The 69879-nt window shown below is 46.2% G+C and overlaps 3 protein-coding genes across 6 annotated transcripts in view; 2 read left to right on the top strand and 1 right to left on the bottom strand.

Annotated features, from left to right (window-relative positions):
• Window positions 1-31849: 31849 nt before the first annotated feature.
• Window positions 31850-34858, top strand: LOC125570257. Its single transcript, XM_048731696.1, has 2 exons — window positions 31850-32659; window positions 32892-34858. The coding sequence occupies exons 1-2, from the start codon at window positions 32263-32265 to the stop codon at window positions 33851-33853; spliced, it is 1359 nt and encodes a 452-aa protein (XP_048587653.1). The 5' UTR covers window positions 31850-32262; the 3' UTR covers window positions 33854-34858.
• An 11430-nt stretch (window positions 34859-46288) lies between these two features.
• LOC125570300 (adenosine receptor A3-like) lies at window positions 46289-47380 on the top strand. Its single transcript, XM_048731841.1, has one exon. It carries the CDS (start codon window positions 46289-46291, stop codon window positions 47378-47380), a length of 1092 nt encoding a protein of 363 aa, XP_048587798.1.
• Window positions 47381-57285: 9905 nt separating this feature from the next.
• Window positions 57286-69879, bottom strand: part of LOC116613513 (NMDA receptor synaptonuclear signaling and neuronal migration factor) — a 12622-nt gene continuing 28 nt past the window's right edge. The window contains exons 1-15 of one of the 4 annotated variants that reach the window (XM_048731500.1): window positions 69550-69879; window positions 68657-68712; window positions 68121-68445; window positions 67639-67707; window positions 64548-64616; window positions 63663-63841; window positions 61343-61416; window positions 60906-60953; window positions 60230-60265; window positions 59646-59679; window positions 59449-59519; window positions 59210-59289; window positions 58714-58819; window positions 58241-58316; window positions 57286-58069 (exon numbers count right to left, since the gene is read on the bottom strand). The exon at window positions 69550-69879 is cut by the window's right edge and continues 28 nt beyond it. In XM_048731500.1, coding sequence (XP_048587457.1) covers window positions 57981-58069; window positions 58241-58316; window positions 58714-58819; window positions 59210-59289; window positions 59449-59519; window positions 59646-59679; window positions 60230-60265; window positions 60906-60953; window positions 61343-61416; window positions 63663-63841; window positions 64548-64616; window positions 67639-67707; window positions 68121-68445; window positions 68657-68712; window positions 69550-69608 — 1371 coding nt within the window. In that variant the 5' untranslated portion in view covers window positions 69609-69879 and the 3' untranslated portion in view covers window positions 57286-57980. Of the gene's footprint in view, window positions 58070-58240; window positions 58317-58713; window positions 58820-59209; window positions 59290-59448; window positions 59520-59645; window positions 59680-60229; window positions 60305-60905; window positions 60954-61342; window positions 61417-63662; window positions 63842-64547; window positions 64617-67638; window positions 67708-68120; window positions 68446-68656; window positions 68713-69549 lie in introns of all 4 variants that reach the window. The other 3 variants (XM_048731499.1, XM_048731503.1, XM_048731501.1) reach the window with 3 other exon arrangements.

The following is a 69879-nucleotide window of genomic DNA, read 5'->3' as shown; positions in this document are numbered from 1 at the left end:
TTGGGAGGGGAAACCCGTGTGGGGTGTGTTTGTGAGGGGTAACTGTGTGAGGTGTGTTTGTGAGGGGAACCTGTGTGGGGTGTGTTTATGAGGGGTACCTGTGTGGGGCCTGTTTATTTGAGGTAGCTGTGTGGGGCGTGTTTGTGAGGGGTAACTGTGTGGGGTGTGTTTGGGAGGGGTAGCTGTGTCGTGTGTGTTTTTGAGGGGTAACTGTGTGAGGTGTGTTTGGGAGGGATACCTGTGTGGGGTGTGGTTTTGAGGATACATGTGTGGGGTGTGTTTGTGAGGGGTACCTGTGTGGGGTGTGATAGTGGAGGGGTACCTGTGTGGGGTGTGTTTATGAGGGGTTTCTGTGTGGGGTGTGCTTGTGTGGGGTACCTGTGTGGGGTGTGTTTGTAAGGGATACCTGTGTGGGCCATGTTTGTAAGGGGTACCTGTGTGTGGCGTGTTTATGAGGAGTATTTGTGTGGGGTGTACTATTGTGGGGTACCTGTGTGGGGTGTGTTTGTGAGGTTTCCTGTGTTGGGTGTGTTTGTGAGGGGTACCTGTGTGGGGTGCGTGTTTGAGGGATACATGTGTGGGGCGTGTTTATGAGGGGTACCTGTGTGGGGTGTGCTTGTGTGGGGTAACTGTGTGGGTAGTATTTGGGAGGGGAAACCTGTGTTGGGTGTGTTTGTGAGGGGTACCTGTGTGGGGTGCCTTTTTTAAGGGATACCTGTGTCGGGTGTGTATTTGAAGGGTACATGTCTCGGGTGTGTTTGTGAGGGGTACATGTGTGAGGTGTGTTTGTGTGGGGTAACTGTGTGAGGTGTGTTTGTGAGGGAAACCTGTGTGGGGTGTGTTTATGAGGGGTACCTGTGTGGGGTAACTGTGTGGGTAGTGTTTGGGAGGGGTAACTGTGTGAGGTGTGTTTGTGAGGGGAACCTGTGTGGGGTGTGTTTATGAGGGGTACTTGTGTGGGGTGTGTTTGTGAGGGGAACCTGTGTGTTGCGTGTATATAAAGGGTAGCTGTATGGGGCGTGTTTGTGAGGGGTAACTGTGTGGGGTGTGTTTTGGAGGGGTACCTGTGTGGCGTCTTTTTGGGAGGGGTACCGGTGTGGGGTGTGTTTATGAGGGGTACCTGTGTGGGGTGTGCTTGTGTTGGGTACCTGTGTGGGGTGTGTTTGGGAGGCGAAACCTGTGTGGGGTGTGTTTGTGAGGGGTATCTGTGTGGGGTTTGTTTATGAGGGGTACCTGTGTGGGGTGTGTTTTTGAGGGGTTAATGTGTGGGGTGTGTTTGGGAGGGGTACTTGTGTGGGGTGTGTTTGGGAAGGGTACCTGTGTGGGGTGTGTTTGTGAGGGGTACCTGTGTGGGGTGTGTTTGGGAGGGGTACCTGTGTGGGGTGTGTTCGGGAGGATAAATCTGTGTTGGGTGTGTTAGGGAGGGGTACCTCTGTGGGGTGTGTTTGAGAAGGGTACCTGTGTGGGGTGTGTTTGGGGGGCAAAACCTGTGTGGGGTGTGTTTGGGAGGGGTACCTCTGTGGGAAGTGTTTGGGAAGGGTACCTGTGTGGGGTGTGTTTGGGAGGGATACCTGTGTGGGGTGTGTTTGGGAGGGATACCTGTGTGGGGTGTGTTTGGGAGGGGTACCTGTGTGGGGTGTGTTTGGGAGGGGTACCTGTGTGGGGTGTGTTTTTGAGGGGTTAATGTGTGGGGTGTGTTTGGGAGGGAAACTTGTGTGGGGTGTGTTTGGGAAGGGTACCTATGTGCGGTGTGTTTGGGAGTGGTACCTCTGTGGGGTGTGTTTGGGAGGGGTATCTGTGTGGGGTGTGTTTGGGAGGGGTTTCTCTGTGGGGTGTGTTTGGGAGGGGTACCTGTGTGGGGTGTGTTTTGGAGGGGTAACATCATGGGGTTTGTTTCGGAGATGGTACTTTTGCGATTTTGGACGCACTCGCTCTCTCAATTATGCGCATTTATATATAAAAATGTTATAATATGGGTTCCAAGTAGAATTTGGGATTAATATCACTCGCCGAAAACGGCTCGCGTAATTTATCTTAAAGCTCACAATCAAAAAAGGCCATAAAAAATTAAAATACTTTCTGTGCGAATTTTTGCAATTAAAATGACTGAGTTCCGTACAAAAACAGCGGTCCTCGCATCGAAAGTGCTAGTCGAAGATTATTCGGTGACCCTTAAAATCGGTTAAAAAATTTCATACATCTTGCTTCCTTAGTTCCATTTAATTACATATCACGTACAAAATATTATTTCATTATTATTTTTGGGGTAAATAAAGAAGAATGAATTATGTAAAAAGGTTTCGAGTACAGGTCACGAGAATATTTTTCAACTTGAGATGGTGCCTTTTTATGTTGAGAACAGTCTGTGGAGGACCCAGAATACAGTACCTTGATACTTTATCCCTGGCTTTCCTTTTAACAATTCGTCCACGACGCATATTTTAGGTTTGTTTGGGTGAACTTTATAATTTAAAAATATTTAGATGAGCTTGAGGGGTAGAGAGAGAATTTTGGAAAGCCCCACACTAACACCATTGCTATTGCTGTGTTCTTGGGCGAGGGTGCCCTTGCAGCTGTGTCAAATGCCCTAACACTCATTGTGTTTATTACGAACAGAACTCTCCGTAAGCGCAGTGCTTACTTCATCGCGAGCTTAGCGCTGGCCGATGCGCTAGTTGGGATAGCGGCGATTTGCCTGTCCGTCTTCATAGCACTCGGACACGACACGCGCGAAGTGTTAGCGCACCAAGTACCAGACTCATTCGCGTGTAGTGCCTTTCAGGTATATCCTACAGTGAGTTCAGGACTTGGTCTTTTGATTATTGCCATTGAGCGGTTTTTCTCTACGATGTTCCCTTTTCGTTATCGTGTCTCAAGAATGTACCCATACTATTTTGGTTTTGCGTTCCAATTGTTATGTTCCTCCTCTGCTATTGTAGCCCTGCTTATTTCTGTTAACGTGTTTTATATCTTTGTTAAATACTTGATCGCTTGTACACTTCCCGTTATCTGTCTTTGCTATGCTGCTATCTTTGTCAAGTTCAAACTGCAGAACAGACAGCACGGGCGCCAGGCATTACCCCAGACACAACAACGAGAGAGAAACATGGCCAAGACCCTGGTCACCGCAACTTCCCTTACACTTTTGTGTTGCGTCCCGACTGTAATATTTGTCACTGATTTTAGAAACACCGAGGCCCATGTGGTGCTAGCTTGCTACTGTATAAGGTGCGCTAACTCACTGGTTAACCCTGTGGTTTATACACTCAGAATGGACGGCTTTAAAAAGGCTCTCGTTAAGTTCTTGTGTTGTTCACGTGTTCAGTTGCACCCAACAAATGGTCCATTTGTGGTAAGAGGCGAACCTGTCGCCAGAACCGACAACATTCAAGACACTCCTTCTAGAGTTGTACTGAGCCGCGATGTTTGTCCTGGCCCAATCGTGTTCACAAGGGAATGTGTGGCCAGGACCAAGGACCCACAAGAAAACACTTCTAGAGCTGTACTGAACCGCGACATTTGCCAGGAAAGCTCTCAAGCAGAGGTCCCGTTGTTATCATCTTGCCCCGTCACCACCTCTCTGTAAAGGCTGAGGGGCGAAGTATAAACATGTATCAAATGAAATGTTCAAAAATAAATATGACGTCGCAAGAGAAAATTAGTCTTTATTGTCAGGGCCGTAGCAATGAAAGGGGCTTTGGGGACGGCTTTCCTCCTAATATTTTCAAAACTTCTAAGAAAATGACCAGAAGTGGCGGATATATTTCTCCACCACCCGCCACCCCACCAGAGCCAAAAAGAGGTTTCTATTGTTAAACATAGGTTTCGACATTCATACTGATATTGCTTGAATTTATAGAAACAGACTATTTGTATTTGCTTCCCAATCCCACTGGTTTGGAAATAACATTGTGTTTGTGAGGGGTACCTCTGTGGGCAGTGTTTTTAAGGTGTGACTGTGTGAGTTGTGTTTGGAAGGGGTAGCTGTGTGGGGTGTGCTTGGGAGGGGTACCTGTGTGGGATGTGTTTGTGAGGGGTACCAGTGTGGGCAGTGTTTTTGAGGAGTAACTGTGTGGGGTGTGTTTATGAGGGGTACCTGTGTGGGGTGTACTTGTTTGGGATACCTGTGTGGGGTGTGTTTGTAAGGGATACCTGTGTGGGGCATGTTTGTTAGGGGTACCTGTGTGGGGCGTGTTTATGAGGAGTACTTGTGTGGGGTGTACTTGTGTGGGGTACCTGTGTGGGGTGTGTTTGTGACGTTTCATGTGTTGGGTGTGTTTGTGAGGGGTACCTGTGTGGGGTGCGTTTTTGAAGGATACCTGTGTGGGGCGTGTTTATGAGGGGTACCTGTGTGGGGTGTGCTTAAGTGGGGTAACTGTGTGGGGTGTGCTTGTGTGGGGTACCTGTGTTGGGTGTGTTTGTGAAGGGTACCTGTGTGGGGTGCGTTTTTAAGGGAAACCTGTGTCGGGTGTGTATTTGAGGGGTACCTGTGTCGGGTGTGTTTGTGAGGGGTACCTGTGTGAGGTGTGTTTGTGAGGGGTACCTGTGTGAGGTGTGTTTGTGAGGGGTAACTGTGTGAGATGTGTTTGTGAGGGGAACCTGTGTGGGGTGTGTTTATGAGGGGTACCTGTGTGGGGTAACTGTGTGGATAGTGTTTGGGAGGGTTAACTGTGTGAGGTGTGTTTGTGAGGGGAACCTGTGTGAGGTGTGTTTGGGAGGGGTACCTGTGTGGGGTTTGTTTGAGAAGGGTACCTGTGTTGGGTGTGTTTGGGAGGCGAAACCTTTGTAGGGTGTGTTTGGGAGGGGTACCTGTGTGGGGTGTGTTTGGGAAGGGTACCTGTGTGGGGTGTGTTTGGGAGGGGTACCTGTGTGAGGTGTGTTTGGGAGGGGTACCTGTGTGGGGTGTGTTTGGGAGGGGTACCTGTGTGGGGTGTGTTTGGGAGGGGAAACCTGTGTGGGGTGTGTTTGGGAGGGGTAACTGTGTGGGTAGTGTTTGGGAGGGGAAACCTGTTTGGGGTGTGTTTGTTAGGGGTAACTGTGTGAGGTGTGTTTGTGTGGGGAACCTGTGTGGGGTGTGTTTATGAGGGGTACCTGTGTGGGGCGTGTTTGGGAGGGGTACCTGTGTGGGATGTGTTTGGGAGGGGAAACCTGTGTGGGGTGTGTTTGGGAGGGGTAACTGTTTTGGTAGTGTTTGAAAGGGGAAACCTGTTTGGGGTGTGTTTGTGAGGGGTAACTGTGTGAGGTGTGTTTGTGAGGGGTACCTGTGTGGGGCGTGTTTGGGAGGGGTACCTGTGTGGGATGTGTTTGGGAGGGGAAACCTGTGTGGGGTGTGATTATGAGGGGTACCTGTGTGGGGTGTGTTTGTGAGGGGAACCTGTGTGTTGCGTGTTTATGAGAGGTAGCTGTGTGGGGCGTGTTTGTTAGGGGTAACTGTGTGGGGTGTGTTTGGAAGGGCTACCTGTATCGTGTGTGTTTTTGAGGGGTAACTGTGTGAGGTGTGTTTGGGGGGGGACCTGTGTAGGGTGTGTTTTTGAGGATACATGTGTGGGGTGTGTCTGGAGGGGTACCTGTGTGGGGTGTGCTTGTGTGGGGTACCTGTGTGGGGTGGGTTTGTGAGGGGTACCTGTGTGGGGCGTGTTTATGAAGGGTACCTGTGTGGGGTGTGCTTGTGTAGGGTACCTGTATGGGGTGTGTTTGTGAGGGGTACTTGTGTAGGGTATGTTTATGAGGGTTACCTGTGTGGGGTGTGTTTTTGAGGGGTTACTGTGTGGGGTGTGTTCGGGAGGGGTACCTGTGTGTGGTGTGTTTGGGAAGGGTACCTGTGTGGGGTGTGTTTGTGAGGGGTACCTGTGTGGGGTGTGTTTTGGAGGGGTACCTGTGTGGGGTGTGTTTGGGAGGGGAAACCTGTGTGGGGTGTGTTTGGGAGGGATACCTGTGTATGGTGTGTTTGGGAGGGGAAACCTGTGTGGGGTGTGTTTGGGAGGCGAAACCTTTGTAGGGTGTGTTTGGGAGGGGTACCTGTGTGGGGTGTGTTTGGGAAGGGTACCTGTGTGGGGTGTGTTTGGGAGGGTGGGTGGGTGATTGAGTGAGTGAGTGGGTGGGTGATTGATTGGTTGGTTGGTTGGTTGGGTGGGTGGGTGGGTGGGTGAGTGGGTGGGTGGGTGGGTGGGTGGGTGGATGGGTGGCTGGGTGGGTGGTTGGTTGGTTGGTTGGGTGGGTGGGTGGTTGGTTGGTTGGTTGGTTGGTTGATTTGTACGTAGATCTGCATGCGGAACGAGGTTGTTTTATTTTTGTTAGAATATTGAAAACACCATTTTTAAAAATACAACTTCCTCTGTATCAGTTGATACTGTGAAATAGAATAAAGCTGTTTTAGTTGAAGGGTGGATTGAAATTCGCAGTGATTTAAGCGTTTTTTTAGATTAAAATTCACAACTGAGATGAACATCTTATTTGCATAGGGTTTCATAGCCTTTCGTCACCTGTCCGATCAACGGGCTTTGTAATTTTGCAGGGTGGTTGATTTGTTAAGAAAAACGAAATTGTTCGTATTGCACTATTTCACTATGCCCTAAAGTTTACAATCCAAAAAAGCTCAATGGGAATTTCAAATATTCGCTCTGCGAATTTTTGCAAAATAAATGAAGTTTGCTTCAAAAAGCGGTGCAGGGATTAGAAGTGCTTGGGGAAGATTATTCGGTGACCCTTGAAAACGAAAACAGTTAAAAAATTTCCATACATTTTTCGTCCTAGTCCATTCAATTACATCCCGCGCTCAAAATACAATCATATTATTATTTTCGAGAAACTAGAAAAAGAAATGGATGTCAAAAGTAAACGAGTTCAGTGCACGAAAAATATTTTCAACTGAAAATACTGCTTTTATATGTTGACAGTCTGTTGAGGACACAGAATACAGTTTCCGGAATACTTAATCACTGACTTTTCTTCTCACAATTCTGTGTTAAAACTTTTGTTTTAACAATTCTGTCCAGAATGCAAATACTAGGTTTGTTGGGATCAAGTTTTTTCTCCAAAATATCTACATAGCTTGATGGGTAGAACATTTAGAAGGCAGCCATTAAATTATGAAACAAAACCTCAACAACTTAAAAATTGAAAAATCAGAAATCCGTAATGCGCTATAACGTTTTTTTCTTCATCTTTTTCGCTATCAGTATTTTATTTGTTGTTATTACTTATTATATTTTTTTCAATTTGATTGCATTTTACGAAGTGCCACAGGTTGGTAAGCGTATCACATTTTTTAGGACCATCTTAAAATAAAGCAACTACTAGTAAAACTGCACACGACATATTTAAGCTGCTGGGTGGTCACTGGTCCGGTGCGTGAGTGACCGACGTAAGATTCATTAGGACATTATTGTAGTTTTTCCCATTGATCAAGCCGACGGAATTAGAATTGAATGACCTTAAACTTTAATAATGTTAGTACTAATGTAAAATGGCTCTAACTCCTTTCATTGTTTGGCTTTCGAGGATTTTCCTTCAACCCTTTCTTTGGATGCTCCTATACCCATTCGAATACTCTGATATCCATTAGCAAATCGCTTTAGTCCGTTCAGATTGCGGTGGACTCAACATACAACACTTTTATAAGGTGTCCCAAAACATTGCGAAATTAAAAGCTTTATGATATTCGTATTATCGTGTTTTCGAACGAGATATTCCCGAGATGCATGTTGAATACTACTCATTTAGCGAAAACGTTCCATTGAACACGATAGAAGTGCACTTGTCAACACACTTGCAATCACGAGAACGAAATGACGAGAATAGCACAAACTCGATTATCTGTGAAATTTAATTTTTTTATCAGCAATATCTTAAATACTGAGCTATCAAAGAATACCTATGAAATGAATACTTTTTTTTTCCAATCGTCGTTTCAGACTTGAGTCAAATTTACCATTGAGTTACTTAAAGAAAAACATAGAAACATCAATGGTAATAATTTCACAGTGTAACGTTATTATAAGATTTATTTACTTTTCTTAAAAAAAACAGGAGAGAGAATGGTCAAGTTTCACTTCCTCTTTACTCCTATTGGGTCTTCCTAAGGGGCACACATGAAATAATTACGAAAAACAGTACTTAACGGGACACGCATGCAAGCAAACAAGCCACCTGAGTTACGAAGGGGGCGTAACGGCGATAGATTTCGCTTATAACTATAAGTACTAGTACTGTGGGGCTTCAGCCAAAAACACTAGCCGCGATGTCAGGAACAACGAGTGGAAAGCCCAACACTAACACCATTGCTATCGCTGTGTTCTTGGGCGAGGGTACTCTTGCAGCTTTGGCAAATGTCCTAACACTCATTGTGTTTATTACGAACAGAACTCTCCGTAAGCGCAGTGCTTACTTCATCGTGAGCTTAGCGCTGGCCGATGCGCTAGTTGGGATAGCGGCGATTTGCCTGTCCGTCTTCATATCACTCGGACACGACACGCACGCAGTGTTAGCGCACCAAGTACCAGACTCATTCGCGTGTAGTGCCTTTCAGGTATATGCTACAGTGAGTTCAGGACTTGGTCTTTTGATCATTGCCATTGAGCGATTTTTCGCTACGATGTTCCCTTTTCGTTATCGTGTCTCAAGAATGTACCCATACTATTTTTGTTTTGCGTTCCAATTGTTATGTATCTCCTCTGCTATTGTAGCCCTGCTTATTTCTGTTGACGTGTTTAATATCTTCGTAAAATACTTGATCGCTTGTACACTTCCCGTTATCTGTCTTTGCTATGCTGCTATTTTTGTCAAGTTCAAACTGCAGAACAGACAGCACGGGCGCCAGGCGTTACCCCAGACACAACAACGAGAGAGAAACATGGCCAAGACCCTGGTCACCGCAACTTCCATCTCACTTTTGTGTTGTGTCCCGACTGTGATATTTGTCACTGATGTTAGAAACACCGAGGCCCATGTGGTGCTAGCTTGCTACTGTATAAGGTTCGCTAACTCACTGGTTAACCCTGTGATTTTTACACTCAGAATGGACGGCTTTAAAAAAGCTCTCGTTAAGTTCTTGTGTTGTACACGTGTTCAATTATACCCAACAAATGGTCCATTTGTGGTAAGAGGCGAACGTGTTGCCAGAACCAACAACCTTCAAGACACTCCTTCTAGAGTTGTACTGAGCCGCGATGTTTGTCCTGGCCCAATCGTGGTCCGAAGGGAATGTGTGGCCAGGACCAAGAACCCACAAGAAAACACTTCTAGCGCTGTACTGAACCGCGACATTTGCCAGGAAAGCTCTCAAGCAGAGGTCCCGTCGTTATCATCTTGCCCCGTCACCACCTCTCTGTAAAGGCTGAGGGGCGAAGTATAAACATGTATCAAATGAAATGTTCAAAAATAAATATGACGTCGCAAGAGAAAATAAGTCTTTATTGTCAGGGCCGTAGCAATGAAAGGGGCTATGGGGGCGGCTTTCCTCCTAATATTTTCAAAACTTCTAAGAAAATGACCAGAAGGGGCGTATATATTTCTCCACCACCCGCCACCCCACCCGAGCCAAAAAGTTGTTTCGATTGTTAAACATAGGTTTCGGCATTCATACTGATCTTGCTTGAATTTATAGAAACAGACTATTTGTATTTGCTTCCCACTCCCACTGGTTTGGAAATAACATTGTGTTTGTGAGGGGTACCTGTGTGGGCAGTGTTTTTGAGGTGTGACTGTGTGGGGTGTGTTTGGGAGGGGTAGCTGTGTGGGGTGTGTTTGGTAGGGGTACCTGTGTGGGATGTGTTTGTGAGGGGTACCAGTGTGGGCAGTGTTTTTGAGGTGTAACTGTGTGGGGTGTGTTTATGAGGGGTACCTGTGTGTGGTGTGCTTGTTTGGGATACCTGTGTGGGGTGTGTTTGTAAGGGATACCTGTGTGGGCCATGTTTGTGAGGGGTAACTGTGTGTGGCGTGTTTATGAGGAGTACTTGTGTGGGGTGTACTATTGTGGGGTACCTGTGTGGGGTGTGTTTGTGAGGTTTCCTGTGTTGGGTGTGTTTGTGAGGGGTACCTGTGTGGGGTGCGTTTTTGAGGGATACATGTGTGGGGCGTGTTTATGAGGGGTGCCTGTGTGGGGTGTGCTTGTGTGGGGTAACTGTGTGGGTAGTATTTGGGAGGGGAAACCTGTGTTGAGTGTGTTTGTGAGGGGTACCTGTGTGGGGTGCCTTTTTGAGGGATACCTGTGTCGGGTGTGTATTTGAAGGGTACATGTCTCGGGTGTGTTTGTGAGGGGTACATGTGTGAGGTGTGTTTGTGTGGGGTAACTGTGTGAGGTGTGTTTGTGAGGGAAACCTGTGTGGGGTGTGTTTATGAGGGGTACCTGTGTGGGGTAACTGTGTGGGTAGTGTTTGGGAGGGGTAACTGTGTGAGGTGTGTTTGTGAGGGGAACCTGTGTGGGGTGTGTTTATGAGGGGTACCTGTGTGGGGTGTGTTTGTGAAGGGAACCTGTGTGTTGCGTGTATATGAAGGGTAGCTGTATGAGGCGTGTTTGTGAGGGGTAACTGTGTGGGGTGTGTTTGGGAGGGGTACCTGTGTCGTGTGTGTTTTTGAAGGGTAACTGTGTGGCGTCTTTTTGGGAGGGGTACCTGTGTGGGGTGTGTTTATAAGGGGTACCTGTGTGGGGTGTGCTTGTGTGGGGTACCTGTATGGGGTGTGTTTGTGAGGGGTACCTGTGTGGGGTGTGTTTATGAGGGGTACCTGTGTGGGGTGTGTTTGGGAGGCGAAACCTGTGTGGGGTGTGTTTTTGAGGGGTACCTGTGTGGGGTGTGTTTATGAGGGGTACCTGTGTGGGGTGTGTTTTTGAGGGGTTAATGTGTGGGGTGTGTTTGGGAGTGGTACTTGTGTGGGGTGTGTTTGGGAAGGGTACCTGTGTGGGGTGTGTTTGTTAGGGGTACCTGTGTGGGGTGTGTTTGGGAGGGGTACCTGTGTGGGGTGTGTTCGGGAGGATACACCTGTGTTGGGTGTGTTAGGGAGGGGTACCTCTGTGGGGTGTGTTTGAGAAGGGTACCTGTGTGGGGTGTGTTTGGGAGGCAAAACCTGTGTGGGATGTGTTTGGGAGGGGTACCTCTGTGGGGTGTGTTTGGGAAGGGTACCTGTGTGGGGTGTGTTTGGGAGGGATACCTGTGTGGGGTGTGTTTGGGAGGGGGTACCTGTGTGGGGTGTGTTTTTGAGGGGTTAATGTGTGGGGTGTGTTTGGGAGGGGTACTTGTGTGGGGTGTGTTTGGGAAGGGTACCTGTGTGGGGTGTGATTGTAAGGGGTACCTGTGTGGGGTGTGCTTGGGAGGGGTACATTTGTGGGGTGTGTTTGGGAGGATAAACCTGTGTGGGGTGTGTTTGGGAGGGGTACCTGTGTGGGGTGTGTTCGGGAGGATAAACCTGTGTTGGGTGTGTTAGGGAGGGGTACCTCTGTGGGGTGTGTTTGAGAAGGGTACCTGTGTGGGGTGTGTTTGGGGGGCAAAACCTGTGTGGGATGTGTTTGGGAGGGGTACCTCTGTGGGGTGTGTTTGGGAAGGGTACCTGTGTGGGGTGTGTTTGGGAGGGATACCTGTGTGGGGTGTGTTTGGGAGGGGTACCTGTGTGGGGTGTGTTTTTGAGGGGTTAATGTGTGGGGTGTGTTTGGGAGGGGTACTTGTGTGGGGTGTGTTTGGGAAGGGTACCTGTGTGGGGTGTGTTTGTGAGGGGTACCTGTGTGGGGTGTGCTTGGGAGGGGTACATTTGTGGGGTGTGTTTGGTAGGATAAACCTGTGTGGGGTGTGTTTGAGAAGGGTACCTGTGTGGGGTGTGTTTGGGGGGCAAAACCTGTGTGGGGTGTGTTTGGGAGGGGTACTTCTGTGGGGTGTGTTTGGGAAGGGTACCTGTGTGGGGTGTGTTTGGGAGGGATACCTGTGTGGGGTGTGTTTGGGAGGGGTACCTGTATGGGGTGTGTTTGGGAGGGGTACCTGTGTGGGGTGTGTTTGGGAGGGGTACCTGTGCGGGGTGTGTTTGGGAGGGGAAACATGTGTGGGGTGTGTTTGGGAGTGGTAACTGTGTGGGTAGTGTTTGGGAGGGGAAACCTGTGTGGGGTGTGTTTGCGAGGGGTAACTGTGTGAGGTGTGTTTGTGAGGGGAACCTGTGTGGGGTGTGTTTATTAGGGGTACCTGTGTGGGGCGTGTTTATTCGGGGTAGCTGTGTTGGGCGTGTTTGTGAGGGGTAACTGTGTCGTGTGTGTTTTTGAGGGGTAACTGTGTGGGGTGTGTTTGGGAGGGGTACCTGTGTGGGGTGTGTTTTTGAGGATACATGTGTGGGGTGAGTTTGTGTGGGGTACCTGTGTGGGGTGTGTTTGTGAGGTGTACCTGTGTGGGGTGTGTTTATGAGGGGTACCTGTGTGGGGTGTGCTTGTGTGGGGTAACTGTATGGGAGGTGTTTGTGAGGGGTACCTGTGTGGGGTGTGTTTATGAGGGGTACCTGTGTGGAGTGTGTTTGGGAGGGGTACCTGTGTGGGGCGTGTTTGGGAGAGGTACCTGTGTGGGGTGTGTTTTGGAGGAGTACCTCTGTGGGGTGTGTTTGTGAGGGGTGCCTGTGTGGGGTGTGATTGGGAGGGGTACCTCTGTGGGGTGTGTTTGTGCGGGGTACCTGTGTGTGGCGTGTTTATGAGGAGTATTTGTGTGGGGTGTACTATTGTGGGGTACCTGTGTGGGGTGTGTTTGTGAGGTTTCCTGTGTTGGGTGTGTTTGTGAGGGGTACCTGTGTGGGGTGCGTGTTTGAGGGATACATGTGTGGGGCGTGTTTATGAGGGGTACCTGTGTGGGGTGTGCTTGTGTGGGGTAACTGTGTGGGTAGTATTTGGGAGGGGAAACCTGTGTTGGGTGTGTTTGTGAGGGGTACCTGTGTGGGGTGCCTTTTTTAAGGGATACCTGTGTCGGGTGTGTATTTGAAGGGTACATGTCTCGGGTGTGTTTGTGAGGGGTACATGTGTGAGGTGTGTTTGTGTGGGGTAACTGTGTGAGGTGTGTTTGTGAGGGAAACCTGTGTGGGGTGTGTTTATGAGGGGTACCTGTGTGGGGTAACTGTGTGGGTAGTGTTTGGGAGGGGTAACTGTGTGAGGTGTGTTTGTGAGGGGAACCTGTGTGGGGTGTGTTTATGAGGGGTACTTGTGTGGGGTGTGTTTGTGAGGGGAACCTGTGTGTTGCGTGTATATAAAGGGTAGCTGTATGGGGCGTGTTTGTGAGGGGTAACTGTGTGGGGTGTGTTTTGGAGGGGTACCTGTGTGGCGTCTTTTTGGGAGGGGTACCGGTGTGGGGTGTGTTTATGAGGGGTACCTGTGTGGGGTGTGCTTGTGTTGGGTACCTGTGTGGGGTGTGTTTGGGAGGCGAAACCTGTGTGGGGTGTGTTTGTGAGGGGTATCTGTGTGGGGTTTGTTTATGAGGGGTACCTGTGTGGGGTGTGTTTTTGAGGGGTTAATGTGTGGGGTGTGTTTGGGAGGGGTACTTGTGTGGGGTGTGTTTGGGAAGGGTACCTGTGTGGGGTGTGTTTGTGAGGGGTACCTGTGTGGGGTGTGTTTGGGAGGGGTACCTGTGTGGGGTGTGTTCGGGAGGATAAATCTGTGTTGGGTGTGTTAGGGAGGGGTACCTCTGTGGGGTGTGTTTGAGAAGGGTACCTGTGTGGGGTGTGTTTGGGGGGCAAAACCTGTGTGGGGTGTGTTTGGGAGGGGTACCTCTGTGGGAAGTGTTTGGGAAGGGTACCTGTGTGGGGTGTGTTTGGGAGGGATACCTGTGTGGGGTGTGTTTGGGAGGGGTACCTGTGTGGGGTGTGTTTTTGAGGGGTTAATGTGTGGGGTGTGTTTGGGAGGGAAACTTGTGTGGGGTGTGTTTGGGAAGGGTACCTATGTGCGGTGTGTTTGGGAGTGGTACCTCTGTGGGGTGTGTTTGGGAGGGGTATCTGTGTGGGGTGTGTTTGGGAGGGGTTTCTCTGTGGGGTGTGTTTGGGAGGGGTACCTGTGTGGGGTGTGTTTTGGAGGGGTAACATCATGGGGTTTGTTTCGGAGATGGTACTTTTGCGATTTTGGACGCACTCGCTCTCTCAATTATGCGCATTTATATATAAAAATGTTATAATATGGGTTCCAAGTAGAATTTGGGATTAATATCACTCGCCGAAAACGGCTCGCGTAATTTATCTTAAAGCTCACAATCAAAAAAGGCCATAAAAAATTAAAATACTTTCTGTGCGAATTTTTGCAATTAAAATGACTGAGTTCCGTACAAAAACAGCGGTCCTCGCATCGAAAGTGCTAGTCGAAGATTATTCGGTGACCCTTAAAATCGGTTAAAAAATTTCATACATCTTGCTTCCTTAGTTCCATTTAATTACATATCACGTACAAAATATTATTTCATTATTATTTTTGGGGTAAATAAAGAAGAATGAATTATGTAAAAAGGTTTCGAGTACAGGTCACGAGAATATTTTTCAACTTGAGATGGTGCCTTTTTATGTTGAGAACAGTCTGTGGAGGACCCAGAATACAGTACCTTGATACTTTATCCCTGGCTTTCCTTTTAACAATTCGTCCACGACGCATATTTTAGGTTTGTTTGGGTGAACTTTATAATTTAAAAATATTTAGATGAGCTTGAGGGGTAGAGAGAGAATTTTGGAAAGCCCCACACTAACACCATTGCTATCGCTGTGTTCTTGGGCGAGGGTGCCCTTGCAGCTGTGTCAAATGCCCTAACACTCATTGTGTTTATTACGAACAGAACTCTCCGTAAGCGCAGTGCTTACTTCATCGCGAGCTTAGCGCTGGCCGATGCGCTAGTTGGGATAGCGGCGATTTGCCTGTCCGTCTTCATAGCACTCGGACACGACACGCGCGAAGTGTTAGCGCACCAAGTACCAGACTCATTCGCGTGTAGTGCCTTTCAGGTATATCCTACAGTGAGTTCAGGACTTGGTCTTTTGATTATTGCCATTGAGCGGTTTTTCTCTACGATGTTCCCTTTTCGTTATCGTGTCTCAAGAATGTACCCATACTATTTTGGTTTTGCGTTCCAATTGTTATGTTCCTCCTCTGCTATTGTAGCCCTGCTTATTTCTGTTAACGTGTTTTATATCTTTGTTAAATACTTGATCGCTTGTACACTTCCCGTTATCTGTCTTTGCTATGCTGCTATCTTTGTCAAGTTCAAACTGCAGAACAGACAGCACGGGCGCCAGGCATTACCCCAGACACAACAACGAGAGAGAAACATGGCCAAGACCCTGGTCACCGCAACTTCCCTTACACTTTTGTGTTGCGTCCCGACTGTAATATTTGTCACTGATTTTAGAAACACCGAGGCCCATGTGGTGCTAGCTTGCTACTGTATAAGGTGCGCTAACTCACTGGTTAACCCTGTGGTTTATACACTCAGAATGGACGGCTTTAAAAAGGCTCTCGTTAAGTTCTTGTGTTGTTCACGTGTTCAGTTGCACCCAACAAATGGTCCATTTGTGGTAAGAGGCGAACCTGTCGCCAGAACCGACAACCTTCAAGACACTCCTTCTAGAGTTGTACTGAGCCGCGATGTTTGTCCTGGCCCAATCGTGTTCACAAGGGAATGTGTGGCCAGGACCAAGGACCCACAAGAAAACACTTCTAGAGCTGTACTGAACCGCGACATTTGCCAGGAAAGCTCTCAAGCAGAGGTCCCGTTGTTATCATCTTGCCCCGTCACCACCTCTCTGTAAAGGCTGAGGGGCGAAGTATAAACATGTATCAAATGAAATGTTCAAAAATAAATATGACGTCGCAAGAGAAAATTAGTCTTTATTGTCAGGGCCGTAGCAATGAAAGGGGCTTTGGGGACGGCTTTCCTCCTAATATTTTCAAAACTTCTAAGAAAATGACCAGAAGTGGCGGATATATTTCTCCACCACCCGCCACCCCACCAGAGCCAAAAAGAGGTTTCTATTGTTAAACATAGGTTTCGACATTCATACTGATATTGCTTGAATTTATAGAAACAGACTATTTGTATTTGCTTCCCAATCCCACTGGTTTGGAAATAACATTGTGTTTGTGAGGGGTACCTCTGTGGGCAGTGTTTTTAAGGTGTGACTGTGTGAGTTGTGTTTGGAAGGGGTAGCTGTGTGGGGTGTGCTTGGGAGGGGTACCTGTGTGGGATGTGTTTGTGAGGGGTACCAGTGTGGGCAGTGTTTTTGAGGAGTAACTGTGTGGGGTGTGTTTATGAGGGGTACCTGTGTGGGGTGTACTTGTTTGGGATACCTGTGTGGGGTGTGTTTGTAAGGGATACCTGTGTGGGGCATGTTTGTTAGGGGTACCTGTGTGGGGCGTGTTTATGAGGAGTACTTGTGTGGGGTGTACTTGTGTGGGGTACCTGTGTGGGGTGTGTTTGTGACGTTTCATGTGTTGGGTGTGTTTGTGAGGGGTACCTGTGTGGGGTGCGTTTTTGAAGGATACCTGTGTGGGGCGTGTTTATGAGGGGTACCTGTGTGGGGTGTGCTTAAGTGGGGTAACTGTGTGGGGTGTGCTTGTGTGGGGTACCTGTGTTGGGTGTGTTTGTGAAGGGTACCTGTGTGGGGTGCGTTTTTAAGGGAAACCTGTGTCGGGTGTGTATTTGAGGGGTACCTGTGTCGGGTGTGTTTGTGAGGGGTACCTGTGTGAGGTGTGTTTGTGAGGGGTACCTGTGTGAGGTGTGTTTGTGAGGGGTAACTGTGTGAGATGTGTTTGTGAGGGGAACCTGTGTGGGGTGTGTTTATGAGGGGTACCTGTGTGGGGTAACTGTGTGGATAGTGTTTGGGAGGGTTAACTGTGTGAGGTGTGTTTGTGAGGGGAACCTGTGTGAGGTGTGTTTGGGAGGGGTACCTGTGTGGGGTTTGTTTGAGAAGGGTACCTGTGTTGGGTGTGTTTGGGAGGCGAAACCTTTGTAGGGTGTGTTTGGGAGGGGTACCTGTGTGGGGTGTGTTTGGGAAGGGTACCTGTGTGGGGTGTGTTTGGGAGGGGTACCTGTGTGAGGTGTGTTTGGGAGGGGTACCTGTGTGGGGTGTGTTTGGGAGGGGTACCTGTGTGGGGTGTGTTTGGGAGGGGAAACCTGTGTGGGGTGTGTTTGGGAGGGGTAACTGTGTGGGTAGTGTTTGGGAGGGGAAACCTGTTTGGGGTGTGTTTGTTAGGGGTAACTGTGTGAGGTGTGTTTGTGTGGGGAACCTGTGTGGGGTGTGTTTATGAGGGGTACCTGTGTGGGGCGTGTTTGGGAGGGGTACCTGTGTGGGATGTGTTTGGGAGGGGAAACCTGTGTGGGGTGTGTTTGGGAGGGGTAACTGTTTTGGTAGTGTTTGAAAGGGGAAACCTGTTTGGGGTGTGTTTGTGAGGGGTAACTGTGTGAGGTGTGTTTGTGAGGGGTACCTGTGTGGGGCGTGTTTGGGAGGGGTACCTGTGTGGGATGTGTTTGGGAGGGGAAACCTGTGTGGGGTGTGATTATGAGGGGTACCTGTGTGGGGTGTGTTTGTGAGGGGAACCTGTGTGTTGCGTGTTTATGAGAGGTAGCTGTGTGGGGCGTGTTTGTTAGGGGTAACTGTGTGGGGTGTGTTTGGAAGGGCTACCTGTATCGTGTGTGTTTTTGAGGGGTAACTGTGTGAGGTGTGTTTGGGGGGGGACCTGTGTAGGGTGTGTTTTTGAGGATACATGTGTGGGGTGTGTCTGGAGGGGTACCTGTGTGGGGTGTGCTTGTGTGGGGTACCTGTGTGGGGTGGGTTTGTGAGGGGTACCTGTGTGGGGCGTGTTTATGAAGGGTACCTGTGTGGGGTGTGCTTGTGTAGGGTACCTGTATGGGGTGTGTTTGTGAGGGGTACTTGTGTAGGGTATGTTTATGAGGGTTACCTGTGTGGGGTGTGTTTTTGAGGGGTTACTGTGTGGGGTGTGTTCGGGAGGGGTACCTGTGTGTGGTGTGTTTGGGAAGGGTACCTGTGTGGGGTGTGTTTGTGAGGGGTACCTGTGTGGGGTGTGTTTTGGAGGGGTACCTGTGTGGGGTGTGTTTGGGAGGGGAAACCTGTGTGGGGTGTGTTTGGGAGGGATACCTGTGTATGGTGTGTTTGGGAGGGGAAACCTGTGTGGGGTGTGTTTGGGAGGCGAAACCTTTGTAGGGTGTGTTTGGGAGGGGTACCTGTGTGGGGTGTGTTTGGGAAGGGTACCTGTGTGGGGTGTGTTTGGGAGGGTGGGTGGGTGATTGAGTGAGTGAGTGGGTGGGTGATTGATTGGTTGGTTGGTTGGTTGGGTGGGTGGGTGGGTGGGTGAGTGGGTGGGTGGGTGGGTGGGTGGGTGGATGGGTGGCTGGGTGGGTGGTTGGTTGGTTGGTTGGGTGGGTGGGTGGTTGGTTGGTTGGTTGGTTGGTTGATTTGTACGTAGATCTGCATGCGGAACGAGGTTGTTTTATTTTTGTTAGAATATTGAAAACACCATTTTTAAAAATACAACTTCCTCTGTATCAGTTGATACTGTGAAATAGAATAAAGCTGTTTTAGTTGAAGGGTGGATTGAAATTCGCAGTGATTTAAGCGTTTTTTTAGATTAAAATTCACAACTGAGATGAACATCTTATTTGCATAGGGTTTCATAGCCTTTCGTCACCTGTCCGATCAACGGGCTTTGTAATTTTGCAGGGTGGTTGATTTGTTAAGAAAAACGAAATTGTTCGTATTGCACTATTTCACTATGCCCTAAAGTTTACAATCCAAAAAAGCTCAATGGGAATTTCAAATATTCGCTCTGCGAATTTTTGCAAAATAAATGAAGTTTGCTTCAAAAAGCGGTGCAGGGATTAGAAGTGCTTGGGGAAGATTATTCGGTGACCCTTGAAAACGAAAACAGTTAAAAAATTTCCATACATTTTTCGTCCTAGTCCATTCAATTACATCCCGCGCTCAAAATACAATCATATTATTATTTTCGAGAAACTAGAAAAAGAAATGGATGTCAAAAGTAAACGAGTTCAGTGCACGAAAAATATTTTCAACTGAAAATACTGCTTTTATATGTTGACAGTCTGTTGAGGACACAGAATACAGTTTCCGGAATACTTAATCACTGACTTTTCTTCTCACAATTCTGTGTTAAAACTTTTGTTTTAACAATTCTGTCCAGAATGCAAATACTAGGTTTGTTGGGATCAAGTTTTTTCTCCAAAATATCTACATAGCTTGATGGGTAGAACATTTAGAAGGCAGCCATTAAATTATGAAACAAAACCTCAACAACTTAAAAATTGAAAAATCAGAAATCCGTAATGCGCTATAACGTTTTTTTCTTCATCTTTTTCGCTATCAGTATTTTATTTGTTGTTATTACTTATTATATTTTTTTCAATTTGATTGCATTTTACGAAGTGCCACAGGTTGGTAAGCGTATCACATTTTTTAGGACCATCTTAAAATAAAGCAACTACTAGTAAAACTGCACACGACATATTTAAGCTGCTGGGTGGTCACTGGTCCGGTGCGTGAGTGACCGACGTAAGATTCATTAGGACATTATTGTAGTTTTTCCCATTGATCAAGCCGACGGAATTAGAATTGAATGACCTTAAACTTTAATAATGTTAGTACTAATGTAAAATGGCTCTAACTCCTTTCATTGTTTGGCTTTCGAGGATTTTCCTTCAACCCTTTCTTTGGATGCTCCTATACCCATTCGAATACTCTGATATCCATTAGCAAATCGCTTTAGTCCGTTCAGATTGCGGTGGACTCAACATACAACACTTTTATAAGGTGTCCCAAAACATTGCGAAATTAAAAGCTTTATGATATTCGTATTATCGTGTTTTCGAACGAGATATTCCCGAGATGCATGTTGAATACTACTCATTTAGCGAAAACGTTCCATTGAACACGATAGAAGTGCACTTGTCAACACACTTGCAATCACGAGAACGAAATGACGAGAATAGCACAAACTCGATTATCTGTGAAATTTAATTTTTTTATCAGCAATATCTTAAATACTGAGCTATCAAAGAATACCTATGAAATGAATACTTTTTTTTTCCAATCGTCGTTTCAGACTTGAGTCAAATTTACCATTGAGTTACTTAAAGAAAAACATAGAAACATCAATGGTAATAATTTCACAGTGTAACGTTATTATAAGATTTATTTACTTTTCTTAAAAAAAACAGGAGAGAGAATGGTCAAGTTTCACTTCCTCTTTACTCCTATTGGGTCTTCCTAAGGGGCACACATGAAATAATTACGAAAAACAGTACTTAACGGGACACGCATGCAAGCAAACAAGCCACCTGAGTTACGAAGGGGGCGTAACGGCGATAGATTTCGCTTATAACTATAAGTACTAGTACTGTGGGGCTTCAGCCAAAAACACTAGCCGCGATGTCAGGAACAACGAGTGGAAAGCCCAACACTAACACCATTGCTATCGCTGTGTTCTTGGGCGAGGGTACTCTTGCAGCTTTGGCAAATGTCCTAACACTCATTGTGTTTATTACGAACAGAACTCTCCGTAAGCGCAGTGCTTACTTCATCGTGAGCTTAGCGCTGGCCGATGCGCTAGTTGGGATAGCGGCGATTTGCCTGTCCGTCTTCATATCACTCGGACACGACACGCACGCAGTGTTAGCGCACCAAGTACCAGACTCATTCGCGTGTAGTGCCTTTCAGGTATATGCTACAGTGAGTTCAGGACTTGGTCTTTTGATCATTGCCATTGAGCGATTTTTCGCTACGATGTTCCCTTTTCGTTATCGTGTCTCAAGAATGTACCCATACTATTTTTGTTTTGCGTTCCAATTGTTATGTATCTCCTCTGCTATTGTAGCCCTGCTTATTTCTGTTGACGTGTTTAATATCTTCGTAAAATACTTGATCGCTTGTACACTTCCCGTTATCTGTCTTTGCTATGCTGCTATTTTTGTCAAGTTCAAACTGCAGAACAGACAGCACGGGCGCCAGGCGTTACCCCAGACACAACAACGAGAGAGAAACATGGCCAAGACCCTGGTCACCGCAACTTCCATCTCACTTTTGTGTTGTGTCCCGACTGTGATATTTGTCACTGATGTTAGAAACACCGAGGCCCATGTGGTGCTAGCTTGCTACTGTATAAGGTTCGCTAACTCACTGGTTAACCCTGTGATTTTTACACTCAGAATGGACGGCTTTAAAAAAGCTCTCGTTAAGTTCTTGTGTTGTACACGTGTTCAATTATACCCAACAAATGGTCCATTTGTGGTAAGAGGCGAACGTGTTGCCAGAACCAACAACCTTCAAGACACTCCTTCTAGAGTTGTACTGAGCCGCGATGTTTGTCCTGGCCCAATCGTGGTCCGAAGGGAATGTGTGGCCAGGACCAAGAACCCACAAGAAAACACTTCTAGCGCTGTACTGAACCGCGACATTTGCCAGGAAAGCTCTCAAGCAGAGGTCCCGTCGTTATCATCTTGCCCCGTCACCACCTCTCTGTAAAGGCTGAGGGGCGAAGTATAAACATGTATCAAATGAAATGTTCAAAAATAAATATGACGTCGCAAGAGAAAATAAGTCTTTATTGTCAGGGCCGTAGCAATGAAAGGGGCTATGGGGGCGGCTTTCCTCCTAATATTTTCAAAACTTCTAAGAAAATGACCAGAAGGGGCGTATATATTTCTCCACCACCCGCCACCCCACCCGAGCCAAAAAGTTGTTTCGATTGTTAAACATAGGTTTCGGCATTCATACTGATCTTGCTTGAATTTATAGAAACAGACTATTTGTATTTGCTTCCCACTCCCACTGGTTTGGAAATAACATTGTGTTTGTGAGGGGTACCTGTGTGGGCAGTGTTTTTGAGGTGTGACTGTGTGGGGTGTGTTTGGGAGGGGTAGCTGTGTGGGGTGTGTTTGGTAGGGGTACCTGTGTGGGATGTGTTTGTGAGGGGTACCAGTGTGGGCAGTGTTTTTGAGGTGTAACTGTGTGGGGTGTGTTTATGAGGGGTACCTGTGTGTGGTGTGCTTGTTTGGGATACCTGTGTGGGGTGTGTTTGTAAGGGATACCTGTGTGGGCCATGTTTGTGAGGGGTAACTGTGTGTGGCGTGTTTATGAGGAGTACTTGTGTGGGGTGTACTATTGTGGGGTACCTGTGTGGGGTGTGTTTGTGAGGTTTCCTGTGTTGGGTGTGTTTGTGAGGGGTACCTGTGTGGGGTGCGTTTTTGAGGGATACATGTGTGGGGCGTGTTTATGAGGGGTGCCTGTGTGGGGTGTGCTTGTGTGGGGTAACTGTGTGGGTAGTATTTGGGAGGGGAAACCTGTGTTGAGTGTGTTTGTGAGGGGTACCTGTGTGGGGTGCCTTTTTGAGGGATACCTGTGTCGGGTGTGTATTTGAAGGGTACATGTCTCGGGTGTGTTTGTGAGGGGTACATGTGTGAGGTGTGTTTGTGTGGGGTAACTGTGTGAGGTGTGTTTGTGAGGGAAACCTGTGTGGGGTGTGTTTATGAGGGGTACCTGTGTGGGGTAACTGTGTGGGTAGTGTTTGGGAGGGGTAACTGTGTGAGGTGTGTTTGTGAGGGGAACCTGTGTGGGGTGTGTTTATGAGGGGTACCTGTGTGGGGTGTGTTTGTGAAGGGAACCTGTGTGTTGCGTGTATATGAAGGGTAGCTGTATGAGGCGTGTTTGTGAGGGGTAACTGTGTGGGGTGTGTTTGGGAGGGGTACCTGTGTCGTGTGTGTTTTTGAAGGGTAACTGTGTGGCGTCTTTTTGGGAGGGGTACCTGTGTGGGGTGTGTTTATAAGGGGTACCTGTGTGGGGTGTGCTTGTGTGGGGTACCTGTATGGGGTGTGTTTGTGAGGGGTACCTGTGTGGGGTGTGTTTATGAGGGGTACCTGTGTGGGGTGTGTTTGGGAGGCGAAACCTGTGTGGGGTGTGTTTTTGAGGGGTACCTGTGTGGGGTGTGTTTATGAGGGGTACCTGTGTGGGGTGTGTTTTTGAGGGGTTAATGTGTGGGGTGTGTTTGGGAGTGGTACTTGTGTGGGGTGTGTTTGGGAAGGGTACCTGTGTGGGGTGTGTTTGTTAGGGGTACCTGTGTGGGGTGTGTTTGGGAGGGGTACCTGTGTGGGGTGTGTTCGGGAGGATACACCTGTGTTGGGTGTGTTAGGGAGGGGTACCTCTGTGGGGTGTGTTTGAGAAGGGTACCTGTGTGGGGTGTGTTTGGGAGGCAAAACCTGTGTGGGATGTGTTTGGGAGGGGTACCTCTGTGGGGTGTGTTTGGGAAGGGTACCTGTGTGGGGTGTGTTTGGGAGGGATACCTGTGTGGGGTGTGTTTGGGAGGGGGTACCTGTGTGGGGTGTGTTTTTGAGGGGTTAATGTGTGGGGTGTGTTTGGGAGGGGTACTTGTGTGGGGTGTGTTTGGGAAGGGTACCTGTGTGGGGTGTGATTGTAAGGGGTACCTGTGTGGGGTGTGCTTGGGAGGGGTACATTTGTGGGGTGTGTTTGGGAGGATAAACCTGTGTGGGGTGTGTTTGGGAGGGGTACCTGTGTGGGGTGTGTTCGGGAGGATAAACCTGTGTTGGGTGTGTTAGGGAGGGGTACCTCTGTGGGGTGTGTTTGAGAAGGGTACCTGTGTGGGGTGTGTTTGGGGGGCAAAACCTGTGTGGGATGTGTTTGGGAGGGGTACCTCTGTGGGGTGTGTTTGGGAAGGGTACCTGTGTGGGGTGTGTTTGGGAGGGATACCTGTGTGGGGTGTGTTTGGGAGGGGTACCTGTGTGGGGTGTGTTTTTGAGGGGTTAATGTGTGGGGTGTGTTTGGGAGGGGTACTTGTGTGGGGTGTGTTTGGGAAGGGTACCTGTGTGGGGTGTGTTTGTGAGGGGTACCTGTGTGGGGTGTGCTTGGGAGGGGTACATTTGTGGGGTGTGTTTGGTAGGATAAACCTGTGTGGGGTGTGTTTGAGAAGGGTACCTGTGTGGGGTGTGTTTGGGGGGCAAAACCTGTGTGGGGTGTGTTTGGGAGGGGTACTTCTGTGGGGTGTGTTTGGGAAGGGTACCTGTGTGGGGTGTGTTTGGGAGGGATACCTGTGTGGGGTGTGTTTGGGAGGGGTACCTGTATGGGGTGTGTTTGGGAGGGGTACCTGTGTGGGGTGTGTTTGGGAGGGGTACCTGTGCGGGGTGTGTTTGGGAGGGGAAACATGTGTGGGGTGTGTTTGGGAGTGGTAACTGTGTGGGTAGTGTTTGGGAGGGGAAACCTGTGTGGGGTGTGTTTGCGAGGGGTAACTGTGTGAGGTGTGTTTGTGAGGGGAACCTGTGTGGGGTGTGTTTATTAGGGGTACCTGTGTGGGGCGTGTTTATTCGGGGTAGCTGTGTTGGGCGTGTTTGTGAGGGGTAACTGTGTCGTGTGTGTTTTTGAGGGGTAACTGTGTGGGGTGTGTTTGGGAGGGGTACCTGTGTGGGGTGTGTTTTTGAGGATACATGTGTGGGGTGAGTTTGTGTGGGGTACCTGTGTGGGGTGTGTTTGTGAGGTGTACCTGTGTGGGGTGTGTTTATGAGGGGTACCTGTGTGGGGTGTGCTTGTGTGGGGTAACTGTATGGGAGGTGTTTGTGAGGGGTACCTGTGTGGGGTGTGTTTATGAGGGGTACCTGTGTGGAGTGTGTTTGGGAGGGGTACCTGTGTGGGGCGTGTTTGGGAGAGGTACCTGTGTGGGGTGTGTTTTGGAGGAGTACCTCTGTGGGGTGTGTTTGTGAGGGGTGCCTGTGTGGGGTGTGATTGGGAGGGGTACCTCTGTGGGGTGTGTTTGTGCGGGGTACCTGTGTGTGGCGTGTTTATGAGAGTACTTGTGTGGGGTGTACTATTGTGGGGTGTGATTGTGAGGTTTCCTGTGTTGGGTGTGTTTGTGAGGGGTACCTGTGTGGGGTGAGTTTTTGAGGGATACATGTGTGGGGCGTGTTTATGAGGGGTACCTGAGTGGGGTGTGCCTGTGTGGGGTAACTGTGTGGGTAGTATTTGGGAGGGGAAACCTGTGTTGGGTGTGTTTGTGAGGGGTACCTGTGTGGGGTGCCTTTTTGAGGGATACCTGTGTCGGGTGTGTATTTGAAGGGTACATGTCTCGGGTGTGTTTGTGAGGGGTACATGTGTGAGGTGTGTTTGTGTGGGGTAACTGTGTGAGGTGTGTTTGTGAGGGAAACCTGTGTGGGGTGTGTTTATGAGGGGTACCTGTGTGGGGTAACTGTGTGGGTAGTGTTTGGGATGGGTAACTGTGTGAGGTGTGTTTGTGAGGGGAACCTGTGTGGGGTGTGTTTATGAGGGGTACCTGTGTGGGGTGTGTTTGTGAGGGGAACCTGTGTGTTGCGTGTATATGAAGGGTAGCTGTATGGGGCGTGTTTGTGAGGGGTAACTGCGTGGGGTGTGTTTGGGAGGGGTACCTGTGTCGTGTGTGTTTTTGAAGGGTAACTGTGTGGCGTATTTTTGGGAGGGGTACCTGTGTGGGGTGTGTTTATGAGGGGTACCTGTGTTGGGTGTGCTTGTGTGGGGTAACTGTATGGGGTGTGTTTGTGAGGGGTACCTGTGTGGGGTGTGTTTATGAGGGGTACCTGTGTGAGGTGTATTTGGGAGGCAAAACATGTGTGGGGTGTGTTTGTGAGGGGTACCTGTGTGGGGTGTGTTTATGAGGGGTACCTGTGTGGGGTGTGTTTTTGAGGGGTTAATGTGTGGGGTGTGTTTGGGAGGGGTTCTTGTGTGGGGTGTGTTTGGGAAGGGTACCTGTGTGGGGTGTGTTTGTGATGGGTACCTGTGTGGGGTGTGTTTGGGAGGGGTACCTATGTGGGGTGTGTTCGGGAGGATAAACCTGTTTTGGGTGTGTTAGGGAGGGGTACCTCTGTGGGGTGTGTTTGAGAAGGGTACCTGTGTGGGGTGTGTTTGGGGGGCAAAACCTGTGTGGGGTGTGTTTGGGAGGGATACCTCTGTGGGGTGTGTTTGGGAAGGGTACCTGTGTGGGGTGTGTTTGGGAGGGATACCTGTGTGGGGTGTGTTTGGGAGGGGTACCTGTGTGGGGTGTGTTTTTGAGGGGTTAATGTGTGGGGTGTGTTTGGGAGGGGTACTTGTGTGGGGTGTGTTTGGGAAGGGTACCTGTGTGGGGTGTGTTTTAGAGGGGTACCTGTGTGGGGTGTGTTTGGGAAGAAAAACCTGTGTGGGGTGTGTTTGGGAGGGGTACCTCTGTGGGGTGTGTTTGAGAAGGGTACCTGTGTGGGGTGTGTTTGGGGGGCAAAACCTGTGTGGGGTGTGTTTGGGAGGGGTACCTCTGTGGGGTGTGTTTGGGAGGGATACCTGTGTGGGGTGTGTTTGGGAAGGGTACCTGTGTGGGGTGTGTTTGGGAGGGGTACCTGTGTGGGGTGTGTTTGGGAGGGGTACCTGTGCGGGGTGTCTTTGGGAGGGGAAACATGTGTGGGGAGTGTTTGGGAGTGGTAACTGTGTGGGTAGTGTTTGGGAGGGGAAACCTGTGTGGGGTGTGTTTGCGAGGGGTAACTGTGTGAGGTGTGTTTGTGAGGGGAACCTGTGTGGGGTGTGTTTGCGAGGGGTAACTGTGTGAGGTGTGTTTGTGAGGGGAAACCTGTGTGGGGTGTGTTTGGGAGGGGTACCTGTATGGGGTGTGTTTTTGAGGGGTTACTGTGTGGGGTGTGTTTGGGAGGGGTACCTGTGTGGGGCGTGTTTATTCGGGGTAGCTGTGTTGGGCGTGTTTGTGAGGGGTAACTGTGTCGTGTGTGTTTTTGAGGGGTAACTGTGTGGGGTGTGTTTGGTAGGGGTACCTGTGTGGGGTGTGTTTTTGAGGATACATGTGTGGGGTGGGTTTGTGTGGGGTACCTGTGTGGGGTGTGTTTGTGAGGTGTACCTGTGTGGGGTGTGTTTATGAGGGGTACCTGTGTGGGGTGTGCTTGTGTGGGGTACCAGTATGGGGTGTGTTTGTGAGGGGTACCTGTGTGGGGTGTGTTTATGAGGGGTACCTGTGTGGAGTGTGTTTGGGAGGGGTAGCTGTGTGGGGCGTGTTTGGGAGAGGTACCTGTGTGGGGTGTGTTTTGGAGGGGTACCTCTGTGGGGTGTGTTTGTGAGGGGTGCCTGTGTGGGGTGTGATTGGGAGGGGTACCTCAGGACTTGGTCTTTTGATCATTGCCATTGAGCGGTTTTTCTCCCTTTTCGTTATCGTGTCTCAAGAATGTACCCATACTATTTTGGTTTTGCGTTCCAATTGTTATGTTCCTCCTCTGCTATTGTAGCCCTGCTTATTTCTGTTAACGTGTTTAATATCTTTGTTAAATACTTGATCGCTTGTACACTTCCCGTTATCTGTCTTTGCTATGCTGCTATCTTTGTAAAGTTCAAACTGCAGAACAGACAGCACGGGCGCCAGGCATTACCCCAGACACAACAACGAGAGAGAAACATGGCCAAGACCCTGGTCAGCGCAACTTCCCTTACACTTTTGTGTTGCGTCCCGACTGTAATATTTGTCACTGATTTTAGAAACACCGAGGCCCATGTGGTGCTAGCTTGCTACTGTATAAGGTGCGCTAACTCACTGGTTAACCCTGTGGTTTATACACTCAGAATGGACGGCTTTAAAAAGGCTCTCGTTAAGTTCTTGTGTTGTTCACGTGTTCAGTTGCACCCAACAAATGGTCCATTTGTGGTAAGAGGCGAACCTGTCGCCAGAACCGACAACCTTCAAGACACTCCTTCTAGAGTTGTACTGAGCCGCGATGTTTGTCCTGGCCCAATCGTGTTCACAAGGGAATGTGTGGCCAGGACCAAGGACCCACAAGAAAACACTTCTAGAGCTGTACTGAACCGCGACATTTGCCAGGAAAGCTCTCAAGCAGAGGTCCCGTTGTTATCATCTTGCCCCGTCACCACCTCTCTGTAAAGGCTGAGGGGCGAAGTATAAACATGTATCAAATGAAATGTTCAAAAATAAATATGACGTCGCAAGAGAAAATTAGTCTTTATTGTCAGGGCCGTAGCAATGAAAGGGGCTTTGGGGACGGCTTTCCTCCTAATATTTTCAAAACTTCTAAGAAAATGACCAGAAGGGGCGGATATATTTCTCCACCACCCGCCACCCCACCAGAGCCAAAAAGAGGTTTCTATTGTTAAACATAGGTTTCGACATTCATACTGATATTGCTTGAATTTATAGAAACAGACTATTTGTATTTGCTTCCCAATCCCACTGGTTTGGAAATAACATTGTGTTTGTGAGGGGTACCTCTGTGGGCAGTGTTTTTAAGGTGTGACTGTGTGAGTTGTGTTTGGAAGGGGTAGCTGTGTGGGGTGTGTTTGGGAGGGGTACCTGTGTGGGATGTGTTTGTGAGGGGTACCAGTGTGGGCAGTGTTTTTGAGGAGTAACTGTGTGGGGTGTGTTTATGAGGGGTACCTGTGTGGGGTGTACTTGTTTGGGATACCTGTGTGGGGTGTGTTTGTAAGGGATACCTGTGTGGGGCATGTTTGTTAGGGGTACCTGTGTGGGGCGTGTTTATGAGGAGTACTTGTGTGGGGTGTACTTGTGTGGGGTACCTGTGTGGGGTGTGTTTGTGACGTTTCATGTGTTGGGTGTGTTTGTGAGGGGTACCTGTGTGGGGTGCGTTTTTGAAGGATACCTGTGTGGGGCGTGTTTATGAGGGGTACCTGTGTGGGGTGTGCTTAAGTGGGGTAACTGTGTGGGGTGTGCTTGTGTGGGGTACCTGTGTTGGGTGTGTTTGTGAAGGGTACCTGTGTGGGGTGCGTTTTTAAGGGAAACCTGTGTCGGGTGTGTATTTGAGGGGTACCTGTGTCGGGTGTGTTTGTGAGGGGTACCTGTGTGAGGTGTGTTTGTGAGGGGTACCTGTGTGAGGTGTGTTTGTGAGGGGTAACTGTGTGAGATGTGTTTGTGAGGGGAACCTGTGTGGGGTGTGTTTATGAGGGGTACCTGTGTGGGGTAACTGTGTGGATAGTGTTTGGGAGGGTTAACTGTGTGAGGTGTGTTTGTGAGGGGAACCTGTGTGAGGTGTGTTTGGGAGGGGTACCTGTGTGGGGTGTGTTTGAGAAGGGTACCTGTGTGGGGTGTGTTTGGGGGGCAAAACCTGTGTGGGGTGTGTTTGGGAGGGGTACCTCTGTGGGGTGTGTTTGGGAAGGGTACCTGTGTGGGGTGTGTTTGGGAGGGATACCTGTGTGGGGTGTGTTTGGGAGGGGTACCTGTGTGGGGTGTGTTTTTGAGGGGTTAATGTGTGGGGTGTGTTTGGGAGGGGTACTTGTGTGGGGTGTGTTTGGGAAGGGTACCTGTGTGGGGTGTGTTTGTGAGGGGTACCTGTGTGGGGTGTGTTTGGGAGGATAAACCTGTGTGGGGTGTGTTTGGGAGGGGTACCTCTGTGGGGTGTGTTTGAGAAGGGTACCTGTGTGGGGTGTGTTTGGGGGGCAAAACCTGTGTGGGGTGTGTTTGGGAAGGGTACCTGTGTGGGGTGTGTTTGGGAGGGATACCTGTGTGGGGTGTGTTTGGGAGGGGTACCTGTGTGGGGTGTGTTTGGGAGGGGTACCTGTGTGGGGTGTGTTTGGGAGGGGTACCTGTGCGGGGTGTCTTTGGGAGGGGAAACATGTGTGGGGAGTGTTTGGGAGTGGTAACTGTGTGGGTAGTGTTTGGGAGGGGAAACCTGTGTGGGGTGTGTTTGCGAGGGGTAACTGTGTGAGGTGTGTTTGTGAGGGGAACCTGTGTGGGGTGTGTTTGCGAGGGGTAACTGTGTGAGGTGTGTTTGTGAGGGGAAACCTGTGTGGGGTGTGTTTGGGAGGGGTACCTGTATGGGGTGTGTTTTTGAGGGGTTACTGTGTGGGGTGTGTTTGGGAGGGGTACCTGTGTGGGGCGTGTTTATTCGGGGTAGCTGTGTTGGGCGTGTTTGTGAGGGGTAACTGTGTCGTGTGTGTTTTTGAGGGGTAACTGTGTGGGGTGTGTTTGGTAGGGGTACCTGTGTGGGGTGTGTTTTTGAGGATACATGTGTGGGGTGGGTTTGTGTGGGGTACCTGTGTGGGGTGTGTTTGTGAGGTGTACCTGTGTGGGGTGTGTTTATGAGGGGTACCTGTGTGGGGTGTGCTTGTGTGGGGTACCAGTATGGGGTGTGTTTGTGAGGGGTACCTGTGTGGGGTGTGTTTATGAGGGGTACCTGTGTGGAGTGTGTTTGGGAGGGGTAGCTGTGTGGGGCGTGTTTGGGAGAGGTACCTGTGTGGGGTGTGTTTTGGAGGGGTACCTCTGTGGGGTGTGTTTGTGAGGGGTGCCTGTGTGGGGTGTGATTGGGAGGGGTACCTCAGGACTTGGTCTTTTGATCATTGCCATTGAGCGGTTTTTCTCCCTTTTCGTTATCGTGTCTCAAGAATGTACCCATAATATTTTGGTTTTGCGTTCCAATTGTTATGTTCCTCCTCTGCTATTGTAGCCCTGCTTATTTCTGTTAACGTGTTTAATATCTTTGTTAAATACTTGATCGCTTGTACACTTCCCGTTATCTGTCTTTGCTATGCTGCTATCTTTGTAAAGTTCAAACTGCAGAACAGACAGCACGGGCGCCAGGCATTACCCCAGACACAACAACGAGAGAGAAACATGGCCAAGACCCTGGTCAGCGCAACTTCCCTTACACTTTTGTGTTGCGTCCCGACTGTAATATTTGTCACTGATTTTAGAAACACCGAGGCCCATGTGGTGCTAGCTTGCTACTGTATAAGGTGCGCTAACTCACTGGTTAACCCTGTGGTTTATACACTCAGAATGGACGGCTTTAAAAAGGCTCTCGTTAAGTTCTTGTGTTGTTCACGTGTTCAGTTGCACCCAACAAATGGTCCATTTGTGGTAAGAGGCGAACCTGTCGCCAGAACCGACAACCTTCAAGACACTCCTTCTAGAGTTGTACTGAGCCGCGATGTTTGTCCTGGCCCAATCGTGTTCACAAGGGAATGTGTGGCCAGGACCAAGGACCCACAAGAAAACACTTCTAGAGCTGTACTGAACCGCGACATTTGCCAGGAAAGCTCTCAAGCAGAGGTCCCGTTGTTATCATCTTGCCCCGTCACCACCTCTCTGTAAAGGCTGAGGGGCGAAGTATAAACATGTATCAAATGAAATGTTCAAAAATAAATATGACGTCGCAAGAGAAAATTAGTCTTTATTGTCAGGGCCGTAGCAATGAAAGGGGGCTTTGGGGACGGCTTTCCTCCTAATATTTTCAAAACTTCTAAGAAAATGACCAGAAGGGGCGGATATATTTCTCCACCACCCGCCACCCCACCAGAGCCAAAAAGAGGTTTCTATTGTTAAACATAGGTTTCGACATTCATACTGATATTGCTTGAATTTATAGAAACAGACTATTTGTATTTGCTTCCCAATCCCACTGGTTTGGAAATAACATTGTGTTTGTGAGGGGTACCTCTGTGGGCAGTGTTTTTAAGGTGTGACTGTGTGAGTTGTGTTTGGAAGGGGTAGCTGTGTGGGGTGTGTTTGGGAGGGGTACCTGTGTGGGATGTGTTTGTGAGGGGTACCAGTGTGGGCAGTGTTTTTGAGGAGTAACTGTGTGGGGTGTGTTTATGAGGGGTACCTGTGTGGGGTGTACTTGTTTGGGATACCTGTGTGGGGTGTGTTTGTAAGGGATACCTGTGTGGGGCATGTTTGTTAGGGGTACCTGTGTGGGGCGTGTTTATGAGGAGTACTTGTGTGGGGTGTACTTGTGTGGGGTACCTGTGTGGGGTGTGTTTGTGACGTTTCATGTGTTGGGTGTGTTTGTGAGGGGTACCTGTGTGGGGTGCGTTTTTGAAGGATACCTGTGTGGGGCGTGTTTATGAGGGGTACCTGTGTGGGGTGTGCTTAAGGCGGGGGTCTACCTGAAACTCACTACAGACATCAAAAAAAATTTTTTTCGATAAATATCATATTCGGCTATTCCTTTATCAATTCAATGTTGTCTTACAACTGTCCTGACTCTTTTTCGATAAGCCCGAGCGCTTTTAAAAAGTTGTGTCAAGTTTGAAGATCACGTTGCCATGGCAACGATTACTGTTTCTTTTGAATTCGGCGCATTTTTTCTACTCCAATGGGGCCCAATCGCCATACAAATCTCCTCAAATCTCTCTTGAAACAACTGTCCAGCGGTTGACAGCAAAATACACAACTATTATGGGATATATATGTGCAAAATCCAGCAAAACTTCTAAACTTATCGAACCGCGATCCTCAAAGCTATATACAACTCATATCAACTCTTTAAAAGACCTTGAAAAATAATGGTCGGAGAAAAAGACTCTTCGACGTACCGAAAGAAAAGAAAACGCGTGTTTTACGGCAAGCAAAAACAGGAGCTGAACCGCTCAGACAGAGATGAAAGCTCTCAAACAACTCGTGGCCTCGTCGAAGAACCAGGACCCTCACACTCTCGATCGGCAGATTATACTCCAGATCACAGTGAACAAGCTCCAGCAAGTGCTTCTAGAAAGAAGCTTAGCGACCATGGCTACAATGAAAGCTTTGACGGAGAGTTTTCTTCGGACGATCAAAGCCTTTCAAAATTTGACTCAGACCACGAGGAGGTATCTGGTGATGATGCTGAAGCCTGCGAATATCGAGTCGTGGACTTGGGATGCCTCTCTTCATATCTTTCCGATGTTCATAGATGCGAAGAAGGTGAGTATTTTGAAAAATAACATCATTTTGTTTTCGCTGATAAACTCAATATAGTGATTTAGTTTATATGATTGGTCTCAGATTTGGAAATTACTATATACACAGAATACGTGACCTTATGATTTCTTGAACTCAGCGGGACTGTAAGACTCATATTATAAGTAACAATTATTCTGTTTGAATCAATGGCTGATTCATTAGCTAGCGATTCTAAGTGTTTGTTTTATTGCAGGTAAACTTGAAATAAAAGAAACTACTTCAGCAAGGGCAGGGCTGAAATCCTCTTTCGAGGTTAAGTGCAGTTCCTGTCATGAAACTGAAACTCTGACAACATCAAGTCAAATCCACCAAAGAGGCAAGTCTTTCGATGTCAACCGGCGAGTAGTGTACCACTCCCTGGAAAGTGGAAATGGATATGAGGGACTTGCTTCATTTTGCAGAGTCATGAATATGCCATGCGTTAGCAAAGCAGCATATTACAAACAATTGGACATAATTGTCAATGCTCAGGAAGAGGAGGGAAGACGTGAAATGTGTTCGGCCGCAAAAAGACTGCGTCAGAAGCTGATGGGAGATGATGGCAAGGAGTTTGAGCTTCTTGACGTGGCTGTCAGTTTTGATGGAACCTGGGCCAAGAGAGGCTTCACATCACTCACTGGAGTGGTTTTTGCTATTTCTATAGACACTGGAGAGGTCCTAGACTACCATGTCCTCTCCAAACAATGCCAGACATGTACCATAAACAGAGGCAAAATTTCTGATGATGGAAAGTTTGAGGATTGGATACTAGAACATGTGGCTTCAGGTGCATGTGACATAAACTTTGTTGGAAGTTCTCCTGCCATGGAGGCAGAGGGTGCTGTTGTGCTCTGGAGTAGATCCATGGAACGCTACAACATCAGGTACAAGTGGATGATTTGCGATGGGGACAGTAAATCACACAACTCTGTCCAAGACATTTACGATGAATGTAGGGTGGAAAAATTAGACTGTGTGGGGCACGTGCAAAAAAGGATGGGAAAGCGGTTGCTCCAGTTGAAGAGTAGGAGAAAAGGGAAGCTAGATGATGGCCATACGATTGGTGGCCGTGGCCGCCTCACAGAGGCCAAGATAAAAAAAACTCCAAAAGGAGTATGGTCTGGCAATTCGCCAGAACACTGTGCAAGATACCAATCCCACAGAAAGAGACATTGATGTGGCAGTATATGCGATGAAAAAGAATATAATTGCATCTCTACACCACAATATTGGGGTGCCAGATCTTCAAAAACAGCATCGCTACTGCCCAAAAGGGGCAAATTCCTGGTGTAAGTTCCAACAGGACGAAGCCACCGGTACCTCCAGTTACGACTCAGCAGACTGCTTACCTGAGGTTTTTCTAGAGGTACTGCGGCCAGTATACATGAGCTTGAGTGAGACTGATTTACTGAAGAGATGTGTTCGTGGAAAGACACAGAACCCTAACGAATGTATTAATTCGTTGGTTTGGGCCCGATGCCCAAAACACAAGCACCATGGCCCAAAGGTGGTGCGATTTGCAGCAGCATCTGCTGTCTGCCATTTTCATGGGGGGGCTGCTAGTAGGGAGAAAGTGATGGAGAGTCTTTTGATTCCTGCTGGCAGCCATACAAAGCAGGGATCAGAAAGCGGGTGCAGAAAGCAGACAGGCAAGTGTCTGAAAAGGCAAAGAAGAAAAGACAGGCCACCCAGATGCGCAGAGTACGCAGGGAGGAGGCTCTAAGGAGTGCTGAGGGTGTTACTTACGAGTCTGGAGCATTTTAGCTAAAATATTTTCAAGAACATTGCTTATATGATAAGAAACAGCGTTTTTGTGATTATTGTCAACTTTAAAGGCATTTTCCCGAATTTTTGCTTTTCGGGCTTCAAGAAAAGATATCTCTTCAAGAATTTGTTCAATTGACCTCAAACTTTCAGCATTGATAGATATAACTGAGGTGATTAAAATGAGTTGAGGGATTTCCTCTTTAATTTTTTAAAAGAAAGTTATGGACTGATGAAGTCAATTTTCCTATTATGCAAATTTAAATGACTTCTATTGGCTTATTTTTTGGAATTCCAAAATTTCCTCAACTCATTTTAATTATTAGTGTTCTAGCAATAGTACAATGAAGAAAAATCGAAATTCCATTCAATCTGCAAGGAGTTATTTTTTCTTAAATAAAAACTCTCCTTACTCAACATGTGTCTTTTTGAAAGCCTGGTATCAAATTACATTGTCATATTTCACGGAATAAAATATAAAATCAGAATCGTCATCTCATAACCTTTCCAATGATATATGGTTTGCTATAGTTATGATGAAAACTTTGACAGTTGTGATTTTTTTTGCAACACCACTCAATTTGCTATGAGTTCAGGTAGACCCCCGCCTTAAGTGGGGTAACTGTGTGGGGTGTGCTTGTGTGGGGTACCTGTGTTGGGTGTGTTTGTGAAGGGTACCTGTGTGGGGTGCGTTTTTAAGGGAAACCTGTGTCGGGTGTGTATTTGAGGGGTACCTGTGTCGGGTGTGTTTGTGAGGGGTACCTGTGTGAGGTGTGTTTGTGAGGGGTACCTGTGTGAGGTGTGTTTGTGAGGGGTAACTGTGTGAGATGTGTTTGTGAGGGGAACCTGTGTGGGGTGTGTTTATGAGGGGTACCTGTGTGGGGTAACTGTGTGGATAGTGTTTGGGAGGGTTAACTGTGTGAGGTGTGTTTGTGAGGGGAACCTGTGTGAGGTGTGTTTGGGAGGGGTACCTGTGTGGGGTTTGTTTGAGAAGGGTACCTGTGTTGGGTGTGTTTGGGAGGCGAAACCTTTGTAGGGTGTGTTTGGGAGGGGTACCTGTGTGGGGTGTGTTTGGGAAGGGTACCTGTGTGGGGTGTGTTTGGGAGGGGTACCTGTGTGAGGTGTGTTTGGGAGGGGTACCTGTGTGGGGTGTGTTTGGGAGGGGTACCTGTGTGGGGTGTGTTTGGGAGGGGAAACCTGTGTGGGGTGTGTTTGGGAGGGGTAACTGTGTGGGTAGTGTTTGGGAGGGGAAACCTGTTTGGGGTGTGTTTGTTAGGGGTAACTGTGTGAGGTGTGTTTGTGTGGGGAACCTGTGTGGGGTGTGTTTATGAGGGGTACCTGTGTGGGGCGTGTTTGGGAGGGGTACCTGTGTGGGATGTGTTTGGGAGGGGAAACCTGTGTAGGGTGTGTTTGGGAGGGGTAACTGTTTTGGTAGTGTTTGAAAGGGGAAACCTGTTTGGGGTGTGTTTGTGAGGGGTACCTGTGTGGGGCGTGTTTGTGAGGGGTAACTGTGTGGGGTGTGTTTGGGAGGGGTAGCTGTGTCCTGTGTGTTTTTTAAGGGGTAACTGTGTGGGGTGTGTTTGGGAGGGGTACCTGTGTTGGGTGTGTTTTTGAGGATATATGTGTGGGGTGTGTTTGTGAGGGGTACCTGTGTGGGGTGTGCTTGTGTTGGGTACCTGTGTGGGGTGTGTTAGTGAGGGGTACCTGTGTGGGGTGTGTTTATGAGGGGTATCTGTGTGGGGTGTGCTTGTGTGGGGTACATGTATGGTGTGTGTTTGTGAGGGGTACCTGTGTGGGGTGTGTTTATGAGGGGTACCTGTGTGGGGTGTGTTTGGGAGGGGTACCTGAGTGGGGCGTGTTTGGGAGGGGTACCTGTGTGGGGTGTGTTTTGGAGGGGTACCTCTGTGGGGTGTGTTTGTGAGGGGTGCCTTTTTTGGGGTGTGATTGGGAGGGGTACCTCTGTGGGGTGTGTTTGGGAGGGGTACCTGTATGGTGTGTGTTTGGGAGGGGAAACCTGTGTGGGGTGCGTTTGGTAGGAGTACCTGTGTGGGGTGTGTTTGGGAGGCGAAACCTGTGTGGGTCGTGTTTGGGAGGGGTACCTCTGTGGGGTGTGTTTGGGAGGGGTGCCTGTGTGGGGTGTGTTTGGGAGGCGAAACCTGTGTGGGGTGTGTTTGGGAGGGGTACCTGTGTGGGGTGTGTTTGGGAGGGGTACCTGTGTCGGGTGTGTTTGTGTGGGGTACCTGTGTGCGGTGTGTTTGGGAGGGGTACCTCTGTGGGGTGTGTTTGGGAGGAATACCTGTGTGGGGTGTGTTTGGGAGGGGTAACATCATGGGGTTTGTTTTGGAGATGGTACTTTTGCGATTTTGGACGCACTCGCTCTCTCAATTATGCGTATTTATATCATAAAAATGTTATAATATGGGTTCCAAGTAGAATTTGGGATTAATATCACTTGCCGAAAACGGCTTGCGTAATTTATCTTAAAGCTCACGATCAAAAAAGGCCATAAAAAAAAATAAAATACTCTCTGTGCGAATTTTTGCAATTAAAATGACTGAGTTCCGTACAAAAACAGCGGTCCTCGCATCGGAAGTGCTAGTCGAAGATTATTCGATGACCTTTAAAAACGGTTAAAAAATTTTCATACATCTTCTTTCCCTAGTCCATTTAATTACATACCACGTACAAAATATTATTTCATTATTATTTTTGGGGTAAATAAAGAAGAATGAATTATGTAAAAAGGTTACGAGTACAGGGCACGAAAATATTTTTCAACTTGAGATGGTGCCTTTTTATGTTGAGAACAGACTGTTGAGGTCCCAGAATACAGTTCCTTGATACTTTATCCCTGACTTTCCTTTTAACAATTCGTCCACGACGCATATTCTAGGTTTGTTTGGGTGAACTTTATAATTTAAAAATATTTAGATGAGCTTGAGGGGTAGAGAGAGAATTTTGGAAAGCCCAACACTAACACCATTGCTATCGCCGTGATCTGGGGCGAAGGTACCCTTGCGGCTGTGGCAAATGTCCTAACGCTCGTTGTGTTTATTACGAACAGAACTCTCCGTAAGCTCAGTGCTTACTCTATCGCAAGCTTAGCGCTGGCCGATGCGCTTGTTGGGATAGCGGCGATTTGCCTGGCCGTCTTCATAGCACTCGGACACGATACGCGCGCAGTGTTTAGCGCACCAAGTACCAGACTCTGTCACCAGGTATCAGACCGTGTGTAGTGCCTTTCAGGTATATGCTAGCCTGAGTTCTGGACTTGGTCTTTTAATCATTACCATTAAGCGGTTCTTCGCGACGATGTTCCCATTTGGTTATCTTGTTGCAGGAATGTACCCATACTATTTTGGCACCATGTGGTGCTAGGTTGATACTGTATAAGGTTCGCTAACTCACTGGTTAACCCTGTGGTTTATACACTCAGAATGGACGGCTTTAAAAAGGCTCTCGTTAAGTTCTTGTGTTGTTCACGTGTTCAGTTGCACCCAACAAATGGTCCATTTGTGGTAAGAGGCGAACGTGTCGCCAGGACCAAGAACCCACAAGAAAACACTTCTAGAGCTGTACTGAACCGCGACATTTGCATGAAAAGCTCTCAAGAAGAGGTCTCCTTATCATCTTGCCCCGTCACCACCTCTCTCTAAAGGCGGAGGGCCGAAGTAACATTCCAACTGCCTTGGAACCATGTATCAAATGAAATGTCCAGAATAAATAAGACGCCGCAAGATCAAATCAGTCTTTATTTTCAGGGCCGTAGTAGGGGGTGGGGCTCTGGGGACACATTTCCTCTCAATGTTTCAAAACAATGATATGATCAGTAGGGGTGCGGCTGTGTCCCTAATATTTTCTCCCCCCACCCCCAAAAAAAAAAAAACATATTTCGAGGCCTTCAACGGCAGTGATTGTGGAACATAAGTTTTTACATTCGTACTCATCTTGCTTTAATTTATAGAAACATGGTTCTTGTATTTGCTTCCCACTCTCCAATGACATGCGGTTTGGACAGATTCTAATTTGGAAATGACATAACAACAATAACAATTTATCAAAGATTCAAAAAGGATATCATTATAGGTTGCAAAACGAGTTATTCAATTATTAAGGCGAATTAATGGTTAAATACGACACAAAGCTTTTTTTCAGCATGATGTTAAAACGTATGAAATATTTTTTTATGATCATCCAAATGTGACGGGCGACTTTTTGCATAAAATATAATTCATGTCAAACCTCAAAATGGGAGGTTTTTTTCTTCAAACCAAAGGATATCATTATGAGGTAGCAAAACGAGTTTTTCAATTACCCACAAAATAAAATAATCAATAAATAATAAATAATAAATAATAACAATAATTATTTGTTCGAGAAGGATATCACAGGGTCTGGATGGGGGGTCTGCATGTTGGAAGTGAGTAAAAATTTACATAATTTTTCCGTAGTCGGTGAATCTAAGTTTGTAACCGCTCTTGTACCAGATTTCATGTATAAACAAGATTAAACATTATTTAAGATTGATTAGTAATTAACAACTTATTGGTAATAAATTTATTATGGATTAATAATAGACTGAAAAGTTTTATGCAACAGGAAAAACATAGTGCAGATTCTGAAATGACCGAATTTAATTAGATTGACGAGGGAAGTAAAGAGTAAACATACCGGAAATGATAAAATGTCGGTAGTCGGCAAATATTTTTTGTCCCTAGTCACTAGTTTTTATCATGTTTTGTCGGTAGTCAGTTACTTTTTAAGTCAGTTAATTTTTGTCGCTAGTCCAAACCCTGATATCATTATACGGTGTAGCAAAACTAGTTATTCAATTATCCTCCTCGCCAAAGAAAAAGAAATGGATGGCACAAGGTATACGAGTTCAGTGCACGAAAAATATTTTCAACTGAAAACGCTGTTTTTTTATGTTGAGAACAGTCTGTTGAGGACACAGAATACAGTTTCCGGAATACTTAATCACTGACTTTTTTTCTCACAATTCTGTCCCCAACTGGTCCAAGATGCGTGAGTGACCGAGGTAAGATTCATTAGAACATTATTGTAGTTTTTCCCATTGATCAAGCCGGTGAAAACAGAATTGAATGACCTTAAACTTTAATAATGTTAGCACTAATGTAAAATGGCTCTGCCTCCTTTCATTGTTTGGCTTTCGAGGGTTTTCCTTCAACCCTTTCTTTGAATACTCCGATAGCTACCATTAGCAAATCGCTTTAGTCCGTTCAGATTGCGGTGGACTCAACATACGGAACTTTATAAGGTATCCCAAAACATTGCGAAATTAAAAGCTTTATGATATTCGTATTGTCGTGTTTTCGAACGAGATATTCCCGAGATACATGTTGAATACTACTCATTTAGCGAAAACGTTCCATTGATCACGATAGAAGTGCACTTGTCAACACACTTGCAATCACGAGAACGAAATGACGAGAATAGCACAAACTCGATTGTCTGTGAAATTTAATTTTTTTTATCAGCAATATCTTAAAATACTGAGCTATCAAAGAATACCTATGAAATGAATACTTTTTTTCCAATCGTCGTTTCAGACTTGAGTCAAATTTACCATTGAGTTACTTAAAGAAAAACATAGAAACATCAATGGTAATAATTTCACCGTGTAACGTTATTATAAGATTTATTTACTTTTCTTAAAAAAACAGGAGAGAGAATGATCAAGTTTCACTTCCTCTTTACTCCTATTGGGTCTTCCTAAGGGGCACACATGAAATAATTACGAAAAACAGTACTTAACGGGACACGCATGCAAGCAAACAAGCCACCTGGGTTACTAAGGGGGCGTAACGGCGATAGATTTCGCTTATAACTAGTACTAGCACTGTGGGGCTTCAGCCAAAAACACTAGCCGCGATGTCAGGAACAACGAGTGGGAAGCCCAACACTAACACCATTGCTATCGCTGTGTTCTTGGGCGAGGGTACCCTTGCGGCTGTGGCAAATGTCCTAACACTCATTGTGTTTATTACGAACAGAACTCTCCGTAAGCGCAGTGCTTACTTCATCGCGAGCTTAGCGCTGGCCGATGCGCTAGTTGGGATAGCGGCGATTTGCCTGGCCGTCTTCATAGCACTCGGACACGACACGCGCGAAGTGTTAGCGCACCAAGTACCAGACTCATTCGCGTGTAGTGCCTTTCAGGTATATGCTACAGTGAGTTCAGGACTTGGTCTTTTGATCATTGCCATTGAGCGGTTTTTCGCTACGATGTTCCCATTTCGTTATCTTGTCTCAAGAATGTACCCGTACTATTTTTGTTTTGCGTTCCAATTGTTATGTTTCTCCTCTGCTATTGTAGCCCTGCTTATTTCTGTTGACATGTTTAGTATCTTCGTTAAATACTTGATCGCTTGTACACTTCCCGTTATCTGTCTTTGCTATGCTGCTATCTTTGTCAAGTTCAAACTGCAGAACAGACAGCACGGGCTCCAGGCATTACCCCAGACACAACAACGAGAGAGAAACATGGCCAAGACCCTGGTCACCGCAACTTTCCTCTCATATTTTTGTTTCGTCCCCACTGCGGTATTTATTAATGATTTCAGAAACACAGAAGCATATGTGGTGCTAGCTTGCTACTGTATAAGGTTCGCTAACTCACTGGTTAACCCTGTGGTTTATACACTCAGAATAGACGGCTTTAAAAAGGCTCTCGTTAAGTTCTTGTGTTGTTCACGTGTTCAGTTGCACCCAACAAATGGTCCATTTGTGGTAAGAGGCGGACGTGTTGCCAGAACCAACAACCTTCAAGACACTCCTTCTAGAGTTGTACTGAGCCGCGATGTTTGTCCTGGCCCAATCGTTGTCCGAAGGAAATGTGTGGCCAGGACCAAGAACCCACAAGAAAACACTTCTAGAGCTGTACTGAACCGCGACATTTGCCAGGAAAGCTCTCAAGCAGAGGTCCCGTCGTTATCATCTTGCCCCGTCACCACCTCTCTGTAAAGGCTGAGGGGCGAAGTATAAACATGTATCAAATGAAATGTTCAAAAATAAATATGACGTCGCAAGAGAAAATCAGTCTTTATTGTCAGGGCCGTAGCAATGAAAGGGGCTTTGGGGACGGCTTTCTTCCTAATATTTTCAAAACTTCTAAGAAAATGACCAGAAGGGGCGTATATATTTCTCCACCACCCGCCACCCCACCCGATACCTGGGTGGGGTGTGTTTGTGAGGGGTACCTGTGTGGGGCGTGTTTATGAGGAGTACTTGTGTGGGGTGTACTTCTGTGGGGTGTGTTTGTGAGGTTTCCTATGTTAGGTGTGTTTGTGAGGGGTACCTGTGTGGGGTGCGTTTTTGAGGGATACCTGTGTGGGGTGTGTTTATGAGGGGTACCTGTGTGGGGTGTGTTTGTGAGGGGAACCTGTGTGTTGCGTGCTTATGAGGGGTAGCTGTGTGGGGCGTGTTTGTGAGGGGTAACTGTGTGGGGTGTGTTTGGGAGGGGTACCTGTGTGGGGTGTGTTTTTGAGGGGTTACTGTGTGGGGTGTGTTAGGGAGGGGTACCTGTGTGGGGTGTGTTTATGAGGGGTACCTGTGTGGGGTGTGCTTGTGTGGGGTATCTGTATGGGGTGTGTTTGTGAGGGGTATCTGTGTGGGGTGTGTTTATGAAAGGTACCTATGTGGGGTGTGTTTTTGAGGGGTTACTGTGTGGGGTGTGTTTGGGAGGGGTACCTGTGTGGGGTGTGTTTGGGAAGGGTACCTCTGTGGGGTATGTTTGTGAGGGGTACCTGTGTGGGGTGTGTTTGGGAGGGGTACCTGTGTGAGGTCTGTTTGGGAGGGGAAACTTGTGTGGGGTGTGTTTGGGAGGGGTACCTGTGTGGGGTGTGTTTGGGAGGGGTACCTCTGTGGGGTGTGTTTGGGAGGCGAAACCTGTGTGGGGTGTGTTTGGGAGGGGTACCTCTGTAAGGTGTGTTTGGGAAGGGTACCTGTGTGGGGTTTGTTTGGGAGGGGTACCTGTGTGGGGTGTGTTTGGGAGGGGTACCTGTGTGGGGTGTGTTTGGGAGGGGTACCTGTGTGGGGTGTGTTTGGGAGAGGAAACCTGTGTTGGGTGTGTCTGGGAGGGGTAACGGTGTGGGTAGTGTTTGGGAGGGGAAACCCGTGTGGGGTGTGTTTGTGAGGGGTAACTGTGTGAGGTGTGTTTGTGAGGGGAACCTGTGTGGGGTGTGTTTATGAGGGGTACCTGTGTGGGGCCTGTTTATTTGAGGTAGCTGTGTGGGGCGTGTTTGTGAGGGGTAACTGTGTGGGGTGTGTTTGGAAGGGGTAGCTGTGTCGTGTGTGTTTTTGAGGGGTAACTGTGTGAGGTGTGTTTGGGAGGGATACCTGTGTGGGGTGTGGTTTTGAGGATACATGTGTGGGGTGTGTTTGTGAGGGGTACCTGTGTGGGGTGTGCTTGTGTGGGGTACCTGTGTGGGGTGTGTTTGTGAGGGGTACCTGTGTGGGGTGTGTTTATGAGGGGTTTCTGTGTGGGGTGTGCTTGTGTGGGGTACCTGTATGGGGTGTGTTTGTGAGGGGTACCTGTATGGGGTGTGTTTATGAGGGGTACCTGTGTGGGGTGTGTTTGGCAGGGGTACCTGTGTGGGGCGTGTTTGGGAGAGGTACCTGTGTGGGGTGTGTTTTGGAGGGGTACCTCTGTGGGGTGTGTTTGTGAGGGGTGCCTGTGTTGGGTGTGATTGGGAGGGGTACCTCTGTGGGGTGTGTTTGGGAGGGGTACCTGTATGGGGTGTGTTTGGGAGGGTAAACCTGTGTGGGGTGTGTTTGGGAGGGGTACCTGTGTGGGGTGTGTTTGGGAGGCGAAACCTGTGTGGGGTGTGTTTGGGAGGGGTACCTCTGTGGGGTGTGTTTGGGAGGGGTACCTGTGTCGGGTGTGTTTGCGAGGGGTACCTGTGTCGGGTGTGTTTGTGAGGGGTACCTGTGTGCGGTGTGTTTGGGAGGGGTACCTCTGTGGGGTGTGTTTGGGAGGGGTATCTGTGTGGGGTGTGTTTGGGAGGGGTACCTCTGTAAGGTGTGTTTGGGAGGGGTACATGTGTGGGGTGTGTTTGGGAGGGGTAACAACATGGGGGTTGTTTTGAAGCTGGTACTTTTGCGATTTTGGACGCACTCGCTCTCTCAATTATGCGCATTTATATCAGAAAAATGTTATAATATGGGTTCCAAGTAGAATTTGGGATTAATATCACTCGCCGAAAACGGCTCGCGTACTTTATCTTAAAGCTCAGGATCAAAAAAGGGCATAACAAATTAAAATACTCTTTGTGCGAATTTTTGCAATTAAAATGACTGAGTTCCGTACAAAAACAGCGGTCCTCGCATCGGAAGTGCTAGTCGAAGATTATTCGATGACCCTTAAAAACGGTTAAAAAATTTTCATACATCTTCCTTCCTTAGTCTATTTAATTACGAGTACAGGGCACGAAAATATTTTTCAACTCGAGATGGTGCCTTTTTATGTTGAGAACAGTCTGTGGAGGACCCAGAATACAGTTCCTTGATACTTTATCCCTGACTTTCCTTTTAACAATTCGTCCACGACGCATATTCTAGGTTTGTTTGGTGAACTTTATAATTTAAAAATATTTAGATGAGCTTAGGGGTAGAGAGAGAATTTTGGAAAGCCCCACACTAACACCATTGCTATCGCCGTGATCTTGGGCGAAGGTACCCTTGCGGCTGTGGCAAATGTCCTAACGCTCATTGTGTTTATTACGAACAGAACTCTCCGTAAGCGCAGTGCTTACTCTATCGCGAGCTTAGCGCTGGCCGATGCGCTTGTTGGGATAGCGGCGGTTTGCCTGGCCGTCTTCATAGCACTCGGACACGATACTGGCGCAGTGTTTAGCGCACCAAGTACCAGACTGTGTCACCAAGTATCAGACCGTGTGTAGTGCCTTTCAGGTATATGCTAGCCTGAGTTCTGGACTTGGTCTTTTAATCATTACCATTAAGCGGTTCTTCGCGACGATGTTCCCATTTCGTTATCTTGTCGCAGGAATGTACCCGTACTGTTTTGGAATCGCGTTCCAATGGTTATGTTTCTCCTCTGCTATTGTAGCCCTGCTTATTTCTGTTGACGTGTTTAATATCTTCGTTAAATACTTGATCGCTTGTGCCCTTCCCGTTATGTGTCTTTGCTACGCAGCTATCTTTGTCAAGTTCAAACTGCAGAACAGACAGTACGGGGCGCCAGGCGTTACCCCAGACACAACAACGAGAGAAAAACATGGCCAATGCCCTGGTCACCGCAACCTTCCTCTCACTTTTGGGTTACGTCCCGACAGTAGTATTTGTTAATGATTTTAGAAACACCGAAGCCCAAGTCGGTAGTCAGTTACCTTTTAAGTCAGTTAATTTTTGTCGCTAGTCCAAACCCTGATATCATTATATGGTGTAGCAAAACTAGTTATTCAATTATCCTCCTCGCCAAAGAAAAAGAAATGGATGGCACAAGGTATACGAGTTCAGTGCACGAAAAATATTCTCAACTGAAAACGCTGTTTTTTTATGTTGAGAACAGTCTGTTGAGGACCCAGAATACAGTTTCCGGAATACTTAATCACTGACTTTTTTTCTCACAATTCTGTCCACAATGCAAATACTAGGTTTGTTGCGATCAAGTTTTTTACTCCAAAATATCTAAATGAGCTTGATGGGTATAACATTTAGAGGACAGCCAAGAAATTATGAAACAAACCCTGGCGAACTAAAATATTGAAAAAGCGGAAATCCGTAATGCGCGATAACGTTTTTTTCTTTATCTTTTTCACTATCAGTATTTTATTTTTTGTTATTACTTATTATAATTATTTCAATTTGATTGCATTTTACGAAGTGCTACAGGTTTGAAAGCGTATCTAATTTTTTTAGGACCATCTTAAAATAAAGCTACTACTAGTAAAACTGCACACGACATATTAAAGCTGCGGGATGGTCACTGGTCCAAGGTGCGTGAGTGACCGAGGTAAGATTCATTAGAACATTATTGTAGTTTTTCCCATTGATCAAGCCGGTGAAAACAGAATTGAATGACCTTAAACTTTAATAATGTTAGCACTAATGTAAAATGGCTCTGCCTCCTTTCATTGTTTGGCTTTCGAGGGTTTTCCTTCAACCCTTTCTTTGAATACTCCGATAGCTACCATTAGCAAATCGCTTTAGTCCGTTCAGATTGCGGTGGACTCAACATACGGAACTTTATAGGGTATCCCAAAACATTGCAAAATTAAAAGCTTTATGATATTCGTATTATCGTGTTTTCGAACAAGATATTCCCGAGATGAAAGTTGAATACTACTCATTTAGCGAAAACGTTCCATTGATCACGATAGAAGTGCACTTGTCAACACACTTGCAATCACGAGAACGAAATGACGAGAATAGCACAAACTCGATTATCTGTGAAATTTAAATTTTTTTATCAGCAATATCTTAAAATACTGAGCTATCAAAGAATACCTATGAAATGAATACTTTTTTTCCAATCGTCGTTTAAGACTTGAGTCAAATTTACCATTGAGTTACTTAAAGAAAAACATAGAAACATCAATGGTAATAATTTCACCGTGTAACGTTATTATAAGATTTATTTACTTTTCTTAAAAAAACAGGAGAGAGAATGGTCAAGTTTCACTTCCTCTTTACTCCTATTGGGTCTTCCTAAGGGGCACACATGAAATAATTACGAAAAACAGTACTTAACGGGACACGCATGCAAGCAAACAAGCCACCTAGGTTACGAAGGGGGCGTAACGGCGATAGATTTTGCTTATAACTAGTACTAGCACTGTGGGGCTTCAGCCATAAACACTAGCCGCGATGTCAGGAACAACGAGTGGGAAGCCCAACACTAACACCATTGCTATCGTTGTGTTCTTGGGCGAGGGTACCCTTGCAGCTGTGGCAAATGTCCTAACACTCATTGTGTTTATTACGAACAGAACTCTCCGTAAGCGCAGTGCTTACTTCATCGCGAGCTTAGCGCTGGCCGATGCGCTAGTTGGGATAGCGGCGATTTGCCTGGCCGTCTTCATATCACTCGGACACGACACGCGCGCAGTGTTAGCGCACCAAGTACCAGACTCATTCGCGTGTAGTGCCTTTCAGGTATATGCTACAGTGAGTTCAGGACTTGGTCTTTTGATCATTGCCATTGAGCGATTTTTCGCTACGATGTTCCCTTTTCGTTATCGTGTCTCAAGAATGTACCCATACTTTTTTGGTTTTGCGTTCCAATTGTTATGTTCCTCCTCTGCTATTGTAGCCCTATTTATTTCTGCTGACGTGCTTAATATCTTCGTTAAATACTTGATCGCTTGTACACTTCCCGTTATCTGTCTTTGCTATGCTGCTATCTTTGTCAAGTTCAAACTGCAGAACAGACAGCACGGGCGCCAGGCGTTACCCCAGACACAACAACGAGAGAAAAACATGGCCAAGACCCTGGTCACCGCAACTTCGCTCACACTTTTGTGTTGCGTCCCGACTGTAATATTTGTCACTGATTTTAGAAACACCGAGGCCCATGTGGTGCTAGCTTGCTACTGTATAAGGTTCGCTAATTCACTGGTTAACCCTGTGATTTTCACACTCAGAATGGACGGCTTTAAAAAGGCTCTCGTTAAGTTCCTGTGTTGTTCACGTGTTCAATTGCACCCAACAAATGGTCCATTTGTGGTAAGAGGCGAACGTGTCGCCAGAACCAACAACCTTCAAGACACTCCTTCTAAAGTTGTACTGAGCCGCGATGTTTGTCCTAGCCCAATCGTGGTCCGAAGGAAATGTGTGGCCAGGACCAAGAACCCACAAGAAAACACTTCTAGAGCTGTACTGAACCGCGACATTTGCCAGGAAAGCTCTCAAGCAGAGGTCCCGTCGTTATCATCTTGCCCCGTCACCACCTCTCTGTAAAGGCTGAGGGGCGAAGTATAAACATGTATCAAATGAAATGTTCAATAATTAAATATGACGTCGCAAGAGAAAATCAGTCTTTATTGTCAGGGCCGTAGCAATGAAAGGGGCTTTGGGGACGGCTTTCCTCCTAATATTTTCAAAACTTCTAAGAAAATGACCAGAAGGGGCTTATATATTTCTCCACCACCAGCCACCCCACCCGAGCCAAAAAGATGTTTCGATTGTTAAACATAGGTTTCGACATTCATACTGATCTTGCTTGAATTTATAGCAACAGACTATTTGTATTTGCTTCCCACTCCCACTGGTTTGGAAATAACATTGTGTTTGTGAGGGGTACCTGTGTGGGCAGTGTTTTTGAGGTGTGACTGTGTGGGGCGTGTTTGTGAGAGGTAACTGTGTGGGGTGTGTTTGGGAGGGGTAGCTGTGTCGTGTGTGTTTTTGAGGGGTAACTGTGTGGGGTGTGTTTGGGAGGGGTACCTGTGTGGGGTGTGTTTTTGAGGATACATGTGTGGGGTGTGTTTGTGAGGGGTACCTGTGTGGGGTGTGTTTATTAGGGGTACCTGTGTGGGGTGTGCTTGTTTGGGTTACCTGTGTGGGGTGTGTTTATGAGGAGTACTTGTGTGGGGTGTGTTTGTGAGGGGTACCTGTGTGGGGTGTGTTTGTGAGGGGTACCTGTGTGAGGTGTGTTTGTTAGGGGTAACTGTGTGAGGTGTGTTTGTGAGGGGAACCTGTGTGGGGCGTGTTTATGAGGGTTACCTGTGTGGGGTGTGCTTGTGTGGGGTAACTGTGTATGTAGTATTTGGGAGGGGAAACCTGTGTTGGGTGTGTTTGTGAGGGGTACCATTGTGGGGTGCGTTTTTGAGGGATACCTGTGTCGGGTGTATATTTGAGGGGTACCTGTGTCGGGTGTGTTTGTGAGGGGTACCTGTGTTAGGTGTGTTTGTGAGGGGTACCTGTGTGAGCTGTGTTTGTTAGGGGTAACTGTGTGAGGTGTGTTTGTGAGGGGAACCTATGTGGGGTGTGATTATGAGGGGTACCTGTGTGGGGTAACTGTGTGGGTAGTGTTTGGGAGGGGTAACTGTGTGAGGGTGTTTGTGTGGGGTACCTGTGTGGGGTGTGTTTGTGAGGTTTCCTGTGATGGGTTTGTTTGTGAGGGGTACCATTGTGGGGTGCGTTTTTGAGGGATACCTGTGTGAGTTGTGTTTGTGAGGGGTACCTGTGTGAGGTGTGTTTGTGAGGGGTAACTGTGTGAGGTGTGTTTGTGAGGGATACCTGTGTGGTGCGTGTTTATGAGGGGTACCTGTGTGGGGTGTGCTTGTGTGGGGTAACTGTGTTGGTAGTGTTTGGGAGGGGAAACCTGTGTTGGGTGTGTTTGTGAGGGATACTTGTGTGGGGTGCCTTTTTGAGGGACACCTGTGTCGGGTGTGTATTTGAGGGGTACCTGTGTCGGGTGTGTTTGTGAGGGGTACCTGTGTGAGGTTTGTTTGTGAGGGGTACCTGTGTGAGGTGTGTTTATCAGGGGTAACTGTGTGAGGTGTGTTTGTGAGGGGGACCTGTGTGGGGTAACTGTGTGGGTAGTGTTTGGGAGGGGTAACTGTGTGAGGGTGTTTGTGAGGGGAACCTGTGTGTGGTGTGTTTATGAGGGGTACCTGGGTGGGGTGTGTTTGTGAGGGGAACCTGTGTGTTGCGTGTTTATGAGGGGTAGCTGTGTGGGACGTGTTTGTGAGGGGTAACTGTGTGGGGTGTGTTTGGGAGGGGTACCTGTGTCGTGTATGTTTTTGAGGGGTAACTGTGTGGGGTGTGTTTGGGAGGGGTACCTGTGTTTGGTGTGTTTTTGAGGATACATGTGTGGGGTGTGTCTGGAGAGGTACCTGTGTGGGTTGTGCTTGTGTGGGGTACCTGTGTGGGGTGTGTTTGTGAGGGGTACCTGTGTGGGGTGTGTTTATGAGGGGTACCTGTGTGGGGTGTGCTTGTGTGGGGTACCTGTATGGGGTGTGTTTGTGAGGGGTACCTGTGTGGGGTGTGATTATGAGGGGTACCTGTGTGGGGTGTGTTTTTGAGGGGTTACTGTGTGGGGTGTGTTTTGGAGGGGTACCTATGTGGAGAGTGTTTGGGAAGGGTACCTGTGTGGGGTGTGTTTGTGAGGGGTACTGGTGTGGGGTGTGTTTGGGAGGGGTACCTGTGTGGGGTGTGTTTGGGAGGGGAAACAAGTGTGGGGTGTGTTTGGGAGGGGTACCTGTGTGGGGTGTGTTTAGGAGGGGTACCTGTGTGGGGTGTGTTTGGGAGGCGAAACCTGTGTGGGGTGTGTTTGGGAGGGGTACTTCTGTGGGGTGTGTTTGAGAAGGGTACCTGTGTGGTGTGTGTTTGGGAGGCGAAACCTGTGTGGGGTGTGTTTGGGAGGAGTACCTCTGTGGGGTGTGTTTGGGAAGGGTACCTGTGTGGGGTGTGTTTGGGAGGGGTACCTGTGTGGGGTGTGTTTTGGAGGGGTACCTTTGTGGGGTGTGTTTGTGAGGGGTAACTGTGTGAGGTGTGTTTATGAGGGGTACCTGTGTGGGGTGTGCTTGTTTGGGATACCTGTGTGGGGTGTGTTTGTAAGGGATACCTGTGTGGGGCATGTTTGTTAGGGGTACCTGTGTGGGGCGTGGGTATGAGGAGTACTTGTGTGGGGTGTACTTGTGTGGGGTACCTAAGTGGGGTGTGTTTCTGAGGTTTCCTGTGTTGGGTGTGTTTGTGAGGGGTACCTGTGTGGGGTGCGTTTTTGTGGGATACCTGTGTCGGGTGTGTATTTGAGGGATACCTGTGTCGGGTGTGTATTTGAGGGGTACCTGTGTGGGGGGGGGGGGGGTTGGGAGGGGTAGCTGTGTGGGGTGTGTTTGGGAGGGGTACCTGTGTGTGGGATGTGTTTGTGAGGGGTACCAGTGTGGGCAGTGTTTTTGAGGTGTGACTGTGTGGGGTGTGTTTATGAGGGGTACCTGTGTGTGGGTGTGCTTGTTTGGGATACCTGATTGGGGTGTGTTTGTAAGGGATACCTGTGTGGGGCATGTTTGTTAGGGGTACCTGTGTGGGCTAGTCGAAGATTATTCGATGACCCTTTAAAACGGTTAAAAAATTTTCATACATCTTCCTTCCTTAGTCCATTTAATTACATACCACGTACAAAATATTATTTCATTATTATTTTTGGGGTAAATAAAGAAGAAGGAATTATGTAAAAAGGTTACGAGTACAGGGCACGAAAATATTTTTCAACTTGAGATGGTGCCTTTTTATGTTGAGAACAGTCTGTGGAGGACCCAGAATACAGTTCCTTGATACTTTATCCCTGACTTTCCTTTTAACAATTCGTCCACGACGCATATTCTAGGTTTGTTTGGGTGAACTTTATAATTTTAAAATATTTAGATGAGCTTAAGGGGTAGAGAGAGAATTTTTGAAAGCCCCACACTAACACCATTGCTATCGCCGTGATCTTGGGCGAAGGTACCCTAGCGGCTGTGGCAAATGTCCTAACGCTCATTGTGTTTATTACGAACAGAACTCTCCGTAAGCGCAGTGCTTACTTTATCGCGAGCTTAGCGCTGGCCGATGCGCTTGGTGGGATAGCGGCGGTTTGCCTGGCCGTCTTCATAGCACTCGGACACGATACGCGCGCAGTGTTTAGCGCACCAAGTACCAGACTGTGTCACAAAGTATCAGACCGTGTGTAGTGCCTTTCAGGTATATGCTAGCCTGAGTTCTGGACTTGGTCTTTTAATCATTACCATTAAGCGGTTCTTCGCGACGATGTTTCCATTTCGTTATCTTGTCGCAGGAATGTACCCGTACTATTTTGGAATGGCGTTACAATGGTTATGTTTCTCCTCTGCTATTGTAGCCCTGCTTATTTCTGTTGACATGTTGAATATCTTTGATAGATACTTGATCGCTTGTGCCCTTCCAGTTATGTGTCTTTGCAACGCAGCTATCTTTGTCAAGTTCAAACTGCAGAACAGACAGTACGGGGCGCCAGGCGTTACCCCAGACACAACAACGAGAGAGAAACACGGCCAAGACCCTGGTCACCGCAACTTCCCTCACACTTTTGTGTTGCGTCCCGACTGGAGTATTTATTAAGAGTGCATCCAGGAGTGTACCAGGCAGGGGTGATACATGCCATCTCACCGATTTTAATGAAACTTGGTAAGATTGAAGTATCCACCCAACAACTCAAACTGCCGAAGTGGTTCAGATTTTGGAATAATCCGGGGGGAGTTATGACCACCCCCCTGGTTTTTGGCCATAAATTCGGGAAAATCGCCTGAAATAAGCATGAAATGTTGACTCCACTCCTGATCACGGATTACAAGGGAATTCCATAATGTTTTATGTGAGTAAAGATCCATCCTTTCTTGATTCACAACCAAGGTTTCAAATCATTTGGAGTGACAGGTGCCAATCAAGGGCTAAACGTGTCTACCATGTCACGCATGATTTCACTGATCGGGCAAAATAGCTCCATTTCAGTGTCAAATATCTCCGATGCGCAACTTTCTTTTCACAAATTGTTTATACCATTACTCAAACTCATCTTCAAACCTAACAAATCCGTAATAAAATTCTCGGGACTTGGTATTTTTTCCGACAAAAATTATTCTAATCACCTTACTACTTATTGATTCTGGTACATAAAAAAAATTTCACATTAAAAAAAAAAATTTCACATTAAAAAATATTGCAGTAATGATTCTTGGGCTACAATTAGCAGCCTATATGTTTTAAAATGATAGAAGATATAAGTTATGAAGTTCTGTGTTGACTGAAGGTAATATCCGAATAAATATCCGTCACAAATTATGTACGTTACTGCAACAATGTCAGTTTCAAATCGACATTTTAGTAAAAAGCGCATTTGTGCCAGTAGTGCCGTTTTTTTTTTTTTCATTCAAGGCTACTGAACTATTTAGTTACAAGCTCAACATGATCTTGTCTTGCTATCTAATACATCCTTCTTGCGCTTTTCAACGACTGGACCTAAATATCTTCTTTGTGCAAAATCGATAAATTAGTGTAGTGCACATCGGTAAATCGTTGCACCATCTTTTTGTTAAACATCTTGTTTCTAAAATACAAGTTCCTCGTAGTACATAATCAAATGTATGGCTTATAATAATTTCAAAAAGCAGCTTTCTTTATAAACAATAAGTACTAGGTGAGTCAACACCAGGGGTCAACACAAGAACAATTCACTGATCATTGCGTGACAGCATTGTCACGCAATGATCAGTGTGATTGATTGTGTGAATGATTTGTGACTGAATGTTTACCAAAGTCTTGTTGACTTTGGTAGACATTCAGTCACAAATGGTGCACAGCCGCGCGCATTCGCAGTATTTTCATATTTTTTTTTTTTTTTTTTACAGCCAAATTCGTTGTTGCGCGACCTCTGCGAATCCAAAATCCTTGTCTCGTTGGGGAATAGCGCGTAGTCAGACACAAGCTTTTGGGGACGGTTTGTCTTGTTTTGATTGTTTGGTTTGATTGACTAAGTTATCCTATACACAGGATGTAGCAAAGAGCGATATCATTAACAACCTAACCGCAAACCAGGTTCTCCTGATAATGAATACATGTACGCGCCTGAGACTAGTATGTTAAAAAAAGGCAAATCATGGCATGTGACCGTAGCGATTACCAAGAGTATGGATGCTATTGAGGTAATATATACGTAGTAAAAGCAAACTAGATTTTGACTTACTATCTACTTGTTGATAGATGGTGAGCAGCAAAAACACAAGCTTTCAAACAAAAGTATTGGTAGAAAAAGGATGCTTTGAAAAGCTAGGGGAGTATACTACGAGTAGTATTCTACGAGCAAAATAGTCAACACGGCGCTACGCCCCTCGTTGATTAGTTACTCATAGAAAACTCAACTCTTTATGTTAAAGATCGTGTAATATTTTATGTAACATCTCTGATAAGGTATATACATTTTACCTTGCTACCATGACAACGCCGCATTAACGAAGGAATTCTCAGAGCCCGTTGTACATAAATCTCATTTGGTTGTTATGATCGTAGCCTGTCGTTATATGGGGGGGGGGGGGGCATATTACACGCACAGCACACCACAAAGAGAAACATGACAGAAACCAGCTGTAAACAAAATGTTCTGTCCATAAATTACAGTGTGACTAAAGTATGTATTATTTTTACTCTTCTGTTTCATACCACAACGTACATACGTGCATTTGAGGAATGTACACAAAACTAGTTTGCGGTTGCTTCAAGAATAAAGCACACCCTTGAAACCCTTGAAGCTGCCAAACCACACCTCACCAAAGCGTTCCTCGGGCTGTTATCATTCTGCCTACCATGCCCTGTCCCTGCCCTCCATTGGGGAGCGTGCAGGCATAAACGTAGCCAGGTATGATTTTAGTGACCCACAGGCGGGAAAGGATGTATGCGACAAGCGCACCGCTACAGTCAAGAGCCACATTCGGAGGTTCATCAACGAAGGGAACGACATAAAATGTGCAAAGGCGTGAAGGTTGCAATGGAGTCGTATGGTGTAATAAAAGGATGCCTGGCAGCGGTCGCTAAGGTCAACGAGGACAGCCAAACCATGAAAGCCCATAAAATATCCAGGCTCTTAACAACTTCTGCTTTGAGTCTAGAGATCTCCGAGCTTGGAAAGCCTACAATGTAGGGCCTGGTAAACGTTTTACGCCAGAGAAGCTAAGACGGTTCGGGCCAACCCAGGGTGCAACACGTCTAATTGTCTGTCTGCCATTTGGTAGACTGCAACAAACTGGCATTCTAAGATCATCAGTCCACAGGCAACCTCGTCAAGACCAACCACTGCCTACTCTCCTGTCCAGAAGATGGATGTATAAAGACATACCCGTCTTTTGAGAGTCTTCAAAACCACTTGGACACAGGAAAGCATCTGATACGACAAGAAAGAGAGTCTACTTACGACACACTATAAAGAAGAAGTGGGCATAAAACGACAAGGGAGATGACTGGTAGCTACTTGCATAGGGTAGTGCCAAGTGGAAACGTCGCCAAGATTGCACCATCTACGTCTAGCAGCCCTGTACGCCAAGCTGGTTGGGAGCTCAAGACAACCCATAAGGCAACAAGATGTCTGTGCAAAGATGCAATCAGCTCATGACGCAAGCAGCAAGAAACTGTTCAAAAAGGAAGGGAGCTTTCCGCAGATCAGATTGCTCGATATTTCAGCCGATTGTCCGTTCTTTATAGGAGTGGGCGACTGGCCATTGATCAGGCAAATCTGAGTCCCGACCAGGACAAAGAGGACTTTGTTCAAGACGCTGAACAAATGCAGACAAGACTCGAGATCCAGAGAGAGCTAGAGCTTTAAAGATACACAGCTATGTACTGTCTCAAAGACATTCACTCCTTGCTGTTTTAGTAGTTTATTCACTTTGTGTAGTGTCAGGCTGCTATTGAAATGAGTTATAACGTCATGAGTTACATGGCGCAGCTATATTACTGATTTTTGTCTAAAATTCCCAACTGGAATGGCATTGTTAGCATACCTTGTCCCTTTTTCTAGCTTTTTTAGGAAATTCAGTTTACTGACAAATCAAAGATGGTGCCAGCCTTTTTCTTGTCCATTCTTGATAATGTCACGACCCCCTGCAGCGCCCTAATATATGTAGATGTGGAGATATGCGTTGGCGTGTACGTCCGAACCGAAGGTTAAGGTAGTTATTGCCGTTATTATATTAATAGAAGAATAAGGTCGTGAACAACTTTTAAGTAAACAATTTGATCCCTGGTAACTGATATATCAGATGTTTTGCTTATATAGAACAAAATGGGATTTGACATTCCCCCATTATTGTTGTAACCATGGCAACCCAGTTCTTATTCAACTTATTCTTAACGTATAATTGTCAAACATATAAGCTGCGAATTGTTGCCAAAGAATCACAACCGCGTTTTTTATAAGAAATTCGAAATTTTCTACATACCATCATCAGTGAGTAGTAGGATGATTAAAATAATTACTGTTGGAAAAAAATATCAAGTCCCGAGAATTTTATTACGGATTTGTTAAGTTTAAAGATAACTTTGAGTGATGGTAAAAACAGTTTGTGAAAAGAAAGTTGCGCATTGGAGATATGTGACACTGAAATGGAGCTATTTTGCCCGACCAGCGAAACCATGCGTGGCATGGTAGACACGTGTAGCCCTTGATTGGCACCTGTCTCTCCAAATGATTTGAAACCTTGGTTGTAAACCAAGAAAGGATGGATCTTTACTCACATAAAACATTATGGAATTCCCTTGTAATCCGTGACCAGGAGTGGGGTCAACATTTCATACTTATTTCAGGCGATTTTCCCGAATTTATGGCCAAAAACCAGGGGGGTGGTCATAACTCCCCCCGGATTATTCCAAAATCTGAACCACTTCGGCAGTTTGAGTTGTTGGGTGGATACTTCAATCTGACCAAGTTTCATTGAAATCGGTGAGATGGCATGTATCACCCTTGCCTGGTCCACTCCTGGATACACTCTTAATGATTTTAGAAACACCGAAGCCCATGTGGTGCTAGGCTGCTACTGTATAAGGTTCGCTAACTCACTGGTTAACCCTGTGGTTTATACACTCAGAATGGACGGCTTTAAAAAGGCTCCCGTTAAGTTCTTGTGTTGTTCACGTGTTCAGTTGCACCCAACAAATGGTCCATTTGTGGTAAGAGGCGAACGTGTCGCCAGAACCAACAACCTACAAGACACTCCTTCTAGAGCTGTACTGAGCCGTGATATTTTTCTTGGTCCATTCGTAGTCCGAGGCAAATATTTGGCCAGGACCAAGAACCCACAAGAACTTCTAGAGCTGTACTGAACCGCGACATTTGACAGAAAAGCTCTCAAGCAGAGGTCCCGTCATTATCATCTTGCCCCGTCACCACCCCTCTGTAAAGACGGCGGTATTATTATCATTGTCATCGTCATTGTTATTACTCGGATCAGAGGTGCTTTATTCGGTGACCCTTGAAAACGGTTAAAGTCCATATAACCTGTCAGAGTTGATAGATTTGGTTAATTCTTTATATTTTCATCTTCCAAATGGTATGTGGTTTGTATGGACCCTATAAAACGCGAGAAAACAGGCCGTGAACTTAGAGGCCCGGGTCCAGTCAATTGTGACATAGATCGAGATGTCAATCAAACTACATGAGAAAATATATGCGCGCGCTAAACTGGTTCCCGTTTTCATGTCTTCTTAGTTATTGTTTATGGTCGTTGTGTGGTTACACAAGTTTTATCCGTCATCTTTTTATATCAACCTGGTAGTCAAATGATTATTTAACTTCAGGAAACAAATCTGCAAAACGCTTGCCAAGTTGCGCAGGAATCGGGCGGTTAGAAGTGTACCTTTAATTCACATATTAAGAGTAAGATGGGGTGAAATTTGATTGCGAGATATCGGGGATTGAAGTTGTGTAAACATTAGAGGCAGCGTGACAGCAATGACAGACGAAGAGCAAATAGAGCCGCGTATGGCAACCAATCACATTGCACGCTCTACACGCAGCGGGAAAACTCTTAGGCGCTCAAATGTCATAGCGCTAGTCGTGCAAGTGAAGGAAGATGCCTAGACCGAAGCGAGCTTGCACCGAAGAAAAGAAGAGCGCGGAAAACTTAGAAAGACCGCGAACGGAGACAACTCTATGTTTTGCGCTTTCTTCCTCGTTAGCCTTCTTCGAATGAAGCCAAGGATTCTTACTTAATCTTGGCGTAGTTCAAAACTATGCAAAATTTAGAGCAAACGCTTATAAAGTTGATATAAATACGGATAAATCTCGGATAAAACGTCGATAATGATACTGACGCGCTTGTATACGTGTAACGCTACACTCGTTCGAAATCAATCAAAATCAATCAATCAATCAATCGTTTTAATAAACCACTTGCAGTCGTAACTGAATTACAGGTTTGTCAGCAACATCAACTAATAGCAACTAATACAAGCAACACAATATTCATTGGTACTTTACAGTGATAAAATTGTTGAACCTATTAGTTCTGAATTCGTTTTTTTTTTTAATATCTGGCGGAGTATTTAAAATTTTGGTGTTCTTTTTTTTACTAACACCTAGAGTGTGCCTATTGTCATCGAATGGCATAATAAAAAAAATTCACCTGAAATGAAGCCATTTGGGTCTACGGTATCGTTAAAGAAAATACTTTGTTTTAGATTTTGCCGCCAAAACTTGGAATTATTCACTCGATTCAATCTCCTTTCGCGCAGCCAGGAAAATTTTCAAAGCTCTGTAAAAAATTCAAGTTTCAATCAAATTCAATTCCCTTTTCAGAATTTGAAAGTTTATCTATGCTTTTTTTTGGCTAGATTGATATAAGTGAAAGGTTTTAAGAACCTTTGCATAGAAAATTTGCATAGTTCATAAAATTATATCCCGCGAAATAAATAAAAATGTTATTATTCCTAATTTTCTTATAAGGAAGGCGACAGTTCTCAGCTTTTTTTTAAATTGTCAAAGAAATTTCGCAAAATATACAGTATAAAACGCGTCTATATTTGCTTGATTATTTTAAATGTAATGGTGTTAGTGACATCAGAGTGCGAAGGCGACCTTGGAATGCATTCTAGATCGCCACATCTTGTATTTGACATGATCAAAGTACAAATTGATCATCTCTTTGCCTGAAATGAAAACAGTTATCTGTTTTGATTTTTCATTATCAAAGTGAATAACGCCATAATTAACATTTCAGGGGCCTTTAAAACCATAACATGGTTTTAAAGCATCTTTAAGTTTTTCTTTATTCCGTTTGTATAACTTAGAATAAAACAATTTTCCAACCATTTTCCTACCTGCCGCAGACATCTCTAACGGACTTTCAACACTGACTTGCGAAGGCAACATGAACTTAGATATAAATTTAAGAAGCTGAAAAAAAATTAAGTTACCATTAAAATTATTTTAAACACTTACTATCTCACCTACATGGACTACTCTTTTCTTACAAGCACAAATATCCCCACCTCTTTTCTGCCCTCCATTCATTGCTTCTAATCCCTCAACTTCTACTCCTACCAACCAATCTCTACTTAAATATCTACTTAAATTTAATCCCCACCCTAAGTACCTCATTCCTTTTTATTTCTAATTTCTACACCTATGTACCACCCCATCCCTACTTATCTCTCACTTCTACCTCTGTGTACCAGCCACTCCCTTCTAATACACCGCTCCTGACCCCTACCGTCCTGACACGCAATACTCGATCCCTTAACCTCTGCCCTCAAACCGCCCAGCCTCTTCTGATCTCCTTTCCCGGGTCTACCTTCTCGCCTTGTTTGTTTCCGGCCACGTTATTCCCTATCACATGAATTGTGACGTCATCACGCGGATACAGTTTGGTCATCATTGTACCAAGTGTCTTCCAGAAACTTCGCGGAAACGAAAGAAAAGACTATACTCCTCATATAAAATAATATAATATAAAGCTTTAGATGTCTTAAACATGGGTATGAATCCCCAACAATCTTGGACTGTTTTGACTTTGCTTCATTTTACATTACGACGCAAGCTACCGTGGTCACCTTGACAGTTCTGTGAGGTAGGTCAAAAGGTACTCAAGAAACGTGCTATCCAATTGACATCAACTTCACCAGCCAATCAGCGTTGCCAAGATAGACATCACATCATCATCATATCACATCATAGCACAATCTTAGCACAAGTTATGAAGTTCGTGTTAACAGGAACAGCGATTGTCTTGATGGCCACGGTAGCGCGCGTAAAACCATAAGCGGGGTGGGGGTGTAAATGTATCATACCTTGCCATTTCCTGGTCGTGTTGGACTTTTACTTTGGTCATTATCTTGCCTTTTACTGGGTTGATAAAACCAGGACCTCCCTGTCAATAATGATTACAAAAGGTTTAGAATTTTTATTTAAAGTTTTATAAACAATCGACCGTCACATAGGAGCGTCGAGTAGTCCTTTGCTAAAATAGAACCGCCAAAGTTGCCCTTTGCACTTTTTTTGAAGGTGTATCTTAAGCTAAAACTCTCACCAAACAGGCAAAGCCGATGGAGTGGGCTTTACTCTTGCTGCGGTAAGCTTCAAGCACCTCGTGGACTTTTTCTATGAAAGAAAAACAATAACCAAATCACCGCCGCTTTCGTACGAAAGCTAAGTGAACTATGGCAAACTACTCAAGTACTCAAGCTGGCAAATTTTGAAGACAAAACTATATTTAAAATGTCTTACCTAATAAGGAGTTTAAAGTAGTTGAATTGAAATCCTGTAACAAAAACGTGGGCACAACTGGTTAAAGGGAAATCAAATGGTATTGGATGAGCACTTTCAGCATGCGAGCACCGCGGCCAATACTTGCCTTAAGTAGGACGCATACGGTGAGAAAAATATCACTTTGCTCTCTGCCTGGCGAGGCCGAAAACTAAAGTGTGCGGACATCTAACGAACCTAAGTATCGCGGGGCAACGGAGGCAAAATTGTGAGATTTTGGGATTTAGGTCTCGCGAGGGAAGTGAGTAAAGTGTCCGCGTGAGTTTTCCTCGCTGTGAGCACCGGACCTTATACCGCATTCACACCAACACCAGTTTAAAGGTGGTTTAATTAAACTAGTGGTTTAACTAAATCAAATTCTCCCAAGAGTAGACAGAACCAAGAACAAAACTGAATAGACTGTGCTGTACATGTTACTTAGTGATCATTTAGCTAGTAAGAATTGGCAAGTTATCAGGCAAAGAAAAACCTTGTTTAACTAGACATGGTTTTGGGGGTGAATGCAGCATTAGGCTAGCAATCGGTAATCTAGAGTTAGTACTCACGTAGCATATTTTCGTGACGTTTTCATTTACAATGACCTGCAGGACATCAGCGCGAGGTACGTTACTTGCTATCAGCTTTGGATTAGAGAAATTATTACATGATGGCACGAGCGCAAATGTTACCCAATGGCAAACGTACTTTGCATCACATACAGTAATTCACATGATATCCCATCATGCAACAGCTTTTGTGAATGAATAAACAAGCTGGCTGCTATTTTGGACTTGGAAGTGTTTTTACTCGCGTTTCCACAACTTAGAATTAAACAAAAAGGCATTCACCTTTCTCTATCGCTTATCCTTGAGTGTGAAAATTTATAAAAATAACAACAGCTACAAAACTACAATATAACAGCATTTCATCAACAAGAGTGGAATATGATCAGATTTAAAACAATTTGAAATTTTCTATTTTGCGAGCTTCAAAGAGAAAGACGTTCGCGTTGGTTTTCAAGAGAGAATAAGTGCATACCCTGACTGAAAGGCGAAACGCGGATTTTGAAACTGAAACAGAGCTGTCAACTTTCAAAAGCGCGCTTCTATTTCTAAGAACTGCCAGCATTACAGTATTAGCGGAAGAACATTTGTTATCCTTTTTACTTTAACGTGGATTTTGAAAGTTTTCCGTAAATTGAACTGTGGTCACTAGCGCGCATCTATTTCTAAGAACTCGTACCAGTACTCGCGGTGGCACATAGTCATCTCCCATAGTCGTCCTTTCAATCTGTAACAAAAGGCACTTTAGAAAAGTAGGAATTTGCGCCTTGAAGCAGTTTAATCTGCTTCAATTGTCTTTTTGTTTTTGTGAATACGTGGTTCCTAGTAAAAACAACCGCGTATTTACAAAAGCGCAAAAGAAGCGGATACGGACACGGATAAGTGAACTGAAACAAACAGGAGAAAAACTCTTCTAGGTGTACCACGTATTAATGTTTCTTATACATGTCTTCAAAATAAAGGCTACGTGTCAACATTTAAAATGGCCGTTGGGAACCATATCTAATTGTCTTTCAAACATTTTTCTTAGTTATCGCTCTTCCATTTTTGTAATTGTAATTGAAATCATAATGTCGTGTATATTGTGATAGCACCGCATGTAAGGTAAGCGTGTACCTGTTGTTCAGTTTTCCATTTGAGATAAGTGATGTCCCCCTGGTACATATTGAAACTTTCCTTCGTCTTCTCACCTACACAAATATTAACCAAAGTCAAAAAGGGCCTACCGTACAAGCTCTGATACCCCCCCCCCCCCCAAACCCCCTCCCCCTCCAATATCTAGCACTTTCAAAAAAGCCCCCTTGTGTTTTTGGTGCTGGTGCTCTCTAACACCAAGAAGCTACCAAATTTTTCCATTTTGGTGGTCTGCATCTCTTTTGACAGGAGAGAAAAGAGTTTATAGTCATAAGTAGGCATGCGCACAGTACTAGGGCGCATACTAAATTTGTTTTACCCATTGACACGATCTAAGCTGATCTTGGTTTGGCTGTGTATGTGCGTGGTGAGTGCATTTAAAAAAGCACTTTCAAGTGTTATTCAACAAAATCCTGACTAGTGGAAAATATCCCGCCCTATGGAACGTAGGATTAATTGTCCCTATTTATAAAAAGGAGGACCCAGCAAAAGCAGAAAACTACATGGGCATTACACTACTCTCGTCACTCGGGAAACTATTCACATCGATTCTAAATAGAAGACTATCTGATTTCCTTATTCAAGAGGGAATAATAAAGGAAGAACAAGGAGGTTTCCGGAAAAACCACGGAACCATCGATAGCATTTTTATCTTGAAATCAATAATAGATAAATATGTAAAAAGGGAACCTAAAAAGAAACGTAATTTACTTTTTACTTGTTTCATAGATTTTCAAAAGGCGTTTGATTGCATTCCGCGTCACAAACTCCTCGATAAACTAAAATAATGTTGGAGTTAACGGCAAGTTTTATGAAGTCGTTTCGTCGATGTACTCAAATGATAAATCGGCCGTGAAAATCAATAACTTATTAGCACCTTCATTAGTGCCTTGTAGGTGTGAAACAGGGCTGTATGCTGAGCCCAACGCTGTTCAATTTATATGTACACGACCTTCCTTAGCAGCTAGGCACTTTCAACATAGACGATATATTAATATCAACGGCAAACCTCTAAGTTGTTTGCTTTATGCAGATGATCTTGTCATTTTCTCAAAATCGGAAAAAGGACTCCAAAACTATCTCGACAAGGTCCAACATTTTTGCAAGCAAAGAGACCTGAAGGTTAATACTAAGAAAACAAAAAATTCTCATTTTCAACAACAACGGTAAAACAATGAACAACATCCCGTTTTACATCAATCATGTCAGACTTGAAAATGTCAAGTCATACAAATACCTCGGACTTCATTTATCGGCATTTGGAAATTTTGCTCTGGCAAAACAAGAGCTAAAAAAGACAGCCCTGAAAGCACTTTACAAATTGAGAAAAGAATTAGGAGACTGCTTTAGAGCTGATCCTAAACTCACAATGAAGCTATTTGATACGCTGATAGCCCCCATTCTACTGTTGGGAGTGAGGTTTGGGGTATGGGAACCGCTACAAATGAAAAAGAGCCAATAGAACAAGTTCATATAAAGTTCTGTAAAATGTTGCTCGGCGTTGGTAAAGGTGCAAGTAATAACGCATGCAGAGGCGAACTTGGAAGGCTTCCCATGAGAACAAAGGCAAAAATGCGATCTTTAAAATTATGGCTGAAATTATCTAATGTAAACGAAATGCAGAAACTTTCGAAAACTGCAAACAACTGGATTAAGGAGGCAGACAACAAAGCCTTCTGGAGTTATAAAATAAAAGACTGGCTCAATCGAAATGGGCTGGGAGATATATGGAAATGCCAAAATCTAATAACTGGTAATTTTAATGCAATTGAAAAGTTAATAAAACAAAGAATACAAGACGTTGAGTTACAGACATAGTTCGGCGACATACATGATGACATAAGAAAAGAATCCAACCAACAAAATAAACTTAGAACCTATAGAATATTCAAAACAACATACGAATTTGAAACATATATCAGCCAGGTCACCAATACACCGGTGAGGTGGAGGATGAGGTTCATTTCCTGACAAAATGCCCCAAATTTTGTGATGAAAGAGCCAAACTTTCTACAAACATACAAATGGCAACAAACATTAATGTTAATCGAATGTCAGGAAATGGCCTCCTTCTCATTAATCCACCTACAAAACTTCAAAAAATAATAGCAAAATTTTGCCAAAATCAATGCGTTACGAAGCACATTAACGTTGTAGTCCTTCATCGCATGTGAAACTATCTTAATTTTATTTGGAACTCATCCCATGTACACAATCTGTATAAGGACCAAATAAAAAGTATGTATGTATGTATGTATGTGCAGATGGCTGCAAAAGGAATCACCGTATCTAAATCACTTACCAATTTTCACGTCTTTATCTATCACATGCGAAGTAGGCGTAGCCTCGTTCCATGGTTTACGATATTCCGGCTTGCTTGGCTCTTCTTCCTCCTCGCAACTGCTTGAGCCTACATTGTCAGCGGTGTTCCGTCCAGAAGCTTCCCCGTCTTGTTTTGTTTTGCGATATTTGCGGTATTTGCTACAAGTTTGTTAAAGGAAGGGAGGGAAATGAAAGTATTTAATTTGTGCAAGGTAAATCAAATTGTCCATTTTTATCATACACTGAATTACAACCCAACTGAGGGCCATAGCGGAAGGGCATTACAGTAAAGCAACGACAACGACAATGACGATGACAATGTCAATGACCACGACAATGACAATGACAATGTAACTGACAATGACAATGACAATAGCAATAACGATAACGGAATAAAGGAAACAGGGCTTGAATGCTGTACCTGACAGTTGGCAAAAAAATAGCAAGAAATGGTATTAAACATACCGTGTAATTTCACGAGCACGAGTCGGGATGAAGCATGAACCATGTGCGACTCAAAGAATTTGTTTTTTGATCGATATCATTACGTTTGCTTTGCAAATCGATTCGATCATTGTTTAGTTTTCGGACCTAAATTCGGCCATATCGACGATAATCGGGAAATGATAGCAGTATTGTTATTGGTTAGTTTTTTGCCGAAAGAATTAATAAATATAAGCTGTATTGTGATTGGTTGAAAAGAGCCAATAGAAGACGCGCTTTGGATAGCTATTTAATATTCCGTTTCTTACACCATATTACACTCATCTAGATGACATTAGTCGCTTCTGCTATCGCAGTAGCCCCTAAAAATATACAAAAAAAAACGTTAAAAGACTCCATTGACGGAGTTTCTTGTACTCACTTTTGAATCAGTGCCGCGGCTTGTTGCTGAGATTTGAGCTCCTTTCTCGTCTGGTAGCCGCGCACATGCCTGTATGTATGATAGACGATCAGTACAACACACGTAATCAAATTCCATTTCAAAAGTTACACATCCTTATCTATGCAAAAATATAGCTTATTAGCGCTTTTATTAACCAGGTTCTAAGAGCTTCAAAGTTGAAATACTTATAGGTTTTAAAAAGAAAAAGAAGAAAAGCTTTTAATGAACCCACATACGTCCAACAAATCAAATTTACTGGAGAGAAGCAAGAAGATACTCACATTTCACGACCGGGGATCAAACCCGTTTCAGCAGAAGTGAGAGGCCCCGTACAAACTGCGCCACCTGTGGTGAGAGGCTCCATACTTACTGGGCCACCTGTGGTGAGAGGCCCCGTACAAACTGCGCCACCTGTGGTGAGAGGCTCCATACTAACTGGGCCACCTGTGGTAAGAGGCTCCATACTTACTGGGCTACCTGTGGTGAGAGGCTCCATACTCACTGGGCCACCTGTGGTAAGAGGCTCCATACTTACTGGGCCACCTGTGGTAAGAGGCTCCATACTTACTGGGCCACCTGTGGTGAGAGGCTCCATACTCACTGGGCCACCTGTGGTGAGAGGCTCTATACTCACTGGGCCACCTGTGGTGAGAGGCTCCATACTTACTGGGCCACCTGTGGTGGGAGGCCCCGTACAAACTGCGCCACCTGTGGTGAGAGGCTCCATACTTACTGGGCCACCTGTGGTGAGAGGCTCCATACTCACTGGGCCACCTGTGGTGAGAGGCTCCATACTCACTGGGCCACCTGTGGTGAGAGGCTCCATACTTACTGGGCCACCTGTGGTGAGAGGCTCCATACTCACTGGGCCATCTGTTGTAAGAGGCTCAATACTTACTGGGCCATCTGTGGTGAGAGGCCCCGTACAAACGGCGCCACCTGTGGTGAGAGGCTCCATACTTACTGGGCCACCTGTGGTGAGAGGCTCCATACTCACTGGGCCACCTGTGGTGAGAGGCTCCATATTCACTGGGCCACCTGTGGTGAGAGGCTCCATACTTACTGGGCCACCTGTGGTGAGAGGCTCCATACTCACTGGGCCATCTGTTGTAAGAGGCTCCATACTTACTGGGCCATCTGTGGTGAGAGGCCCCGTACAAACGGCGCCACCTGTGGTGAGAGGCTCCATACTTACTGGGCCACCTGTGGTGAGAGGCTCCATACTCACTGGGCCACCTGTGGTGAGAGGCTCCATATTCACTGGGCCACCTGTGGTGAGAGACTCCATACTTACTGGGCCACCTGTGGTGAGAGGCTCCATATTCACTGGGCCACCTGTGGTGAGAGACTCCATATTCACTGGGCCACCTGTGGTAAGAGACTCCATATTCACTGGGCCACCCGTGGTGAGAGACTCCATACTTACTGGGCCATCTGTTGTAAGAGGCTCCATACTTACTGGGCCATCTGTGGTGAGAGGCCCCGTACAAACTGCGCCACCTGTGGTGAGAGGCCCCGTACAAACGGCGCCACCTGTGGTGAGAGGCTCCATACTTACTGGGCCACCTGTGGTGAGAGGCTCCATACTCACTGGGCCACCTGTGGTGAGAGGCTCCATACTCACTGGGCCACCTGTTGTAAGTGGCTCCATACTTACTGGGCCACCTGTGGTGAGAGGCTCCATACTCACTGGGCCATCTGTTGTAAGAGGCTCCATACTTACTGGGCCATCTGTGGTGAGAGGCCCCGTACAAACGGCGCCACCTGTGGTGAGAGGCTCCACACTTACTGGGCCACCTGTGGTGAGAGGCTCCATACCCACTGGGCCACCTGTGGTGAGAGGCTCCATACACACTGGGCCACCTGTGGTGAGAGGCTCCATACTCACTGGGCGACCTGTGGTGAGAGGCTCCATACTTACTGGGCCACCTGTGCTGAGAGGCCCCGTACAAACTGCGCCACCTGTGGTGAGAGGCTCCATACTCACTGGGCCACCTGTGGTGAGAGGCTCCATACTCACTGGGCCACCTGTGGTGAGAGGCTCCATACTTACTGGGCCACCTGTGGTGAGAGGCTCCATACTCACTGGGCCACCTGTGGTAAGAGGCTCCATACTTACTGGGCCACCTGTGGTGAGAGGCCCCGTACAAACTGCGCCACCTGTGGTGAGAGGCTCCATACTTACTGGGCCACCTGTGGTGAGAGGCTCCATACTCACTGGGCCACCTGTGGTGAGAGGCTCCATACTCACTGGGCCACCTGTGGTGAGAGGCTCCATACTTACTGGGCCACCTGTGGTGAGAGGCCCCGTACAAACTGCGCCACCTGTGGTGAGAGGCTCCATACTTACTGGGCCACCTGTGGTGAGAGGCTCCATACTAACTGGGCCACCTGTGGTGAGAGGCTCCATACTAACTGGGCCACCTGTGGTGAGAGGCTCCATACTTACTGGGCCACCTGTGGTGAGAGGCTCCATACTTACTGGGCCACCTGTGGTAAGAGGCTCCATACTTACTGGGCCACCTGTGGTAAGAGGCTCCATACTTACTGGGCCACCTGTGGTGAGAGGCTCCATACTCACTGGGCCACCTGTGGTGAGAGGCTCTATACTCACTGGGCCACCTGTGGTGAGAGGCTCCATACTAACTGGGCCACCTGTGGTGAGAGGCTCCATACTTACTGGGCCACCTGTGGTGAGAGGCTCCATACTTACTGGGCCACCTGTGGTAAGAGGCTCCATACTTACTGGGCCACCTGTGGTGAGAGGCTCCATACTCACTGGGCCACCTGTGGTAAGAGGCTCCATACTAACTGGGCCACCTGTGGTGAGAAGCTACATACTTACTGGGCCACCTGTGGTGAGAGGCTCCATACTTACTGGGCCACCTGTGGTGAGAGGCTCCATACTTACTGGGCCACCTGTGGTAAGAGGCTCCATACTCACTGGGCCACCTGTGGTGAGAGGCTCCATACTTACTGGGCCACCTGTGGTGAGAGGCTCCATACTTACTGGGCCACCTGTGGTGAGAGGCTCCATACTTACTGGGCCACCTGTGGTGAGAGGCTTTACCTTTGAATCATGACGGAAGCTTCTTGTCTCTTGCTCATGTCCTTTCTAGTGATGTATCCTCTGAAAGTGCTGCATCAAGAAGCAAAATACGTCGAGCGATGAGAGAGATGGAAAGTAGGTGATGGTACACTTACTTGAATTTTGCTACTGCCTTGCCACTGAATTTGTACATGGTGATGGTGACGATAGTGATGAGTTTATACTGATGGTGATGATGTTGATAGTGACAGTGGTGATGGTGATAATAGTGGTGATGTTAATGATGATGTTGATGATGATATTGATGTTGATGTTGATGATTATGATTATGATGGAGATGGTGTTGATAATGGTGTTGATGATGGTGCTAATGAAAGTAATGGTGACGATGTTGATAATGATGGTGGAGGCGATGACAGTAATTAATGACTTAGATGAAGACAAAACGACCAGATGATGTCTATGGTAGTCAACGCTTACTATCAATGTAATACGCTCCTAACCTCTGTATCACGACCGCAGCATCTTCTGGTCTCAAAGGCGTTACCACAGCAAACCCTGTATAAACCCGTCCATTCTGACGACTTCCCCATGTTTCATTGCTGTTCTGATCTCTAGGAATATTCACTTCCGGGTAAAGCTCCTTGCTTGTTGTGACGTCTTTGCTGACACCGCGTGACGTCACTTCCCCTGTATTGTGAAGCGCGTGAGACGATGTACCCACCACCCCTTCCCCCCACGAAGACACTGCTACGCTGGTACTGTCGTCTCCGCGAGAGGGGGTGGGGTTAGGAGAGTTGTGATGCTTTGTTGGTGGTGGGGGGGTTTCTATAAAGTTAGAGAACACGTCTCATAATGCTTATAAGGAAAGTAGACGTACAGGAGATTGGTTGAAAAGGAAGATTTATTACATTTTTTATTTGTTGTAGGCAATACATAAGACTGATAGAAAAAGTTCGACTTTAATCATACATCGCCCTGAAGTTAAAATTAGTGCGCGTGCCCATGTCGTTATGTCACTAGTGTGCGGTAGCCCTACCTTGTACTGATTGCTCGTCACCTTTAGGTCTTGAAGATGTGAAGGCATTCACAGCTCTACAAAATATCAATCAGGATTCATAGGCCTTTATAAGGGGACCGTTCATCTTATTATTTCGGAGTGGCGGAGGCTGATTGAGCTTCTTAAACCCTTATACTTTGCCATCTTTTCTCATTCGCCACCCCCTTTTATACCTTTTCCCGATATATGTATTCTTTTGAGGATCCCTCTCCGTAACACCTGTTCTTTTAGCATGGTGTACCTTTTCGTAAGTCGAGTTCTCCCGATATTTTACACCCTGATACGTTTTGATATTGTCAACGAAAACACCTCAATCTCGATCATGAAATTTCGAGCTCTCAGAGTCAAAAGGGTTGAACAAGTAATCTTTTTCAAAGACAAAGAAAAATCGTGCAGCCAAAGAAACAATGGTCACTGTAATTTATCAAATGGACTATCCGTAAAAGGGCCATAGAGGCGAACCAAAGGCACTTGCCTCGCTCAACTACGATTCAGAAAGAGCTATTAAAATCTAGTGAAGCGAATTCTGTGACAATTATCTGCCCTCCCTTCGCTGCCATAACCACAGACATAGTGAACATCTCTGGCTACACGGTCCTAATCACATACCTAGCCCTTGGTTACCTATATCATAAAAATGCGAACACGCTTAGCCCAAGAACCCAAGTGGCTCTTATTGCACGCTAAGATTCTTTTACATTCGAACAGTTCGAACAATAAATATACATGGAATGATCAATATTCTAAGCTATCAAAAAACGTTTAGATTCGAAAATAATTGCATCTTAAGCTGCCTAAATGACCATGTATTAAAATGTCATAAATTCTATTGACAAATAAAGATCCTAAAATCATTTGGTCCTTGTACTTACATGGCCTTGTTCTCAATGCGAGCTCTCGGGGTCTTCTTGGATGAAACTATAGCCCCCATCACAATTGAAACTCTCAAAACTCAATCAAGCCCGAATTTCGTAATCAAAACTAAGCTAATAACAACGAGGAACATGTGTAGGTCATTATGATACACATTATAATCGCATCCGTAAGAATATCCACCGGTAACTAAATCATGATATTGCCCTTGAGGCAAATATGATCCGACATCGTACGGTCTTCTTGTTGTGATTTAACGGAGTACCCTTGAAGTCTTTTCCTGTAATTATGCTTTGTGCTTGTTGTGCTCAAGCAATAACATAGAGGCA

Source organism: Nematostella vectensis, chromosome 8, assembly GCF_932526225.1.
Source record: "Nematostella vectensis chromosome 8, jaNemVect1.1, whole genome shotgun sequence".
Classification (NCBI taxonomy): domain Eukaryota; kingdom Metazoa; phylum Cnidaria; class Anthozoa; order Actiniaria; family Edwardsiidae; genus Nematostella; species Nematostella vectensis.
Note: the sequence above shows the minus strand (reverse complement) of the source record. Positions and strands in the feature narration are given on the sequence as shown.

Excerpts from the sequence above, each read along its gene's own strand:
- LOC125570257 (XM_048731696.1), top strand. The coding sequence starts at position 32,263 with ATGGTCGGAGAAAAAGACTCTTCGACGTACCGAAAGAAAAGAAAACGC. Across the intron at positions 32,660-32,891 it reads TGTTCATAGATGCGAAGAAG|GTAAACTTGAAATAAAAGAA; the intron begins GTGAGTATTTTG and ends GTTTTATTGCAG.
- LOC125570300 (XM_048731841.1), top strand. The coding sequence starts at position 46,289 with ATGTCAGGAACAACGAGTGGGAAGCCCAACACTAACACCATTGCTATC.